Source organism: Phytophthora infestans, genomic scaffold (genome assembly GCF_000142945.1).
Source record: "Phytophthora infestans T30-4 supercont1.33 genomic scaffold, whole genome shotgun sequence".
Taxonomy (NCBI): domain Eukaryota; phylum Oomycota; class Peronosporomycetes; order Peronosporales; family Peronosporaceae; genus Phytophthora; species Phytophthora infestans.
The window spans coordinates 840502-912590 of record NW_003303726.1 but is presented as its reverse complement, the minus strand read 5'-3'; the positions used below and the strand labels follow the sequence as shown (position 1 = coordinate 912590).

Here is a 72089-nt window from a genome sequence, read left to right as displayed (position 1 = left end):
ATGCGTCGTACACCATCAACCTGCCTAAGTCAATGATGACGCACACGACGTTCTACGTTGGACGTCTTAAGACGTACCACGTTCCGCAGGGGGTTGCTGACTCGCAGACCCACCTCGGACCAACGCCTCGAAGCGAGGTCCTACAACAGATGTCGACGAGGGTGCCGAAGCAGGCACCCAAGTCTAGGGCTGAACACCAAGGCTACGGTCGAGTTCGTACGCCGGAGGGGCCCCGTACGAGCACACCTCAGCACCATACACTGAGTACGCCGAGCATGTCGAGAACGCACCATACGCGAACGCCTGGGAGTGCGCCGAATGCAGGTCCGGTTATGGCAGCAGAGCCTCAACACGTCGGATCATGCGGAAGGCCTCGTCAAGATCGGACGAAGCGGCCCACCCGCTGATGCAGGGCCGAGCCCCCCGCTTACCGGATCAGGCGGCTCGCAAGCCGAGGGAGCACGCCATCATTCCCTGTCTGCGCGGCAGCATCATCTCCAGTCCCAAGCGAAGAGAAATATCAAGCGCGAGGACGCGTTGACGGAGGTGGTCAACCTCCGGGCGCGGCGTTGGACCAACCGTTAGATCCCGCGGACAAGAGTAGCGCCCCGGAGGCGCTTGGTACTCGTATTCGTACGAGCCACCTCTGCCCCTGCTTCACCGAGACGGAGACGTCCACTAACACGTGGAGCGAATCCTCCAGGAGCGATGGCGTGTCGATAATAAACAGCTCCTCGTGAAGTAGAGGGGTTATTTTCACTCCGAGAACTCGTCGGGGCCGATTGAACGGCTCCTGGTAGACTATTCGAAGGCTATCGCAATCTAGAAACCGAAGCGGCGGCAGCTACGTAAGTAGCTCGGGGCTTCTTGCCCGAACGGGGTACCGACTCCGTACGCTCATCGCGAGGGCAAGAAGCCGCGCGTTTCAGAATGTCCCTTGGCAGCGTGCGTTTGACGACCAAGTGGGCAAACCGGACACGAAGATCACGTTGGTACAGGATACGTGACGTCAGCTAATCTTCACGGAGTTCCCGAACTTCCTAGGGTTGGTACTTAAGCGTCCTAACCCATACTTAGAACATGCCCTCACACGAGTGCCAGTTGAGACGCTCAAGAAGAGCCCAGAGATAGCCCCGATGAGGTTAGAGACCACCCCGGTTCTCGGGCTTCTAACGACAAGTCGTGAAGGCCTAAGGCGAATTCGGTGCGGCGCGAGAAGCACGCACCGATCCGCCTCCAAGGTTTCGGTGAACAGCCGCTCTTTCTGGACAAGGGCATGTTCGTAAAGCCCCTTAGAAGAGTGGACCCTAACAAGGAGCGACGAGAATTTCCAGAAATGGATCAGCCCCGAGCTCTCCTCGGGAGGCCAATAACCTTTTGGGTTGATGGGTGTTGCCACCGGACCCCCATATATGCGCTAAACAGCTTGGAAGTCCTCCCTCCGCTGGTCGAGATCGTTCGTGATCTCCCGGGGCTAATGGATGGTACCCTCCTCTTCTATTCATCCGAGGAACCGAAGAGGCTCCGATTGGAGTATCAGTCTCCTTCAGCTCGCGGAGTGGAGACTTCGAAGCCGTGCGCTTCTTATAGGGCTTGGCGTCTTCAATTGTGGTTTTGGCAGCCTTAGCACGCGCAAGACCCGCTGCGAGCGAAATATGTTTGCAAGGCTTCTTTTCATCAAGGTCGTCATTTTTGAGAGAGCCCTTTGCCTTGACGGCAGGACACTCAGACTGCATATACGTCCTAGGGCTGTGACCACCGTGATCACAAACGGGCGAGTGCACGCTTTTGGCGTCGTGCTCGCTGGGCACTGGAGTGTGCCATCCCAAGGATCCCACAGGAGCATTGTTAGTGCTCTCGACCTCGTCCTCACTGCCCGACTCGAACGCACGTTCAGCCAGCCGCGGGCTCGGCCGTTTGTCTCGAGTGGCCAGAGATGACGATCAACTGCGCATGCTTGCACGCTTTCTCGCAGCCGCGTCACAGGATGAACCGATCTCCTACAAAGACACCTTAGTAGCCTCCTGGAGAGCAGATCCTTTGCCTCGAGGCTTAGTGCTCTATGCCGAAGGTCGAAGTGGAGACCGAAAAAAATAACGCTCAAGTGCTGCTCGAGGCTCTAACTGTGAAGTGAGCCTCCGCCGCGTCCGCGCAGCCAAATCGATATATTTTGACTTTGATAATGAGTGCTTGTGATGTACACTTCCTTATTCTGATTGGTCGGCAAACCGAACCTAAGTGGGGGAGGATGCAACGGCGTACGTAACCCCATTGTACCCCTGGTTACACGTGGTGTTACACAATAACACTTCGAAATACCTGGTACATGGTACCAGGGTCGTCAGAGGCGATCCATTGGCTGATGACATAGCCTTACTATAGTGACTCATACTTTCTATATTCAAGTCAAGTTCAGCTTACCTATAAATACATTCAGCTAACAACTTACCCTAAAGTGGTCACTTCGCTTCTTTCGCCAAAAGGGACCTGTGAGCTACTATTCACGGAGGGTTGGTATCTCAGAAGCCGACTTCCTCTACCGCAAGGTTTCCTAAAGTCCACGGTCTCAAAGGATTAATATACTGGACTGTACCGAAAAGCAACCCGTTCATTCAGATAGTATTCCGGCGTATCAAAATATTCTGTTCGATTATACATCACAACGACTAATCCAACATCAAAATGTTTCATTATCCTGTTTCACAATTTCACAGTTGGCTTAAAATCTGTTGTTTTTTGGTAATGCTCTAAGTAAGCTTATCTCAACCCTCAAAATGAATCGATAGGATGGGTCAATATAACCAAAAACAAGAGCCCAATTAAGCAACACTTTTCCGCTTAAACTGATACTAAGTCTTTTTTCTTGAAAACAACGAAGTGTGCTTTGTGAAAAGCTTGGTAGATGTATATCTGCCGTGACATTGTGAAATAGGATAAGAAAACAATTTGATGCTGGATTAGTAGTTGTGATGTATATTCGAATATATTCTTTCAATACGTCGGAATACTATCTGAATGAACTGGTTGCTTCCCGGTACAGTCCAGTATATAACCCTTTGAGACCGTGGACTCTAAAAAAATTGAGTGAACAAATTTGATAATGTCCCTGGTGGAGAAATGCCATTGTGACACTGTAACTTAATAACGGCATGATATTGGCTGAAAAGATAAATAGAGGAATCGAGCTACTTGGCCAACTATAACTAGCACCTCTCATGTTTTGTTGTTGTCCTGTCTCATTATAAATCGTATCCTACGCCCCTGTCGGCGACAAGTCGGCCAGTTAAGAAGTATCGGATTTTGTTGTCTAAACAACTCTTAGAAAACAATGATTTACAGCAGTAACACATATGAATTCATTTTATTCAATCTAAAACTATCTATATTTATGGATCAAGTGACAACGTTTATTAGCACAGCTTTGTTCTTACGGGCATTTCTTACGGCCAGCTTTTGTTGTACATGTACTACGATTTATCAGCTCAGTCACCTCACGCTCAGATTTATTAATATTTCTATTGTAGTTATTAAAGTCATTGTAGCTTAAGAAACTTTTAACAGTAAGTACAGAGTATTACAAATTTTAAAGTATGGCCTCAAAAACACGAATTCCTACGTGTACGCTAAGCACCCTGCAGCTTAGGAAGCGTCTTTAGGGGCTATTTCATTTAAGAATAAGTAGCTCTGTCTGTTTCGCACGTATATTAGAAGAAACATGCGCTATTAAAATAGTAATTTTAATACTTCGTAATATCAAAACGATGCCGCGTTTGGATAATGGATAGTATTGTGCAAATCTCCATATGTGCTCTGTGAACCACACGAATTTACTTATGTAAGCTACATAATTCCATTTTAACCAATCGAGGCCACCTTATCTCCGCTCGGTAGCCAATGGAAATGCTAAAAAAAAATGTGAGCGTTTCGTGCGACGGACGGACGGACACTGTGCTAGCATTGATAGTTTAGGACTAGCCGGCCGCCGCCGCTACGCGGCGGAGTGGCATGTTTTGTTAGAGATAAGGTGGCCACAAACTTATGTGCTTCTTGGTGTCGCGTGCTTTGTGATCGTAGTTCACCCGAGTACGTCGTGGCTTCGTGTACTGAACCACTTACCTGCGCGTAATCTCATATGGACCAGTATATATCGTGGTCTGATACGCTTCCTTTATCCCGTACTACAGATTGGATGTCATGTTCTTCAATGGCTTGCGGTAGTCCGTTTCCTTCCTACCTTCGTAGTTCCCTGCCCACCCGTGGTCCATGCTGCTTAGAGACTTTGCGCCTCTCTTTTGGGTCCATGCCCTTTAGTACGGCCTCTTTCTACCTATTCCCGTTATTTACCGTTTACGTGGGTTGCACCGACTTCGTAATACATGGTCTTTAGTGCCATTGGCCTCCCATCGCTGGCATTCTAGCCAATGGGTGTTATTCCGTGGTTTGGTGCCTTCACCCAGTCGTGTTGTTCCATCGCCCGTATATCGTGCTCTCCCGGTGAGGTTCCATCGACTGCGTTATCACGCTATCGTGCAATTCCAGTATCGTAATGCTGTCTAAGGGATTATGCTCGTGCAGTGCATCTGCGTTGCCCGTGCAATCCTTTTTTCATGTACTTTACTGTCCCCGTGGCTCGGTAAGCTCAAGGTCTGCACTGGTATGGTGTTTCGTGGCTCGGTGATCTTCCATCTAAAGCTCCCATCGCTGCTTGGTTTTCCATGGTTAAGCATCCATGCTAGTGTGCTCTGCGTAGTCTCTATCGTCTGTGCAGTCAGGTTCTAATGTAGTATCGTCATCCGTGGCTTGGGGAGCTCAGGCTCTACACTGGTATCGCTCTCCGCGGCTTGGTGATTTCCCGTCTATAGATCGGCGGCTGAGTTCTCCCATGGTTTTGGTGGCGCAGTCCCATGCTTTTGTGCTAACTTGTGGTGTCGCGATAGGTCTGTCGTCCGTGAGATCGTTAGCTACCGTAGTATCGTGCTGTCGGACTCGGTGAGCTCTAGTTCTACCCTAATACTGTGCTCCAATGCTCGGTGATTTTGCGTTTGTGGTCTACCGCGGTTTCATGTTTGGTCGGTCGACTATGCTTCGTGTTCTGCCGTGGTGTTGTTGGAGAATTGTTTCTGTGCACTCTTACCGCTACGTGCTCTACCGTGGCTTCGAACGTGCTTGCACTTCCGTAGCTGTGCTTTTCAGCATGCTGGGGTGTCTATACATTTAATTCCTTTCCGTGGCCCGTGCACTTCCGTCATATTCTTGTCCTTCTGTCCTTTTTATAGCTGTGTGATCTTCCGTATTTCATGCTACGCATACAACTTCGTGGCTTGCATCGGCTGTGTCTTCTACAATCACCCATGCCCTTCCGGGCTTCGTGTTGCTCTTCTATCCCATCGTGTACATAGTGTGGGTCGGCGTTACTTCGTGTTTCGTGTTCTTGCTTAGTCACGTGCCTCCGCGCTAGCTTAAGCTCAAACGCCGTTCCAATGTTTTATGTACGCTACAGATATTGTTGTAAAGCTGGTACAATAACTTAAGGTCGCACACTACGCGCGCAAATACAAAAGCAGATGATACTTTTTCCCGGAGGGCAGTGTGGGGGGCAGGGGCGTGTCGGGTGGGAAACCACAATAGTCATTTTTTTTTGTTTTCACATTATTTATAATAGTAGTAAAATTGTACTTTGTTACCTAGCGCTGATTTAATTATTATGTGTACTACTACAAATAACATCAAGAAGAAATATGAAATGTATTTAGAAACGTTCTACGCAAAACATTATTATAAGTGTAATTATAAGAAATGTAACGGGCCTAGAGTGTCCGTTACTAGCTTACACGTAATAATGAGGAAGCGTGCAAGTTCCGCGATAGTGAAACCAAGTGCTTAGTCTGAAGGAAAATCAACTCTGTTTTTATTTAGGTCCAGGGCAGCTTGCTCCGACCACTCAAATACACGTCAAACCCTTATTGGCTGATAATGGGTCTGGCTCCCCATATATCAACCAATAGGATGACGGCAGTTCAGCACACGCTAGCCGTGTGCTGCTGCACCTACTTTTGTAATATAAATCTACCCACTTATGTAATGGCGTGGCCCATAACATCACCCCCCTCTTAAAGTTGCACTTACGCAACATAAGCGACGGGCGGGGAACAAATCAATCAAAAGGGAAACGAGAAGAAAATCGTGGCCAACAGGAACGAACGAGGCGGGGACGAGACAGATCCTGCGCCACGCAGGAGAAGTACAACACGACTTGCACAGCAGACAACAGGAGCGGACGATGGAACAGCAACAGCAGCAGATTCCAGCGACGGCGACGTCGCTGACGAGCGCGACGACCGCGGCACGCGGCACCCACGTGATGGACGAGGCGCTGAGACCCTGGGCCCTGTATGACATCTCCGGAGCGCAAGATCCGGAGTCTCTGGACGAGATGAAGGACCTTTTCCGGCGTTTTCGTGCGCTGCGCCAGAAGCCGGTGGACGGCGTCGACCACAGTGCGCTACAGGAGTCGTGGTGCGCCTTCATCCGGCGCTGGAACCGGACGCAAGCGCAGGAAGAGAATCTCGTCGACTGGATCGCATACCGGGAAGAAATCATCGGGGGCCATTCCTTGGGCGACCTGCGCGTACGAATCTGCGACAGCGCTTGGAACGCCGACGACCGCATCTGCTACGTGCGAGTTGCTGAAGACTGCAGGAGGTGTGTGTCGTCTCGCCCGACTACGGACGAGTGGAGAGCCCATGTCGCCGAGCATCCGCTCAGTGATCGCGAGAATGCCTGGATCAGGCGTTACCGTCGCTCGCTGTCCGAAAAGGCCAGCGCCGCTAGTCGCGCCGGCTCGCGCCGACACTCATCTCGACGAAGCGCATCTCCGCCGCTCCGTTGGGATTACGAGAACTCGGGTCGTCGTTCTCGGTCGCGCTCGCGCGATCGCCAGCAGCGTCGTTCTCGATCACGTTCGCGTGGTCGTGCAGACTGGAGATCCCGTTCTCGGCCGCCGCGTGATTATTCGCGGCGCTCTCCGGCGCAGGAAGACTGGAGTCGTACTCTTGGATCACATCCGGGACATCGCGAAGGAGATTCGCGCGGGGCTCCCACGTATCTTGGTCCGCCGGAAAGCCAAGCCATCGTACCCTATAGCGGCGCGCGGCGGGAGCCGTGCGACTGGTGGACACATGGCGCTGCCCCGACCGACGGGGCGGGTCTTTGTGATCGACAATCTTCTCGACTATCCAGCGGATCTCGCCAGCTGAGTCGACAATCGGCGGGGGACCGTCCCGCTGATACGACTGACGTTCTGGTTGGGAGCCGCGAGGAAGATCTCGCGGGGAGCTTCTGGACGGCGTATCAGGAGGCGGAGGAGGCCCAGGACGCGGCTGCAAAGGCCGTGAGGACTGCGACTGAGACTCGTCAGTCGAATCGGGAACTCTTGGCGCGCGTGAGGCTTCTTGAGCGCGCGGTACATGGTAGTCTGCAGAGCGGGACGGTGGAGCAGGCGCCTGGTGTGAATGGCGCGATGGCTCGGCGCGCGCGTCGGGCGGGGCGGCCGCTATATGCGCCGGCGGCTCAGGAGACTGAGTCGAAGAAGGAATCGTAGCGGGCAGGTATTGCTTGAGTCGTCCGACGTAGAACGTCGGATGTAGTCGCAGCGACGTGGGGATATCCAGTGTGTAAGCCTCGCCAATAACCTTAGTCACCGTAAATGGCCCAATAAAGCGCGGTGCGAGTTTACTCGCGCCGAGGTTAATGACGGCAGAGTCTCTAGTCTCTGAAGTCGACAGGAGCACTCGATCTCCTGTCGCGAACTTTACTGTGTGTTTGCGGCCGCGCTTGTCCGCGTTTTCCTTCTGCTTGTCGACCGCCGTCTGCAGCGCGTCGCGGACGTATCGGGTGACTGCTTGGCGCTGGAGGAGGAAGTCTGAGACAGCGGTGTTATCAGCCGGATATGCCGGTTGCTTTGGCGCGTAGTTCGCCTGATGGAGACACCGCGTTAGCGGTGCCAGGACTGATCAGGGCACGATTCGTCCACGAGGCGAGAGGGGACACTGCGTCGCGGGGAGTCGTCAGGGCCTTCCTGGCCTGGGCGTGTGTCACTGCGTTAGCAGTCGCTGAAGATGAGGCTGCACTCGAGGAGGAGTCGGCAACCGGTATGGAAACCGGTTGAGGGTCCATTACCGGTGTTGGCGTAGAAGGCTTGTCGGCAACCGGTATGGTAACCGGTTGTGGGTTCAAAACCGGAGTTGTCACAAAGTGGTTGTCGCCTCTTTCACCCCCACCCAGAGTGGAGCCACACGGCGCCGTGGGACGGCCCACGGCGAGGAGAGCTGGAACGCGAGGGTGCCGAGCGTTGTTGACGAAGAAAGGAGTCAAGCCAGTCGACGCGTGAACCGCGTTGTTCAGCGCGAACTCAGCAAGCGGAAGGAACGAGCTCCAGCTCGTAAACGACGTCGCATAGCTGCGAAGTACGTCCTCAAGGACGCGATTAACTCGCTCGGTTTGGCCATCCGTCTCCGGATGAGCGGCCGTCGACATCCGCAGCTTTGTCCCTGATAGCTCGAAGAGCTTCGTCCAAAAAGCAGACGTGAACCGCGGATCGCGGTCCGAAACAATGGACTCGGGCATGCCATGATGACGGAAGACTGCATCCACGAGGTGCACCGCGGTATCGGCCGCGGTGATCGTATCCGGGACCGGGATGAGGTGAACCATCTTGCTGAACCTCTCGACGAATACCAGGACACCGGAGCGCCCAGCGGAGTCGGGTGGGGGGCCAAAGACGAAGTCCATCGATACCGAGCGCCATGCCTCGGTGGCCACTGGTAAGGGACGCAGGGGAGCCTGCGATGACGCGGACGGTTTCACGCGTTGGCAGATCTCGCAGGTCCTCACCCACTTGCGCACCCACTTATACATGTGGGGCCAGTAAAAGTCGCGCGACACTGCGGCGAATGTCTTCTCACGGCCCAAGTGAGCGCCAAGGGGGCAAGGGGATATCGTGGAACTCGTGGATGATCCGCGAGCGCAAGTCAGGATCGTTGGGAACCACTACACGCGAAGCATCGAAGCGATCGATGCTGTACGCTAACAGCCCGTCTTCAATCCGATACCTATCGATCTGATGGCGTGTGGAGCGGGACAAAGCACTCAGTGTCTTTTCACTGGGCGAGCGGAGATGTTCCAGAATACTCGAATAGACCGGATCGAATTCATACGCAGTCCGGATTTCGTCGCGGAGTGGGGTTTCTGAAGACACGCTCGTCCGGTTCAATCCCGACGCCAAGCACATAGCACAGCTGTCTTCGTCGTCTTCATCCTGCAGCGGCTGTCGACCCAGCGAATCGCGTGGGTCGTAATCTGGAAGACGAGACAGAGCATCTGCAAGGATGTTGTTCTTGCCGGGTTTGTAGTGAACCACGAAGTTATACTCGGAGAAGAACGACAACCAGCGAGCCATTCGCTGGGAAAGATGAGGGCTCTTCATCGCTGTCCTTAGCGATGCGTGATCGGTATACACTGCGAAGGTTTGCTCGCCGAGTAAGTACACTCTGATTTTAATCAGAGCGTAGCGCATCGCGAGAAGCTCCTTGTCGTGGACAGGATAGTTGCGCTCCGCTGGCTTCATCTGTCGAGACTGATAGCTGACGCCCCGTTCACGTCCTTCGTCGTCAAACTGCATCAGCGCACAGCCGATGGCAAAGTCGCTCGCGTCGCAAACGACGTGATATGGTTTCGAGTCGTCGGGAAGAGCTAGGATCGGCGCCTCAGCAAGGCTCTTCTTCACTGAGTCGAAGGCGGCTTGGTGCGCGGGTGACCAGACCCATGTGGCATCTTTCTTCAGGAGTGATGAGAGGGGCTGGATCAATCCGGCGTAATTCTTCGTGTACTTGTGGAGATAATTTGCTAGCCCCAACCACTGACGCAACTCAGTGGGGTTCTTTGGTGTCGGCCATGCGCAGATAGAGGACACCTTCTCCGGGTCGGCGCGAACGCCGTCCTTGCCCACGAAGCGGCCCAGCACCGGAATCTCCGGCGCGCAGAAGATACACTTCTTCAGGTTCGCGTACAACTTGTTCTCGCGCATCACTTGGAAGACCTGTTTTAAGTGCCTCAAGTGGACTTCTATCGCGCTGAGACCATCCTCAGCGCGGCTGTGCACGAAGATGTCGTCGAAGTAGTTCGGTGCGAAGTCTCGAAGCGGACGCAGCACATGGGAGACCATGCTATTGAACGTGGCGGGAGTATTCTTCAAGCCTTGTGGCATCACAAGCCACTCCCAGAGCATACCGCTGGGGGTGCTGACCGCTGTCAGGGGGATGTCGCTCGGTCTCATCAAGATCTGATAGAATCCATCGGTCAAGTCGATGGCGCTGAAGACGACACTGCCCGCCATGGTGTCGAGCACCATGTCCTTCCGGGGAATTGGGGTTTGCGCGGGGATGGTCGCATCATTCAACTTGTTAAAGGCATGAACGATGCGCCATCCGCCTGTGGCCTTCTTCACACAGAACGTTGGGCTCGAATGTGGAGAGACACTCTCACGCCCGTGACCCGCTTTACGGCGATTCTCGAAGAAGTCGTCGATGGCCTTGCGCTGGTCTCGCGGCAGCGGCCACTGCCGCGTCACACAGTACTTCGAACCGGGCGCGAGATCGATCTCGTGGCGGACGCCTCGATCGGCAGGCACTTCGGCTGGAATCTTATCGGGAAAGACGTCCGCGTATTCGCGGACGGTCTCGTACACTGGATTACCAGACTCGCGCAAGGACTCCCAGCACTGCGCTGCGAATCGCTCCTCGCGAGCGGACTTCGGTTCGGCGCTCTTGGGACGGGTGGATCCGTCGTCATCACTGACGGTGTTCCCTTCGAGTGGCGTAGACGAAGTGTCTGTGATCAGGCAGACCTGCTCAACCTCACCAACCTTGAGACCACGAAGGAAGTTCTTCCAGGAGAGAACTGGAAGCCGGGTGATCGATTGAGCGTCGCGAGGTGGACACACAAGATCGACGGTGCGCTGACGGCCCATGCCGTCGTCCACGTGCTCAATGACACAGACCGACTCCGTCTGTGAGATGCCGTTCGGTGCAGTTTCACGTCGTGGCTTCAAATGACGGCGCTTCGACTTCTTTGCCCGGCGCCTCGAGTGTGTACTCGAGGAGGAAGAATCGCTCTCGCTGGACGATGTATCACCCCGCTCTAGGCACTGAAGCTCACTCTCGACTGTGCCGGTCACACGCGGGGACCACTGCTTGACCGCGTGGTCGTTCGGCGGGAGCTCCAACTGCTCGACCACCGGCTCGGGTGACGGGAGCCTCGACGGCTCGACCGCCGTTATGCATTGCGGGAACCCATGCTCGACCGCCATATTGTGCTGCGGGAACTCATGCTCGACCTCTGTGGTGCGCCGCGGGAACCTATGCTCGACCGCAGTTGTGCGCTGCGGGAACCCATGCTCGACCGCTTGCTCGTATTGCGGGAGCCTCTGCTCGACCGCCATCGTGTTCTTGCCCTCGCCTCGCGGCGAGGAGCCTTCGTGCAACAGCACTGCGCAAGCCGTGCAGAGAGGGCCAGCGCTCACTCTGTGTCCAGCCTGCGTCGTGGACGACCGGTCCAGGACGGTGACGTGGGGCCAGTCCTTCTGGGCAACCAGGAGGTGGGTGAACACCTCGCTCACGTCGAAACCGCTGCGGTGTTTAACCGAGCGGGCCAACCAGTCAATCTCTGGTTGATACCGTGACAACCACGGGATGCTCAGGATGCAATCGAATGCGTAGTTCATCTCAATCACGAGGAAGTCGTCATTGCTGCGAAAGCCGTCGAAAGTGTACGGCAACGTAATCTCGCGCCGCGCGACGTGGCGCGGCTTTCCGTCAGCAAGCTTGACTACAACCTGACCGCGACCGTTGCGGACAGCGATTTCGCTGGGTGGCGTCGACAAACACGACTCACGGAAGAAGTTGTTTGTCGCTCCTGAGTCCACAACCGCGCGTAGTGGACGTCGGGCGCCGGCGACATGGAGGCTGATGATGATCAGTCTTGAGTCGCCCGACGCTGTGGTGGCATTGAAGTGTGCGTGTAGCACGCGAGGGCTAAAAGATTGGGTTGCCACCGGGGGACCCGGACCTCCATTCCAGCCAGTAGGGCGCCCCGCACCTACTGGCTCTGACCGTTTTTTGGCTGATCGGTAGGAGAGGCATCGACAGTATGCGTGAGCACTGGCGCGGGCGCGCGGCACTCAGCCGCGCGATGTCCAACCTTCCGACAGCGGAAGCAAGTGAGGGATCGACTGGGACGACCACCATTCGCGCGAGGGACTGCACGACGGCGGTTGTTCGACGCGTCAATCGCGTCGATCTCCATCGGCTCCGGAGCTGACTCTTGAGCTTCCGCGGACATTGCCCGCGCGTACGACGCCGCCACCACGTAGTCTTCACGAAGTGCGAGAGCAAATGCCTCCTCGAGTGAGGAGGGTTCCGCTCGAGTCAGACAGTATCGCGTCATGCCTTCACGCATGCCGAACACGAAGACGTGAACTTGAGGTGCCATGTCAATCGGATTGGTGACGATGCAGGACGCGAGGTGGCGTGTCTTCTGGACGGAGTCGCGCATGGTCATCTTCCCTTGTCGCAGAGCGAAGAACTCTGCGCGCACTCGGGACTCGTCTTGTGGAGGCTCGAAGGCGAGACGAAGATCACTCTGGAGGGCCTCCAGGGTGGAGAACGCATCGTTGTTTACAACCAGTTTGCCGAGTGCCCACTCCTTGGCTTTCCCGGCCAGTCGGGAAAGTAAGAAGTTAACTTTCGCTCCTTGCGCCTCGATCATCCTCGAGGCGATAGCGATGTCGACTTCGCGAAACCAGCGATTCAACGGAAGGCGATTCGCTCCTTCACCGGAGTAGGTTGACGTTTCCAACTTGACGATGTCATTCCTCGAGGAACGCGAGGGAGTTGTCGCTCGCCGATTCGCGTCGGCGAGCTCGCGTTCCATGAACTCTTGAGCTGCTTGACGTTGTTGATCGGGAGTCGCTGAGCTCAGCAGCGACGCGACAACAGCCTTACCGGACACCGCCGCAAGGCGGTGAAAGGCTTCCCACTCGACACGAGTGAGATGAGGGAAAGCAGCATGCTCCAGGGTTGGCCCTGAAGCTTCAGACGTCTGGCCTTGGCTCATTGTGAACTTGGTCATGGGAAGGACTACTAAGTGCTACCAGGTGTAACGGGCCTAGAGTGTCCGTTACTAGCTTACACGTAATAATGAGGAAGCGTGCAAGTTCCGCGATAGTGAAACCAAGTGCTTAGTCTGAAGGAAAATCAACTCTGTTTTTATTTAGGTCCAGGGCAGCTTGCCCTGACCACTCAAATACACGTCAAACCCTTATTGGCTGATAATGGGTCTGGCTCTCCATATATCAACCAATAGGATAACGGCAGTTCAGCACACGCTAGCCGTGTGCTGCTGCACCTTCTTTTGTAATATAAATCTACCTACTTATGTAATGGGGTGGCCCACTACAAGAAAAGTACTTGGAAGCCTAAAACATCATCCTAAAACCAATAGGTACTAGGGTTTCGATTGAAGCCAAAATATGATTCACCAAAGCCTACAATTTTTTTCAACAGCTCCTACGACGATATAGTACGTGTGTGCTCATCGGCGCTTTTTAATTATGCTAACTAACGCGCACGCCCTTCGCATTAGGTGGCGGTCCACAGTTGCAAATGGGGCAAAATGAAATGTGAACGGTACATTTAAGTACGATGTGTAGACCACATACAATGTGTAAATTGCATAATGTCAATTTTGGCGAATCGACGCCGCATATCCCGCAATGCAGTCAATGGGTGTGGTCGTGATATCCAACACCGATGCATTGGGTCACTGCTGCGATCGTGGTACTTTTACATCGTCGTGCTAGCTTACTGTACCTACTATTATGATGTATCCGTCTATACGTCACTAATTGGGCTCATGTCATACCCGCGGTGATACAGGCAAGCTGACCAGGCGTCTGTTAGCAGTATTCAAAGCAATATATACGCCCGCGGCGGGTACACATTATAGCCATCCGTGACTCAACCCAGCTCTTGTCACGGCCATTTTGACCAGGACACTAAAATACCGTTCTGCGTACAGCCACATTGACATGCCAAGGCCACTGGTATAGTCTGCCGTGCCGCACACGTGCTCGTGTCTTTGGCGACAGCAACTTATTCGTCGCGCGTAGTGCAGATTTGATACTGTAGTTTTAATTTGTGAGCGCGTATTAGTGGAATAAGCGCTGTGAGCGTTGATGGCACATATAACATAATTGAGCTTATGTCCAAATGCGTGAGTGTACTTGCCTACTACGTGATGCCTATGCGGATAGGAACGGCCAACTTGCAGCGGCACACAGCTGATTTCATGTGCTAATTATAACATGAAATGCGCTACGCTCTTCAGGTGGTTCAACACTACGGATAGCGCCATGGTCAGCTTACCGTATGTGCGGCCCCAAGCCTCGCACCGTCAGCCAGTATACCAAAAACAAAAAAAGGTAGGAAAATGGGGCATAAAAGGGTATATTTACCGTTACTTGCTCTTCTGCTGCTTCTTTTGCTCGATGTACTTGGTGTTTCGGGCGGTCAGCTTGCGAGGGCGGCTGCGCCTCTTTTTCTTCTTGGGGTACCAGTCAGGACCCATCCATTTCCTGACGTTTGTCAGGTTTTCCTTGCGGCCCACTTCGGCCGAACTAGATGATGAGGGGGGGGGGGTCCTCCCAGACCTCCCGCTTCACTCGCGGTTACTAGGGGAACCCTTGTTTTAAAAGATGTCCCATCTGTCGCACGTATATCGATCTGGATAACCGCTTTTGCGCTGTGCTCGCAGGCAATGCAGCGCCGCACGATGTCCCGCCCGCTGATTATATGGAACGCGTAATCGTATTGCAGCTTTAGACAGCAGCCACAGCATGCCTGGGGATCCGTCGTAGACCGCTGCAAATTTAGCAGTAGCAGGTCAATATTGGCCTTGCACATGGGCCTCGCCATGTTGCAAACTGTGAAGAAGCTGATATCATTACTAACGTGCGGTAAAACATAGGTATTCTAACGGATATTTACTGCTGAGTGTATTATATTTAAACAAATAGGGTTATTATAGAATAAGCATTATATTGTTTCAGCCAATAAAACTCGCCAAAATATTAGCCAATACACGGCCATTTTTGATGTTTATTAAATATTAAACAAAAAAATTGTATTGAAATTTTGTCAATCGCTAATAATGATATTTGTTTTTTTCTAACCAAACATTATTTTCAGCAATAACAAACGACTTTAAGCACTACCACGTAGGTACCATGCGCGCGTGTAGTGCGGTGCCAGAGTGCAGCTACCGCAAAGATCGTGAAGCCTACTTTAATAAGAATAAGATCATATTGATAATATTATCGTCTCTACTTTGAATAGTGTGTTGAATATTACTTCGGAGAGAACTTACAAAATGCGGTTTGTGAAGAGTACAATAATAATGTCTATGAAAGAAGTTTGCAGACCTCTTACAAAATAAAGTGTAGAGATCTTACAAAATTAAGTGGTTCCTATGCCCGATTTGCAGAACATACGCCAGGTTTGAAGTAGAAAAATGTAAAAACGCAATCGTTAACACAACTCGCCTTTTTTTGCATCCAATCGGTGCGTTTCGTGCTCGGCAAAAAATGTGTACCCTACGTCCAATCGCGAAGGAAAGAGGCGGTCTGATCGTGCGACAGATCCAGTCAGTGTCGCAGGTCGGCAGGTATTTCACAATCAAGGCGCGAGTTAATTGTGTGGCGCGTTTGGATATATTTGTAATTTTGGCATGGCTAGGTCGAGCCAGAAAGATAGGGGCGGTCGGTAGGATGGGACGAAACTGTATCAGCTAGGCCAAATGTAGCCATGCGAAAAGGCAGGAAAAAGCAGCAAGAAATGAAAACGACGGACTGATTGACAGACGGACAGACAGACAGGTTACTGGGTATGAAAGCGGGAAACTAGCGCTCTGGGCGCCCGCTCTGCGGACGCTAGGGCATGGTTGGTTGGTGTAGTGTGGTCTGACCGCTTCCGCTGCGCTGCGGCGGATTAACGAGCATTTCGAAATCACAGCTAAATTTATTATCTGCACTACGTGCCATACCAAGTTCGCGTTCCAAAGATCTCTCTGTACACAATATTGTTGGTGTGTACGTTCCCGTCCTCATCGATGGCCTCTGCAATCTTGGTCGCCTTCCTTGAAGTCACTCTCGACAACGTCACATGAATATGCCCATGTGCGAAGACCGGTGATTCCATGTAGGTACCTACGTGGTCGATCGATTGGCCTTGGGCACTGTTGATAGTAATGGCAAACGCTGGAACCACGGGGAACTGCTTACACTTGAGTTTAAAAGGGAGCTCCTTGTCATCGTCCTCACTATAAAAGACGATCCGAGGAATGAACACCTTCTTACCCTTGAACAGCCCGGACATAATGCTGGCCTCGATGCTTTTCGCGCGCAGTGACACAACCCGGAGCCGCGTTCCGTTGCAAAATCCTGCGTCGCTATTGAGGTTTCTAATCATGATGATAGGTGTTCCAACCTTCAGAACAATCCTGTGCGGAGAGATACCGGAGAAATTAAGAGAGTTCAAGAACTCCTGCTCAAACATATTTGCATCCGCGACCCCTTCGAGGCTGTCCACCGAGAGATACTCCTTCGTTTCACCCGATAGTCGTTCTGCAACCATGTCGTTGATACACCGAAGACTTGCATTTGTGGGGGCTAGTATATCGACATCACCGATCTCATGGTTGACTGGGGAACGGCCTTCTCCAATTTGAAGTAAAAATTCAGAGAACTCTGCCAACTCAGCCGCACTGGCCGCGTCTGGGGAGGTGCGGACACGCATGCTCTCGGTTAGCCGCACTCGATGCAAATGCTCCCATAGCGGGGAAGAATTGAAGCAAGCTTGAATCGTCTCCGCACGCGTAGCATCCTTCCGTACAGGTATAATCTGGCGGTGATCACTGCCGAGCACCTTTACCTTTCCGCCGAACGGGTCCAGCTCGTTCTTCATAATATCCCGAAGCGACCTGTCGACAGCCCCAAAGCAAGCTCGGTTCATCATCGGCGCTTCGTCCCAAATGATCAAACTCGCGCTACGAATCAAGTCGGCGTTTTGGCTCTGCCATGAAACGCTGCACATCGACGGCTCTGTTAGTTTGAGGGGAATCCGGAACGTCGAATGCGCAGTATGACCTCCGGTTAACAGCGTGGCTGCCATCCCACTCAATGCAACCGCGATAGCAACCTTACGTTGCATCCAAACGTGAGCGAGTGTTTGCTCGAGTAGAAACGACTTTCCTGTTCCACCCGGACCATCTAAAAAGAAAAGCTTCTCCCCTCCAACCGGTCTGCTCACAGCAGCAATAACTTGGTCAAAAATACCCCTCTGGTTGCTGTTCAAGTGGTCTGCTTGTTCCGCAACATGTTCCAGTTCGTTTTGGGGTACGTGTCAATCTCTTGCTGGACAACATCAACAGACGCTGTATCCGGGTCGTCCACTTGAGCAGATACATCGTCGCAATCGGCTAGCAGAGGAAGGCCGTACATGTCGAGGGACGCTTGGTGCGAAACCAAGTAATCAGCCAAGTTCTTCAACGCCTTGTACTTCGCCATTCGAAGACGCAAACCCTCTTCGCGTACATTACGCAGGTCTGCGTCTTTTTCCCCAATGTTTCGTGCATGATCCTCTGACATATCCTTCTTGAACCTGTTCAGTAGATCTTTGGCATTACCAGGCATCGAGTAAACCAAAATGATACCGAAGAGTTGGCGTAGCTGGTACGGCATCTTGACCTCGGCGGCTTCGCGTAAGCAATGTATCCACTCGTCGTCATTTTCCAAATACCCAAGCGTCAAAGCTGCTTGCTGATATGTAGGATGTTTCGTACCATCAACCGCTCGAAGTTCCGCAAAGGACGTAGGCGAGCGTCGGTTACACAGGAGAAGTCGCAAGTAGAAGCGCTCCGAGTCCTGCGGAGATACGTGTACCAAGCGTTCCAGAGAGCAACGTACTTCTTGTACGGTTCCCACGTCTTCTGTTTTGTCCACCTATATTTCCGTGGTACATCCTTCTACAGTAGATTGGCCGTAGTTTCTGGGTTACGCGCGCACAGCTTGAAAAACTCCGTCAGCATTGATCGGTCCACGCGGTTAATCAAGTTGTGAAGCTGGGGGGGTTGTCGCTTGGTCGCGATAAGCAACCATGCTCATTCCTTCCAAATGGATAGGTAGCGTCACGACAGAATGTGTTGATCCTTGTGTTGGATGCATGAACAGCCGCATGCAAGCTTCTACCGCAGAAATATACCTCCCAAGGAGATACTGAAGAATTTCGTTCGCCCGAATTTCTCCGCCTTCCATCGTGATTGTCGTCATGTCCGAGCCCTTGTAGACGTACTTGTAGATGTACTTGATGGCCTTGTACGTGGCACAAACTTCGACGTTGATGTGACAGTTGTATTTCTGCGACGGGAACGAATTGTACCACCCATTGATTGATGGTCGCGTTGTCCCATACTTTCCCCTTATGGCACAAAATTCCATCCGGACGGCGACCACGCTTGTATGTGGGGTATTTGTCGGGGGTCATCACCGTTTCGTCCGCGAGTGCCTTTGGAAACTTCTTGGAACACCTTCCGTTCTTCATGCACGGGTAGGTCGGGTTCTGTTGACCGCAGGGCCCAAACATCATATTGGAAATTACCGTATCGTACAGCTCGGGGTACTTCTCTTTATCCGGGAGCTCCGCGGACATCAGCTTATAGACGCCTTCCTTGGTAGTGGGTTTGTCCTCCGGACGCAGGATAAGCAGTATGTGGGTTTGGGGAAGACCACGCTTCTGATATTCCACTACATGGACTCGAGCGGCTTGAATCTCCAGCACAACCTCATCGAAATCCTTGTTAATAGCTTTTAGTTTCTCCATGAACACGCGAGCCACGATGTCCGGTCGGTCGGATGCTTTCTCTCCACGGCGTAAGTTCTCCTTGATCTCAGGCCGGTTCGGGTTGCATGTCATCGTAATGAACAGGTTCGGGGCTCCTGTTTCACGGACAATAGCTATGGCATCCAAGAATCGTTGGTACATGTAGCGCGGACCACCTGTAAACTTCGGAGGTTTGATGATCTTGCGTCCAAGCGCACCCGCATCTCGCTGCGCCGACTTCTGCTCCGTAGGACCGCCTCGTCGTCAGCTGCCATTCTGTGGATTTCAACAGACTCGCCACGCAACGCGTCCGTGAGTCCCTGGAGGGTTTCCAATCGATACTGGAGTTGGTTCTTCTTGATGAAGCGCAGGCGTTCTTGTTTGCATTTGACCCATCGATCAACGCAGTATTGCTGCGCCAGTCGCCCACCACGCAGGATAAGAGAATTACTAACCGTCCGGTCGTAATGTAGAAATACCTTATATTCCCGAATGGATATGGTTAAGGGGTCACCGTGGCGATCGACGGGATTGCCAACGCACGGGACATCGTAAGTCCAGACATTCTCTCCAAACGAAAAGAGTAGAGGGTACTGCAGTGGGTCGTAGGTAACGCTCGTCTCAAAGATGCGCTTGAACCCTCCTTTTGTCGTGTGTAGGATAATATCCCGATGCTCAGCCGCGTTTATGTCGATCACAAGGGACGCCACCTCTGATGATGTTGGGGTGTTATGCGCACCCGGGTTCGCATTCCGTGGGGCGTGCAGACGCAGCTTAAGGTGATCCCCCTCCGGAAGAAAATTACTCAAGGATAACGACGGGTCATCGTCATCAACGTCTTCCCCTGCCGCTCGGCGTCGTTCGTGCTCCCTGATGGTTGCTGCATACGCATCCCAACAACGCTGTATCAAAAACCTACGCGCGTTGATAAACTGTTGTGTGTACGGGTTGTGTGCCACCATCGTCTGGTCAATCGTTTCCATAACGGCGCGATCGAGGCCTTGCGTCATGTTCATACGGCTTCGCACACGTGCATCCATGTCTGGATCGTTAAAGTAAACTTGGGCATACATGGAGCGACCGAAGGTAGGCGGTAGTAACGATCCCATACGGTGGCACACTGACCCTTGTACACGGAAGTTGTAGACACCATTCCGTGTCACGCGTTCGCCAACGTTAAGAGGCCGAGACCGCGAAGCTCCCATGGACGTAAAAGCGAGTACGTTGTTATAGGCCCGGATTGACCGCACGAAAGTCGGGTTTTCGAAAGTGTTGGAAGCGCACCAATTGCTGTTCGCGAAGTCGGAACGAACACCAGTCCGTTACGACAACAGCATCCGTCTGTCTCTTGCGGAAAGTTCCCAGCGTTGCAGTAGTGACAAACTCGCTCGTTCTCCCCGTTGTCGTCCATGTAACGCGTAAAGTAGTGAGGAACCCGGAAACTGTGGAAGGGTCAAACCTTTCGTGGTGTGCGAGGCCCTTCATATACTGCCGAGACCGCCGGCGGAACCGTTCTTGCTCTATTTGCTGACCCCTTTGTTCGTCCGTCATGGCTTCTGTTCGAGCTCTGTGCGCGGATGCGTTCAGCTCACGCTCAGCTTAACGCTGCTCATCCGTCATGTCCCCTCTGTGGTCTCTCCGTGAAGCCGTATTTAGATCGCGCTCAGATTGACGCTGCTCGTCTGACATGCCTTCCCTGCGAACTTCGTGCTCCACTGCATCACGAATCCTTGCATTTTGACCGTCCACCACTGGTCTTGTGGCTCTGTGGTTGGCTTGCGCGTCGCCGCTATATGCTTGATGAACTGGTGGGCCTTCTGGCTCCATTCGACCCTGTCGGACCCTCGCTTGTTCGGCATTTCGGCCGCGGTCTCGAATAACCTGGGATTCGGATCTGTTAGCTCTGCGTATGCGCTTCCCCTCCGCGTCTTTCTCTCGTGCCTGTTGTTTTTGTGAGCTCGTCATAGACGCTCGTCATAGCCGCTCGTCATAGCCGCTCGCCTGAAGCGGGCTCTTTCGGCATCACGCGCACGTGTAGCTGCTGTGCTATCGCCGCTCGCAGGCCCTGACATTCCAATCTGAAATTCGTGGGTATCGTGTTGCCCCTCGCGACGCGTCTCCTCCTCGAATCGTCGTTGATGCTTCGCAGGATCATCTTATTCTGTCTTCTCCTCACGCTCTACCGCCGGAGCAGATACTTAAATTGGCTCAGATTCAGTTTGTGCTGGGGCTTCAACTAGCTCAAGCTGCTCTAATTCTTGGATTGCCTTGTGGTATCGCGCCTCAGCCTTACAAAGCCTTTGCTTACGAAGCAACCTATCTTCCTCGGTTCCAACTGCGTGAGTGAAGCGTTCTCCTTCTGAGCTCGTCATACACGCTCATTTAGTTCCTCGCGGATAGCTCTAAGCATTATACACAGTAAGTCTAGTTAATTCTGCACCGAATCCCGCTACACAGTTGTTGGGAAACCTTTTTCTTTTCCTCGGGGCACTTACCATGCTGTCGTCTCTTTAGGTGGACTATCACCTGATTGAGATGGAACAAAATCACATGGGCGCTTAGACTCAAAAGTCTAAGTGCACTGGGAACGATTCTATAGCTATTTTAATAATATAAGCACCAGAACATGGACACGGTAGCTTAAGCAACGTGATACTCGAATAGAACCCCGAACTTTCCTTTTTAGTACTAATCCAGAAGCCCTCTGTTAATATAACACACCACTGCCATTTCCATCCCGGCTCCTCGGATTTCAAACAACTTAGGGGTATCGTCACTCCAGGTAGTTTGTTGGTCCAGGCAGCTTTTGCTTAGGCCCTCCCCTTGGCCGACGTGTTACAGCCCTCAGCTCACGTTCCGCGGGTCCTAATTACCTCGCACGGCTGTAAACCAAGCAGCTGTACATGGTAATTCAGACGCCGCATCGCGCTGTTGCCTCTTGGGTACGCCAAAGCTGTTGCCTCAACCCTGTTGAGTGGTTGCCCAGGTTTGTTCGATACCGTCCAGCCCTTCCGGTCGTGTCAGTATTATGTGCAGGGTGTCCAAGAACGACCCAGCCCCTCACGGGACTCACACAGTTCCGAAAACGCTCTCAAACTGTCTATTTTATGCTACGCTATTTAAGTGTACAGGCGCGGGGCTCACTCATGCTCTTTAAGTGTTTTTTGTCTTGATCTCTTGTTCTTGAGCTGTCCTTGCACTTGGTCTTGGGTCCCTTGCTCTTGTGTGACCGACTGCTGCATTCCTTTCTGTCCCGCCAGAAGTGCTCTCGCAAAGTGTGTTTTGATGTGGGAGCTCACACTTTAAGAGCACCTCTATCTTGCGGGACTGTAACGACTCTTTCGCATGTGGCTGCAACTTCGGCTTGGCCAATTGGCAGCACCCGCCACTCGCGTTTGGAGCGTGGACACTCGTGGTGGGTCTAGGACCCCAAGCGCGTGCGTGCATGGTGGTAGACGCTCCCAGTCCCACCCACCCCAACCTGATTGCTATCACTACCAACTGCCATACCACTTTGGAGTTTCGGGACAAGCCTCAGACTGTATCCTGCGAGGTCTCTCTTGAATATATGGAAGGGCAAGGAGCCCCACGCCCGTACATACATGCATATACATCTAAAACTACCCTGCTGCTACTAAACAGCCAGCGCACCTTGTCCTCTCCGCGCCGTCGCTCAAAAATCCAATTTTGTGTTCTGAATGAAAAATGAGTCAGAAAATATCGACCGATCAGGGCGCGAGCTAATTGTGTCCGCTTTTTGGCCATAATTGTAATTTAGGAATAGCTAAGTCAAGTCAGAAAGATAGGCACGGTCGGTAAGATGGGAGGAAACTGTATTAGCTAGGCCGGGTGTAGCCATGCGAAAAGGCAGGAAAAAGCAGCAAGAAAGGAAACGGACGGACTTATTGACAGACGGACAGACAGACAGGCGGCAAGCTTAGGTGGCCGGAACTAGCGCTCTGGGTGCCCGCTCCGCGGACGCTAGGGCATGGTTGATTGGTGTAGAGAGAGCTGACCACCTCCGCTGCGCTGCGGTGAGCTCAGAAATCCTCACTCAAAGCAAAACTACATTTAGTATATAAAATGACTGTGCCCAAGTTATGTTGCGTTGCAACAAACGATGTACACAATATCCTTAGTGTTTACGTGTTCTACATCACCAATTGCCTGTCAACCTACCTCTTGTATTTCTTAAAGTCATTGTTGACAGCATCACTTATAAAAATGTCTGCGTGACGACTGGCTGTTACAAATAGATATTCGCGTGATGGATGGCTATTGGTGAGCGTCATGTACCATGACGCTCACCAATCTATGCAAATAAGTCAGTAAGTGCGTCAACTATGCGAGTAAGATCAATGCATGCAAAATATAGTGGAACGCCCTTCAGTAATATCATAAACAGCTCAGCGAAACAATTTCAAGGCATACTATTGGTGTTTTGCGCGACCATCGGCAAAAACTACATGTCCTAAAGATACTTCGCGCGAGGAGCTGACCGAATCTTGCTCTAATAGACCGTCGCAATCAATGATATTGTGTCGGCTGTCTCACGGCGATGGCGTGACAGATGGTAACATGTTTGAGTAGGCGTATTTACGCCAGCTACACTTGGATTACTCACCGATTTATGGCAATTTAGGATCGCCATTGATGGTAACCCGTCCTCTGAACAGCGTATATTACATTTTCAACCACGCGCGCCTCCGATTGGTTTAATTTTGAGAGCAATGCGCTCAAACGAGATTATAGACAAAACCTTCCCGGGTAAGATGGTGCTCTTCTTGCAGATCACGTTAAACCCTGGTCATGTCTACCATAATATGTGAGCAATAAGGATATTGTGTGCGTTGTTGTTTTGGGTCGTAACGTAAGTAGTTCACAGCTTACATATATTATATGTAGCTTCACTTCAAGTAGAAACGCTAAGCTCACCGCAGCGCAGCGGAGGAGGCCAAACCTCTCTACACCCACCAACCATGCCCTAGCGTCCGCGGAGCGGGCGCCCAGAGCGCTAATTTCCCGCCCCCTTACCGAGTAACCTGTCTGTCCGTCCGTGTGTCAATCCGTCCGTCGCTTATGAGATGAAATTGATTATTAATTACAATATAATTAATTGATACGAGTCAGCGAACATCGCGTACAGGCCCTTCAATGATATCATGATACTATAAAGAGCTCGGCGAGGCATATGGAAAGGCGAAATTGGTATATTATGTGAACATCGGCTGATAATAGCGCCTCTAAACAATACTATGCATGAGGAGACAGACAAAACTAGCTCTAACTGACCGTCGCAATCAGCTATATGGTATAGAAAACCTCTCGGTTAGACAAATTAGTACACGTCTCTCAATGCACCCGATGTCGTTGGATCCCAATACACGTCGGTCGTCGTATTTACTATCGCTATACTTATCTGGGATCTCCTCACCGATTTATGCTGAGATTTGGCGCACCAATGATACTGATCCACCTTCTAAATAACCGGACGTAACTTTGCAATGAATCGCACCTGAAAATGTGGCATTTCAGGAGGGAAGCGCTCAGCCGAGAATTTAGACAAATTTTTCCAGGGTAAGACGGTGTTCATCATGCAGATGGATTTAAGCCCTGGTGGTAACGGCGAATACTTCTTCGTCGCAATAGTTTACTGTCACGTCTACCTGTACCATGACGCTCACCAATAGCCATCCATCACGCGGATATCTATTTGTAACAGCCAGTCGTCACGCAGACATTTTTATAAGTGATGCTATCAACAATGACTTCAAGAAATACAAGAGGTAGGTTGACAGGCAATTGGTGATGTAGAACACGTAAACACTAAGGATATTGTGTACATCGTTTGTTGCAACGCAACATAACTTGGGCACAGTCATTTTATATACTAAATGTAGTTTTGCTTTGAGGGAGGATTTCTGAGCTCACCGCAGCGCAGCGGAGGTGGTCAGCTCTCTCTACACCAATCAACCATGCCCTAGCGTCCGCGGAGCGGGCACCCAGAGCGCTAGTTTCCGGCCACCTAAGCTTGCCGCCTGTCTGTCCGTCTGTCAATAAGTCCGTCCGTTTCCTTTCTTTCTGCTTTTTCCTGCCTTTTCGCATGGCTACACCCGGCCTAGCTAATACAGTTTCCTCCCGTCTTACCGACCGTGCCTATCTTTCTGACTTGACTTAGCTATTCCTAAATTACAATTATGGCCAAAAAGCGGACACAATTAGCTCGCGCCCTGATCGGTCGATATTTTCTGACTCATTTTTCATTCAGAACACAAAACTGGATTTTTGAGCGACGGCGCGGAGAGGACAAGGTGCGCTGGCTGTTTAGTAGCAGCAGGGTAGTTTTAGATGTATATGCATGTATGTACGGGCGTGGGGCTCCTTGCCCTTCCATATATTCAAGAGAGACCTCGCAGGATACAGTCTGAGGCTTGTCCCGAAACTCCAAAGTGGTATGGCAGTTGGTAGTGATAGCAATCAGGTTGGGGTGGGTGGGACTGGGAGCGTCTACCACCATGCACGCACGCGCTTGGGGTCCTAGACCCACCACGAGTGTCCACGCTCCAAACGCGAGTGGCGGGTGCTGCCAATTGGCCAAGCCGAAGTTGCAGCCACATGCGAAAGAGTCGTTACAGTCCCGCAATATAGAGGTGCTCTTAAAGTGTGAGCTCCTACATCAAAACACACTTTGCGAGAGCACTTCTGGCGGGACAGAAAGGAATGCAGCAGTCGGTCACACAAGAGCAAGGGGCCCAAGACCAAGTGCAAGGACAGCTCAAGAACAAGAGATCAAGACAAAAAACACTTAAAGAGCATGAGTGAGCCCCGCGCCTGTACACTTAAATAGCGTAGCATAAAATAGACAGTTTGAGAGCGTTTTCGGAACTGTGTGAGTCCCGTGAGGGGCTGGGTCGTTCTTGGACACCCTGCACATAATACTGACACGACCGGAAGGGCTGGACGGTATCGAACAAACCTGGGCAACCACTCAACAGGGTTGAGGCAACAGCTTTGACGTACCCAAGAGGCAACAGCCCGATGCGGCGTCTGAATTACCATGTACAGCTGCTTGGTTTACAGCCGTGCGAGGTAATTAGGACCCGCAGAACGTGAGCTGAGGGCTGCAACACGTCGGCCAAGGGGAGGGCCTAAGCAAAAGCTGCCTGGACCTACAAACTACCTGGAGTGACGATACCCATAAGTTGTTTGAAATCCGAGGAGCCGGGATGGAAATGGCAGTGATGTGTTATATTCACAGAGGGCTTCTGGATTAGTACTAAAAAGGAACGTTCGGGGATCTATTCGAATACCACGTTGCTTAAGCTACCGTGTCCATGTTCTGGTGCTTATATTATACAAATAGCTATAGAATCGTTCCCAGTGCACTTAGACTTTTGAGTCTAACCGCCCATGTGATTTTGTTTCATCTCAATCAGGTGATAGTCCACTTCAAGAGACGACAGCATGGTAAGTGCCCCGAGGAAAAGAAAAAGGTTTCCCAACAACTGTGTAGCGGGATTCGGTGCAGAATTAACTAGACTTACTGTGTATAATGCTTAGAGCTATCCGCGAGGAACTAAATGAGCGTGTATGACGAGCTCAGAAGGAGAACGCTTCACTCACGCAGTTGGAACCGAGGAAAGATAGGTTGCTTCGTAAGCAAAGGCTTTGTAAGGCTGAGGCGCGATACCACAAGGCAATCCAAGAATTAGAGCAGCTCGAGCTAGTTGAAGCCCCAGCACAAACTGAATCTGAGCCAATTTAAGTATCTGCTCCGGCGGTAGAGCGTGAGGAGAAGACAGAATAAGATGATCCTGCGAAGCATCAACGACGATTCGAGGAGGAGACGCGTCGCGAGGGGCAACACGATACCCACGAATTTCAGATTGGAATGTCAGGCCCTGCGAGCGGCGATAGCACAGCAGCTACACGTGCGCGTGATGCCGAAAGAGCCCGCTTCAGGCGAGCGGCTATGACGAGCGGCTATGACGAGCGTCTATGACGAGCTCACAAAAACAACAGGCACGAGAGAAAGACGCGGAGTGGAAGCGCATACGCAGAGCTAACAGATCCGAATCCCAGGTTATTCGAGACCGCGGCCGAAATGCCGAACAAGCGAGGGTCCGACAGGGTCGAATGGAGCCAGAAGGCCCACCAGTTCATCAAGCATATAGCGGCGACGCGCAAGCCAACCACAGAGCCACAAGACCAGTGGTGGACGGTCAAAATGCAAGGATTCGTGATGCAGTGGAGCACGAAGTTCGCAGGGAAGGCATGTCAGACGAGCAGCGTCAATCTGAGCGCGATCTAAATACGGCTTCACGGAGAGACCACAGAGGGGACATGACGGATGAGCAGCGTTAAACTGAGCGTGAGCTGAACGCATCCGCGCACAGAGCTCGAACAGAAGCCATGACGGACGAACAAAGGGGTCAGCAAATAGAGCAAGAACGGTTCCGCCGGCGGTCTCGGCAGTATATGAAGGGCCTCGCACACCACGAAAGGTTTGACCCTTCCACAGTTTCCGGGTTCCTCACTACTTTACGCGTTACATGGACGACAACGGGGAGAACGAGCGAGTTTGTCACTACTGCAACGCTTGGAAGTTTCCGCAAGAGACAGACGGATGCTGTTGTCGTAACGGACTGGTGTTCGTTCCGACTTCGCGAACAGCAATTGGTGCGCTTCCAACACTTTCGAAAACACGACTTTCATGCGGTCAATCCGGGCCTATAACAACGTACTCGCTTTTACGTCCATGGGAGCTTCGCGGTCTCGGCCTCTTAACGTTGACGAACGCGTGACACGGAATGGTGTCTACAACTTCCGTGTACAAGGGTCAGTGTGCCACCGTATGGGATCGTTACTACCGCCTACCTTCGGTCGCTCCATGTATGCCCAAGTTTACTTTAACGATCCAGACATGGATGCACGTGTGCGAAGCCGTATGAACATGACGCAAGGCCTCGATCGCGCCGTTATGGAAACGATTGACCAGACGATGGTGGCACACAGCCCGTACACACAACAGTTTATCAACGCGCGTAGGTTTTTGATACAGCGTTGTTGGGATGCGTATGCAGCAACCATCAGGGAGCACGAACGACGCCGAGCGGCAGGGGAAGACGTTGATGACGATGACCCGTCGTTATCCTTGAGTAATTTTCTTCCGGAGGGGGATCACCTTAAGCTGCGTCTGCACGCCCCACGGAATGCGAACCCGGGTGCGCATAACACCCCAACATCATCAGAGGTGGCGTCCCTTGTGATCGACATAAACGCGGCTGAGCATCGGGATATTATCCTACACACGACAAAAGGAGGGTTCAAGCGCATCTTTGAGACGAGCGTTACCTACGACCCACTGCAGTACCCTCTACTCTTTTCGTTTGGAGAGAATGTCTGGACTTACGATGTCCCGTGCGTTGGCAATCCCGTCGATCGCCACGGTGACCCCTTAACCATATCCATTCGGGAATATAAGGTATTTCTACTTTACGACCGGACGGTTAGTAGTTCTCTTATCCTGCGTGGTGGGCGACTGGCGCAGCAATACTGCGTTGATCGATGGGTCAAATGCAAACAAGAACGCCTGCGCTTCATCAAGAAGAACCAACTCCAGTATCGATTGGAAACCCTCCAGGGACTCACGGACGCGTTGCGTGGCGAGTCTGTTGAAATCCACAGAATGGCAGCTGACGACGAGGCGGTCCTACGGAGCAGAAGTCGGCGCAGCGAGATGCGGGTGCGCTTGGACGCAAGATCATCAAACCTCCGAAGTTTACAGGTGGTCCGCGCTACATGTACCAACGCTTCTTGGATGCCATAGCTATTGTCCGTGAAACAGGAGCCCCGAACCTGTTCATTACGATGACATGCAACCCGAACCGGCCTGAGATCAAGGAGAACTTACGCCGTGGAGAGAAAGCATCCGACCGACCGGACATCGTGGCTCGCGTGTTCATGGAGAAACTAAAAGCTATTAACAAGGATTTCGATGAGGTTGTGCTGGAGATTCAAGCCGCTCGAGTCCATGTAGTGGAATATCAGAAGCGTGGTCTTCCCCAAACCCACATACTGCTTATCCTGCGTCCGGAGGACAAACCCACTGCCAAGGAAGACGTCTATAAGCTGATGTCCGCGGAGCTCCCGGATAAAGAGAAGTACCCCGAGCTGTACGATACGGTAATTTCCAATATGATGTTTGGGCCCTGCGGTCAACAGAACCCGACCTACCCGTGCATGAAGAACGGAAGGTGTTCCAAGAAGTTTCCAAAGGCACTCGCGGACGAAACGGTGATGACCCCCGACAAATACCCCACATACAAGCGTGGTCGCCGTCCGGATGGAATTTTGTGCCATAAGGGGAAAGTATGGGACAACGCGACCATCAATCAATGGGTGGTACAATTCGTTCCCGTCGCAGAAATACAACTGTCACATCAACGTCGAAGTTTGTGCCACGTACAAGGCCATCAAGTACATCTACAAGTACGTCTACAAGGGCTCGGACATGACGACAATCACGATGGAAGGCGGAGAAATTCGGGCGAACGAAATTCTTCAGTATCTCCTTGGGAGGTATATTTCTGCGGTAGAAGCTTGCATGCGGCTGTTCATGCATCCAACACAAGGATCAACACATTCTGTCGTGACGCTACCTATCCATTTGGAAGGAATGAGCATGGTTGCTTATCGCGACCAAGCGACAACCCCCCCCCCCAGCTTCACAACTTGATTAACCGCGTGGACAGATCAATGCTGACGGAGTTTTTCAAGCTGTGCGCGCGTAACCCAGAAACTACGGCCAGTCTACTGTAGAAGGATGTACCACGGAAATATAGGTGGACAAAACAGAAGACGTGGGAACCGTACAAGAAGTACGTTGCTCTCTGGAACGCTTGGTACACGTATCTCCGCAGGACTCGGAACGCTTCTACTTGCGACTTCTCCTGTGTAACCGACGCTCGCCTACGTCCTTTGCGGAACTTCGAGCGGTTGATGGTACGAAACATCCCACATATCAGCAAGCAGCTTTGGCGCTTGGGTATTTGGAAAATGACGACGAGTGGATACATTGCTTACGCGAAGCCGCCGAGGTCAAGATGCCGTACCAGCTACGCCAACTCTTCGGTATCATTTTGGTTTACTCGATGCCTGGTAAAGCCAAAGATCTATTGGACAGGTTCAAGAAGGATATGTCAGAGGATCATGCACGAAACATTGGGGAAAAAGACGCAGACCTGCGTAATGTACGCGAAGAGGGTTTGCGTCTTCGAATGGCGAAGTACAAGGCGTTGAAGAACTTGGCTGATTACTTGGTTTCGAACCAAACGTCCCTCGACATGTACGGCCTTCCTCTGCTAGCCGATTACGACGATGTATCTGCTCAAGTGGACGACCCGGATACAGCGTCTGTTGATGTTGTCCAGCGAGAAATTGACACGTACCCCAAAACGAACTGGAACATGTTGCGGAACAGGCAGACCACTCGAACAGCAACCAGAGGGGTATTTTCGACCAAGTTATTGCTGCTGTGAGCAGACCGGTTGGAGGGGAGAAGCTTTTCTTTTTGGATGGTCCGGGTGGAACAGGAAAGTCGTTTCTACTCGAGCAAACACTAGCTCACGTTTGGCTGCAACGTAAGGTTGCCATCGCGGTTGCATTGAGTGGGATGGCAGCCACGCAGTTAACCGGAGGTCATACTGCGCATTCGACGTTCCGGATTCCCCTCAAACTAACAGAGACGTCGACGTGCAGCCTTTCATGGCAGAGCCAAAAAGCCGACTTGATTCGTAGCGCGAGTTTGATCATTTGGGACGAAGCGCCGATGATGAACCGAGCTTGCTTTGCGGCTGTCGACAGGTCGCTTCGGGATATTATGAAGAACGAGCTGGACCCGTTCGGCGGAAAGGTAAAGGTGCTCGGTGGTGATCACCGCCAGATTATACCGGTACGGAAGGATGCTACGCGTGCGGAGACGATTCAAGCTTGCTTCAATTCTTCCCCGCTATGGGATCATTTGCATCAAGTGCGGCTAACCGAGAGCATGCGTGTCCGCACCGCCCCAGACGCGGCCAGTGCGGCTGAGTTGGCAGAGCTCTCTGAATTTTTACTTCAAATTGGAGAAGGCCGTTCCCCAGTCAACCATGAGATCGGTGATATCGATATACTAGCCCCCACAAATGCAAGTCTTCGGTGTATCAACGACATGGTTGCAGAACGACTATCGGGTGAAACGAAGGAGTATCTCTCGGTGGACAGCCTCGAAGGGGTCGCGGATGCAAATATGTTTGAGCAGGAGTTCTTGAACTCTCTTAATTTCTCCGATACCTCTCCGCACAGGATTGTTCTGAAGGTTGGAACACCTATCATCATGATTAGAAACCTCAATAGCGACGCAGGATTTTGCAACGGAACGCGGCTCCGGGTTGTGTCACTGCGCGCGAGAAGCATCGAGGCCAGCATTATGTCCGGGCTGTTCAAGGGTAAGAAGGTGTTCAGTCCTCGGATCGTCTTTTATAGTGAGGACGATGACAAGGAGCTCCCTTTTAAACTCAAGTGTAAGCAGTTCCCCGTGGTTCGAGCGTTTGCCATTACTATCAACAGTGCCCAAGGACAATCGATCGACCACGTAGGTATCTACTTGGAATCACCAGTTTTCGCACATGGGCATATTCATGTGGCGTTGTCGAGAGTGACTTCAAGGAAGGCGATCAAGATTGCAGAGGCTATCTGCCTCTTGGGTACGTCAAAGCTGTTGCCTCAACCCTGTTGAGTGGTTGCCCAGGTTTGTTCGATACCGTCCAGCCCTTCCGGTCGTGTCAGTAGTATGTGCAGGGTGTCCAAGAACGACCCAGCCCCTCACGGGACTCACACAGTTCCGAAAACGCTCTCAAACTGTCTATTTTATGCTACGCTATTTAAGTGTACAGACGCGGGGCTCACTCATGCTCTTTAAGTGTTTTTTGTCTTGATCTCTTGTTCTTGAGCTGTCCTTGCACTTGGTCTTGGGCCCCTTGCTCTTGTGTGACCGACTGCTGCATTCCTTTCTGTCCCGCCAGAAGTGCTCTCGCAAAGTGTGTTTTGATGTGGGAGCTCACACTTTAAGAGCACCTCTATATTGCGGGACTGTAACGACTCTTTTGCAAGTGGCTGCAACTTCGGCTTGGCCAATTGGCAGCACCCGCCACTCGCGTTTGGAGCGTGGACACTCGTGGTGGGTCTAGGACCCCAAGCGCGTGCGTGCATGGTGGTAGACGCTCCCAGTCCCACCCACCCCAACCTGATTGCTATCACTACCAACTGCCATACCACTTTGGAGTTTCGGGACAAGCCTCAGACTGTATCCTGCGAGGTCTCTCTTGAATATATGGAAGGGCAAGGAGCCCCACGTCCGTACATACATGCATATACATCTAAAACGACCCTGCTGCTACTAAACAGCCAGCGCACCTTGTCCTCTCCGCGCCGTCGCTCAAAAATCCAATTTTGTGCTCTGAATGAAAAATGAGTCAGAAAATATCGACCGATCAGGGCGCGAGCTAATTGTGTCCGCTTTTTGGCCATAATTGTAATTTAGGAATAGCTAAGTCAAGTCAGAAAGATAGGCACGGTCGGTAAGATGGGAGGAAACTGTATTAGCTAGACCGGGTGTAGCCATGCGAAAAGGCAGGAAAAAGCAGAAAGAAAGGAAACGGACGGACTTATTGACAGACGGACAGACAGGCGGCAAGCTTAGGTCGCCGGAAACTAGCGCTCTGGGTGCCCGCTCCGCGGACGCTAGGGCATGGTTGATTGGTGTAGAGAGAGCTAACCACCTCCGCTGCGCTGCGGCGGATTAGCGAGCATTTCGAAATCAAAGCTAAATGTATTATCTGCACTACGTGACCTACCAAGTTCGCGTTCCAAAGATCTCTCTGTACACAATATTGTTGGTGTGGACGCTCCCGTCCTCATTTGATGGCCTCAGCAATCTTGATCGCCTTCCTTGAAGGCACTCTCGACAACGCCACATGAATATGCCCATGTGCGAAGACCGGTGATTCCAAGTAGGTACCTACGTGGTGGATCGATTGTCCTTGGGCCTTGTTGATAGTAATGGCAAACGCTGGAACCACGGGGAACTGCTTACACTTGAGTTTGAACGGGAGCTCCTTGTCATCGTTCTCACTGTAAAGACGATCCGAGAAATGAACACCTTCTTACCCTTGAACAGCTGCTGGCCTCGATGCTTCTCGCGCGCAGTGACACAACCCGGAGCCGCGTTCCGTTGCAAAATCCTGCGTCGCTATTGAGGTTTCTAATCATGATGATAGGTGTTCCAACCTTCAGAACAATCCTGTGCGGAGAGGTATCGGAGAAATTAAGAGAGTTCAAGAACTCCTGCTCAAACATATTTGCATCCGCGACCCCTTCGAGGCTGTCCACCGAGAGATACTCCTTCGTTTCACCCGATAGTCGTTCTGCAACCATGTCGTTGATACACCGAAGACTTGCATTTGTGGGGGCTAGTATATCGATATCACCGATCTCATGGTTGACTGGGGAACGGCCTTCTCCAATTTGAAGTAAAAATTCAGAGAGCTCTGCCAACTCAGCCGCACTGGCCGCGTCTGGGGCGGTGCGGACACGCATGCTCTCGGTTAGCCGCACTTGATGCAAATGATCCCATAGCGGGGAAGAATTGAAGCAAGCTTGAATCGTCTCCGCACGCGTAGCATCCTTCCGTACAGGTATAATCTGGCGGTGATCACCGCCGAGCACCTTTACCTTTCCGCCGAACGGGTCCAGCTCGTTCTTCATAATATCCCGAAGCGACCTGTCGACAGCCGCAAAGCAAGCTCGGTTCATCATCGGCGCTTCGTCCCAAATGATCAAACTCGCGCTACGAATCAAGTCGGCTTTTTGGCTCTGCCATGAAAGGCTGCACGTCGACGTCTCTGTTAGTTTGAGGGGAATCCGGAACGTCGAATGCGCAGTATGACCTCCGGTTAACTGCGTGGCTGCCATCCCACTCAATGCAACCGCGATGGCAACCTTACGTTGCAGCCAAACGTGAGCTAGTGTTTGCTCGAGTAGAAACGACTTTCCTGTTCCACCCGGACCATCCAAAAAGAAAAGCTTCTCCCCTCCAACCGGTCTGCTCACAGCAGCAATAACTTGGTCGAAAATACCCCTCTGGTTGCTGTTCGAGTGGTCTGCCTGTTCCGCAACATGTTCCAGTTCGTTTTGGGGTACGTGTCAATCTCTCGCTGGACAACATCAACAGACGCTGTATCCGGGTCGTCCACTTGAGCAGATACATCGTCGTAATCGGCTAGCAGAGGAAGGCCGTACATGTCGAGGGACGTTTGGTTCGAAACCAAGTAATCAGCCAAGTTCTTCAACGCCTTGTACTTCGCCATTCGAAGACGCAAACCCTCTTCGCGTACATTACGCAGGTCTGCGTCTTTTTCCCCAATGTTTCGTGCATGATCCTCTGACATATCCTTCTTGAACCTGTCCAATAGATCTTTGGCATTACCAGGCATCGAGTAAACCAAAATGATACCGAAGAGTTGGCGTAGCTGGTACGGCATCTTGACCTCGGCGGCTTCGCGTAAGCAATGTATCCACTCGTCGTCATTTTCCAAATACCCAAGCGCCAAAGCTGCTTGCTGATATGTGGGATGTTTCGTACCATCAACCGCTCGAAGTTCCGCAAAGGACGTAGGCGAGCGTCGGTTACACAGGAGAAGTCGCAAGTAGAAGCGTTCCGAGCCCTGTGGGGATACGTGTACCAAGCGTTCCAGAGAGCAACGTACTTCTTGTACGGTTCCCACGTCTTGTGTTCTGTCCACCTATATTTCCGTGGTACATCCTTCTACAGTAGATTGACCGTAGTTTCTGGGTTACGCGCGCACAGCTTGAAAAACTCCGTCAGCATTGATCTGTCCACGCGGTTAATCAAGTTGTGAAGCTGGGGGGGGGGGGTTGTCGCTTGGTCGCGATAAGCAACCATGCTCATTCCTTCCAAATGGATAGGTAGCGTCACGACAGAATGTGTTGATCCTTGTGTTGGATGCATGAACAGCCGCATGCAAGCTTCTACCGCAGAAATATACCTCCCAAGGAGATACTGAAGAATTTCGTTCGCCCGAATTTCTCCGCCTTCCATCGTGATTGTCGTCATGTCCGAGCCCTTGTAGACGTACTTGTAGATGTACTTGATGGCCTTGTACGTGGCACAAACTTCGACGTTGATGTGACAGTTGTATTTCTGCGACGGGAACGAATTGTACCACCCATTGATTGATGGTCGCGTTGTCCCATACTTTCCCCTTATGGCACAAAATTCCATCCGGACGGCGACCACGCTTGTATGTGGGGTATTTGTCGGGGGTCATCACCGTTTCGTCCGCGAGTGCCTTTGGAAACTTCTTGGAACACCTTCCGTTCTTCATGCACGGGTAGGTCGGGTTCTGTTGACCGCAGGGCCCAAACATCATATTGGAAATTACCGTATCGTACAGCTCGGGGTACTTCTCTTTATCCGGGAGCTCCGCGGACATCAGCTTATAGACGTCTTCCTTGGTAGTGGGTTTGTCCTCCGGACGCAGGATAAGCAGTATGTGGGTTTGGGGAAGACCACGCTTCTGATATTCCACTACATGGACTCGAGCGGCTTGAATCTCCAGCACAACCTCATCGAAATCCTTGTTAATAGCTTTTAGTTTCTCCATGAACACGCGAGCCACGATGTCCGGTCGGTCGGATGCTTTCTCTCCACGGCGTAAGTTCTCCTTGATCTCAGGCCGGTTCGGGTTGCATGTCATCGTAATGAACAGGTTCGGGGCTCCTGTTTCACGGACAATAGCTATGGCATCCAAGAAGCGTTGGTACATGTAGCGCGGACCACCTGTAAACTTCGGAGGTTTGATGATCTTGCGTCCAAGCGCACCCGCATCTCGCTGCGCCGACTTCTGCTCCGTAGGACCGCCTCGTCGTCAGCTGCCATTCTGTGGATTTCAACAGACTCGCCACGCAACGCGTCCGTGAGTCCCTGGAGGGTTTCCAATCGATACTGGAGTTGGTTCTTCTTGATGAAGCGCAGGCGTTCTTGTTTGCATTTGACTCATTGATCAACGCAGTATTGCTGCGCCAGTCGCCCACCACGCAGGATAAGAGAATTACTAACCGTCCGGTCGTAAAGTAGAAATACCTTATATTCCCGAATGGATATGGTTAAGAGGTCACCGTGGCGATCGACGGGATTGCCAACGCACGGGACATCGTAAGTCCAGACATTCTCTCCAAACGGAAAGAGTAGAGGGTACTGCAGTGGGTCGTAGGTAACGCTCGTCTCAAAGATGCGCTTGAACCCTCCTTTTGTCGTGTGTAGGATAATATCCCGATGCTCAGCCGCGTTTATGTCGATCACAAGGGACGCCACCTCTGATGATGTTGGGGTGTTATGCGCACCCGGGTTCGCATTCCGTGGGGCGTGCAGACGCAGCTTAAGGTGATCCCCCTCCGGAAGAAAATTACTCAAGGATAACGACGGGTCATCGTCATCAACGTCTTCCCCTGCCGCTCGGCGTCGTTCGTGCTCCCTGATGGTTGCTGCATACGCATCCCAACAACGCTGTATCAAAAACCTACGCGCGTTGATAAACGGTTGTGTGTACGGGTTGTGTGCCACCATCGTCTGGTCAATCGTTTCCATAACGGCGCGATCGAGGCCTTGCGTCATGTTCATACGGCTTCGCACACGTGCATCCATGTCTGGATCGTTAAAGTAAACTTGGGCATACATGGAGCGACCGAAGGTAGGCGGTAGTAACGATCCCATACGGTGGCACACTGACCCTTGTACACGGAAGTTGTAGACACCATTCCGTGTCACGCGTTCGCCAACGTTAAGAGGCCGAGACCGCGAAGCTCCCATGGACGTAAAAGCGAGTACGTTGTTATAGGCCCGGATTGACCGCATGAAAGTCGGGTTTTCGAAAAGTGTTAGAAGCGCATCAGGTGCTGTTCGCGAAGTCGGAACGAACACCAGTCCGTTACGACAACAGCATCCGTCTGTCTCTTGCGGAAACTTCCAAGCGTTGCAGTAGTGACAAACTCACTCGCTCTCCCCGCTGTCGTCAGTGTAACGCGTAACGTAGTGACGGCCCCCGGAAACGCTGGAAGGGACAAACCTTTTGTGGTGTGCGAGGCCCTTCATATACTGCCGAGACCGCCGGCGGAACCGTTCTTGCTCTATTTGCTGACCCCTTTGTTCGTCCGTCATGGCTTCTGTTCGAGCTCTGTGCGCGGATGCGTTCAGCTCACGCTCAGTTTAACGCTGCTCATCCGTCATGTCCCCTCTGTGGTCTCTCCGTGAAGCCGTATTTAGATCGCGCTCAGATTGACGCTGCTCGTCTGACATGCCTTCCCTGCGAACTTCGTGCTCCACTGCATCACGAATCCTTGCATTTTGACCGTCCACCACTGGTCTTGTGGCTCTGTGATTGGCTCGCGCGTCGCCGCTATATGCTTGATGAACTGGTGGGCCTTCTGGCTCCATTCGACCCTGTCGGACCCTCGCTTGTTCGGCATTTCGGCCGCGGTCTCGAATAACCTGGGATTCGGATCTGTTAGCTCTGCGTATGCGCTTCCACTCCGCGTCTTTCTCTCGTGCCTGTTGTTTTTGTGAGCTCGTCATAGACGCTCGTCATAGCCGCTCGCCTGAAGCGGGCTCTCTCGGCATCACGCGCACGTGTAGCTGCTGTGCTATCGCCGCTCGCAGGCCCTGACATTCCAATCTGAAATTCGTGGGTATCGTGTTGCCCCTCGCGACGCGTCTCCTCCTCGAATCGTCGTTGATGCTTCGCAGGATCATCTTATTCTGTCTTCTCCTCACGCTCTACCGCCGGAGCAGATACTTAAATTGGCTCAGATTCAGTTTGTGCTGGGGCTTCAACTAGCTCGAGCTGCTCTAATTCTTGGATTGCCTTGTGGTATCGCGCCTCAGCCTTACAAAGCCTTTGCTTACGAAGCAACCTATCTTTCCTCGGTTCCAACTGCGTGAGTGAAGCGTTCTCCTTCTGAGCTCGTCATACACGCTCATTTAGTTCCTCGCGGATAGCTCTAAGCATTATACACAGTAAGTCTAGTTAATTCTGCACCAAATCCCGCTACACAGTTGTTGGGAAACCTTTTTCTTTTCCTCGGGGCACTTACCATGCTGTCGTCTCTTGAAGTGGACTATCACCTGATTGAGATGGAACAAAATCACATGGGCGGTTAGACTCACAAGTCTAAGTGCACTGGGAACGATTCTATAGCTGTTTTAATAATATAAGCACCAGAACATGGACACGGTAGCTTAAGCAACGTGATACTCGAATAGAACCCCGAACTTTCCTTTTTAGTACTAATCCAGAAGCCCTCTGTTAATATAACACACCACTGCCATTTCCATCCCGGCTCCTCGGATTTCAAACAACTTAGGGGTATCGTCACTCCAGGTAGTTTGTTGGTCCAGGCAGCTTTTGCTTAGGCCCTCCCCTTGGCCGACGTGTTACAGCCCTCAGCTCACGTTCCGCGGGTCCTAATTACCTCGCACGGCTGTAAACCAAGCAGCTGTACATGGTAATTCAGACGCCGCATCGCGCTGTTGCCTCTTGGGTACGTCAAAGCTGTTGCCTCAACCCTGTTGAGTGGTTGCCCAGGTTTGTTCGATACCGTCCAGCCCTTCCGGTCGTGTCAGTAGTATGTGCAGGGTGTCCAAGAACGACCCAGCCCCTCACGGGACTCACACAGTTCCGAAAACGCTCTCAAACTGTCTATTTTATGCTACGCTATTTAAGTGTACAGACGCGGGGCTCACTCATGCTCTTTAAGTGTTTTTTGTCTTGATCTCTTGTTCTTGAGCTGTCCTTGCACTTGGTCTTGGGCCCCTTGCTCTTGTGTGACCGACTGCTGCATTCCTTTCTGTCCCGCCAGAAGTGCTCTCGCAAAGTGTGTTTTGATGTGGGAGCTCACACTTTAAGAGCACCTCTATCTTGCGGGACTGTAACGACTCTTTTGCAAGTGGCTGCAACTTCGGCTTGGCCAATTGGCAGCACCCGCCACTCGCGTTTGGAGCGTGGACACTCGTGGTGGGTCTAGGACCCCAAGCGCGTGCGTGCATGGTGGTAGACGCTCCCAGTCCCACCCACCCCAACCTGATTGCTATCACTACCAACTGCCATACCACTTTGGAGTTTCGGGACAAGCCTCAGACTGTATCCTGCGAGGTCTCTCTTGAATATATGGAAGGGCAAGGAGCCCCACGCCCGTACATACATGCATATACATCTAAAACTACCCTGCTGCTACTAAACAGCCAGCGCACCTTGTCCTCTCCGCGCCGTCGCTCAAAAATCCAATTTTGTGTTCTGAATGAAAAATGAGTCAGAAAATATCGACCGATCAGGGCGCGAGCTAATTGTGTCCGCTTTTTGGCCATAATTGTAATTTAGGAATAGCTAAGTCAAGTCAGAAAGATAGGCACGGTCGGTAAGACGGGAGGAAACTGTATTAGCTAGGCCGGGTGTAGCCATGCGAAAAGGCAGGAAAAAGCAGAAAGAAAGGAAACAGACGGACTTATTGACAGACGGACAGACAGGCGGCAAGCTTAGGTGGCCGGAAACTAGCGCTCTGGGTGCCCGCTCCGCGGACGCTAGGGCATGGTTGATTGGTGTAGAGAGAGCTGACCACCTCCGCTGCGCTGCGGTGAGCTCAGAAATCCTCACTCAAAGCAAAACTACATTTAGTATATAAAATGACTGTGCCCAAGTTATGTTGCGTTGCAACAAACGATGTACACAATATCCTTAGTGTTTACGTGTTCTACATCACCAATTGCCTGTCAACCTACCTCTTGTATTTCTTGAAGTCATTGTTGACAGCATCACTTATAAAAATGTCTGCGTGACGACTGGCTGTTACAAATAGATATCCGCGTGATGGATGGCTATTGGTGAGCGTCATGGTACAGGTAGACGTGACAGTAAACTATTGCGACGAAGAAGTATTCGCCGTTACCACCAGGGCTTAAATCCATCTGCATGATGAACACCGTCTTACCCTGGAAAAATTTGTCTAAATTCTCGGCTGAGCGCTTCCCTCCTGAAATGCCACATTTTCAGGTGCGATTCATTGCAAAGTTACGTCCGGTTATTTAGAAGGTGGATCAGTATCATTGGTGCGCCAAATCTCAGCATAAATCGGTGAGGAGATCCCAGATAAGTTTAGCGATAGTAAATACGACGACCGACGTGTATTGGGATCCAACGACATTGAGTGCATTGAGAGACGTGTACTACTTTGTCTAACCGAGAGGTATTCTATACCATATAGCTGATTGCGACGGTCAGTTAGAGCTAGTTTTGTCTGTCTCCTCATGCATAGTATTGTTTAGAGGCGCTATTATCAGCCGATGTTCACAGAATATACCAATTTCGCCTTTCCATATGCCTCGCCGAGCTCTTTATAGTATCATGATATCATTGAAGGGCCTGTACGCGATGTTCGCTGACTCGTATCAATTAATTATATTGTAATTAATAATCAATTTCATCTCATAAGCGACGGACGGATTGACACACGGACGGACAGACAGGTTACTCGGTAAGGGGGCGGGAAATTAGCGCTCTGGGCGCCCGCTCCGCGGACGCTAGGGCATGGTTGGTGGGTGTAGAGAGGGTTGGCCTCCTCCGCTGTGCTGCGGTGAGCTTAGCGTTTCTACTTGGACTGAAGCTACATATAATATATGTATGCTGTGAACTACTTACGTTACGACCCAAAACAACAACGCACACAATATCCTTATTGCTCACATATTATGGTAGACATGACCAGGGTTTAACATGATCTGCAAGAAGAGCACCATCTTACCCGTGAAGGTTTTGTCTATAATCTCGTTTGAGCGCATTGCTCTCAAAATTACACCAATCGGAGGCAAGCGTGGTTGAAAATGTAATATACGCTGTTCAGAGGACGGGTTACCATCATGGGCGATCCTAAATTGCCATAAATCGGTGAGTAATCCAAGTGTAGCTGGAGTAAATACGCCTACTCAAACATGTTACCATCTGTCACGCCATCGCCGTGAGACAGCCGACACAATATCATTGATTCTGCCGGTCTATAAGAGCAAGATTTGGTCAGCTCCTCGCGCGAAGTATCTTTAGGACATGTAGTTTTTGCCGATGGTCGCGCAAAACACCAATAGTATGCCTTGAAATTGTTTAGCTGAGCTGTTTATGATATTACTGAAGGGCGTTCCACAATATTTCGCATGCATTGATCTTACTCGCATAGTTGACGCACTTACTGACTTATTTGCATAGCTACTGACTAACAGAGTGGCGTAGATCCTTTTGAGTGACATTTAGTGGTTCCGATATGTATGACGAACACACGAAGCCACATAACTGTAGGTAGATTATCAGATCATAGTGGTGTTTAGATGTGAATCGAATAGTAGCTCATGTACATTAAATGAAGTACTTTCGCTGCCAACTTATCAGCTCGGCGCGCAATTTGACGTGTCCGTGCATATCCGGCAATGTCCCAAATGGGTGTGTGTCACGTGGCCATGATAACCAGCACCCATGCATTGGGTGACTGCTGTTCTCGGTACTTCTGGATCGTGGTGCTAGCTTACTGTGCCTACGCTTCTGATGGATCAGTCTGTATGGCCAAGCGCGTCACTAACACGGGCATAGGTCATAACCGCGGTGATACAGGAAAGCTGACAACGCGTCTGTAGGTAGTAGTCAACGCGATAATTACGCGCGCGCGGGTATACCTTAGCACCTTATTACCATCTAAGACTCAGCTGAGCTCATATCTCGACCATTATGGGCAGGGCACTAAAGTACAGTACTGCGTACAGCCACATCGACTTGCGACACCCACATGTATGGTTATCACTACCGCAGACATGCTTGTGTCGATGTAGACAGAAACTTATTTGTCACGCATAGTGCTCACTTAATTCTGTAGTTTACATTCGTGAGCGCACATTAGTGAAATATACGTTGTGAGCGTTGACGGTACAGATAGCATGGGTTTGCGTGTGCCAAGTGAGCGAATGTACTTTCCATCTACGGTAACGCGTATGCAGATAGGGATGGTCAACTTGCAAGGGTACACAGTAGATATCATGCGCTAATTATTATATGAACCGCGCTACACTCTGTAGTGCGTCAACACAATTGGCAGCACCATAGTTAGTTTACCATATGTGAGGTCCCAAGCCTCGCGCTGCCCGCCAGTATACAAAATACAAAGATAAGCGGGGTAATGGAGGCTATAGCGATATATTATCCAAATTACTTGCTCTTCTGCTGCTTCTTTTGCTCGATGTAATTGGCGTTTCGGGCGGTCGGCTTGTGAGGGCGGCTACATCTCTTTATCTTCTTGGGGTACTAGTTAGGACCCATCGGCTTCTTGACGTTTGCCAGGCTTTCCTGGCAGCGCACTTCGGTCGAATCAGGTGGTGGGAGCCTTTCCTCCCAGAACTCAGCTGCCTTTGGGCCGTTCTCGCAGGCAATACAGCGCCGCACGATGCCCCGCCCGCTGATTGTACGGAATGCGTAACCGTACTGCAGCTTGCAGCAGCAGACGCAGCGCGCCCGGAAATCCGTCGTGGACCGCTGCGGGCTCAGCAGGAACGGGTCAATCCTCGCCTCGCATTGCTTGCACGTAGGGCCCACCATTTGCAAACTGTGAGTAAGTTAGCAAATTATATTGTTTTAACCAATTACTTGAGTCCAAATATTAGTCAATTGCACGGTATTGTAAGGCTGGTATTTATTATTAAGAAAATATTAAAATGTTTTATAATATTAATATTTGAGTTTGCTATAATAGTATTACTGTCAGATTATCAAACAAATACATACTTTAGATGCAATAAAAGTTACATAAAAGTAACTTAGCATGCAATGTTACATGCGCGCATGCAGTGTGGTGCCCATATGCAGCTAGCGCAACGGTCGTGAAGCCTATATTAATTAAATATTAAAATAATGGTAATAATATCGTCTTTACTTTGAAAAAGTGTGTGGAAAATAACATCGCAGAGCTCTTACAAAATACGGATCTGTGAAGTCTACATTAATAATATTAAATATCTCTATTTGCAGAGCTCTTAGAAAATAAATGGTTACTGTGCCCGATTTGCAGTTCATACGACAGGTTTTGCGTAGCTAAATGTCACTGCGACACTGACTGGATCTGTCGCACGACCAGACCTTCTCTCGCCCTCGCGATTGGACGTAAGGTAAACATTTCTGCTGAGCACGAAACGCATCGATTGGTTGCAAGCAGCCAGACGAGCTGCGCAGATGATTGATTATTGACATTTAGCTACGCAAAACCTGTCGTATGAACTGCAAATCGGGCACAGTAACCATTTATTTTCTAAGAGCTCTGCAAATAGAGATATTTAATATTATTAATGTAGACTTCACAGACCAGTATTTTGTAAGAGCTCTGGGATGTTATTTTCCACACACTTTTCAAAGTAAAGACGATATTAATAGTAATAATATTATTAATATAAGCTTCACAGGCCGCATTTGTAAGAGCTCGGCGATGCTTTTTCCACAGACTTTCTAAAGTAGAGACGATAGTATTTTTTAATACTTAAGTAGGCTTCACGACCAGCGCTTTTTGTAGGGACTTTGCGAATATATATCTTTTTTACGTCATCTCGCACTCACCACTTCCACCGTGCAATGAAGGGGCGCGGCTGCACGGTCATTGCGCTATCTGCTCCAGTGAACCGCACCCGACGAATGGATGCGCGCACGGTACATAGTGTTTTTAGTCACTTTTATTGCATGTAAAGTATGTATTATGTTTAAATATCTGATATTATTACTATTAAAGCAAAGCAAAATATTAAATATAAACTTTTACTATTTTAAATAATAAATACCAGCCTTATATTTCCGTGCTATTGGCTAATATTTGGACTTAAGTAATTGGTTAAAACAATATAATTTGCTAACTTACTCACAGTTGCAAAATGGTGGGCCCTACGTGCAAGCAATGCGAGGCGAAGATTGACCCGCTTCTGCTGAACCCGCAGCGTCTACGACGGATTCCCGGGCGTGCTGCGTCTGCTGCGGGAAGCTGCAGTACGTCTACGCATTTCGTACAATCAGCGGGCGGGACATCGTTCGGCGCTGTATTTCCTGCGAGAACGGCTCAAAAGCGGTTGAGCTCTGGGAGGAAAAGCCCCCACCACCTGATTCGGCCGAAGTGCGCCGTCAGGAAAGCCTGGCGAACGTTAAGAAGGCGATGGGTACCTCAAGAAGAAAAAGAGGCGGAGCCGCCTACGCAAGCTGACCGCCCGAAACGTCAAGTACATTGAGCAAAAGAAGCAGCAGAAAAGCAGGTGATTTGGATATACATTCTTATAGCCCCTTACCCCGCATAGCTTTGTGTACTGGCTGACGGTGCAAGGCTTGGGGTCGCACATACAGTAAGCTGACTGTGGTGCTACCAAGCGCGTTGACGCACCTATAGAGCGTAGCGCGTTTCCTATAATAACTAGCACGAGGTATGTACTGTGTACCTCGGCAAGCTGGCCGTCCCTATCTGCATACACGTCACCGTAGATGGCACGTACACTCGCTCACGTGGGCACACGCAAAACCATGTTATCTGTACCATCAGCTCTTATAGCGTATATTGCACTAATTGGCGCTCACAATTTAAACCACAGTATTGAGTGGGAACTACGTGCGACGAATAAGCTGCTGTTTACATAGACACTACCACTGCGTGACAGTGCAGACCGTACAGATGGACGTGGCAAGTCGCTGTGTCGGAACGGAATATTGTACTTTAGTGTCCTGTCCATAATGACCGAGATAAGAGCTCGGTTGAGTTGCGGATGACTATAAGGTGTGCCCGCCTCGCGCGTATATATCGCGTTGGCTACTGCTAACAGACGCGCGTTCAGCATACCTGTATCGCTGCGGAATGGCCTGTGCCCAGTTAGTGACGCGCTTGATTATACAGACTAAAACATCAATAGCGCTAGCACAGAAAGCTAGCACGACGACGCAAACGTCCCGATAAGGAAACAGGGACCCCATGCATAGGTTGGGTATCACGAGCGCGTGGCAAAAAGAAATACACTCATTAACGACCTCGCGATATATGCACGGATACATCAAATAGCACGCCGAGCTGATAAGTAGGCAGCGAAAGTACTCCATCTAATGTACATGAACTATTATTCAATTCGAGTCTAACCATCACTACGATCTGATGCTCTGCCTACAGCCATATATCTATGTATGTTGCAGCCGGTAAAAAGAATGTGCACGCAGTGGTGCCTCTTCGTCCGATCTGTGCGAGTCGCGACTATCGGCAAAATCTACCTTATCTACCTGTCCCAAAAGATACTTCGCGCAAGGAGCTGACTAAACCTTGCTCTAATAGACCGTCGCAATCAATGATATGATGTCGACTGCCTCACGGCGATGACGTGACAGATGATATTATGTTTGAGTAGACGTATTTACGCCAGCTACACTGGGATTCCTCACCGATCTACGCATATTTTCGTAGCATCATTGATACTGACCAGTCTTCCGTACAGTATATATTAGCTTTGCAACCACGCGCGCCTCCGATTGGTGTAATTTTGAGAGCAATGCGCTCAAACGAGATTATAGACAAAACCTTCCCGGGTAAGATGGTGCTCTTCTTGCAGATCACGTTAAACCCAGGTCGTGTCTACCATAATATGTGAGCAATAAGGATATTGTGTGCGTTGTTGTTTTGGGTCGTAACATAAGTAGATCACAGCATACATATATTATATGTAGCTTCAGTCCAAGTAGAAACGCTAAGCTCACCGGAGCGCAGCGGAGGAGGCCAACCCTCTCTACACCCACCAACCATGCCCTAGCGTCCCCGGAGCGGGCGTTGAGAGCGCTAATTTCCCGCCTCCTAACCTTGTAACCTGTCCGTCCGTCTGTGAATCAGTCCGTCTGTCAATCAGTCCGTCTGTCAATCAGTCCGTCGCTTTCCTCTCTTGCTGCTTTTTCCTGCCTTTTGGCATGGCTACACTTGGCCTGGCTAATACAGTTTTCTCCCATACTATCAACCGCGCCTACGTTTCTGACTCGACCTATCTATGCGAAAATTACAAATATATCCTGTAACGGGCCTAGAGTGTCCGTTACTAGCTTACACGTAATAATGAGGAAGCGTGCAAGTTCCGCGATAGTGAAACCAAGTGCTTAGTCTGAAGGAAAATCAACTCTGTTTTTATTTAGGTCCAGGGCAGCTTGCCCTGACCACTCAAATACACGTCAAACCCTTATTGGCTGATAATGGGTCTGGCTTCCCATATATCAACCAATAGGATGACGGCAGTTCAGCACACGCTAGCCGTGTGCTGCTGCACCTACTTTTGTAATATAAATCTACCTACTTATGTAATGGCGTGGCCCACTACATATCCAAAAGCGTCAAACAATTAACTCGCGCGCGTATTGGTCAATATTGACCGACCTGCGACACTGACTGGATCTGTCGCACGATCAGACCGTCTCTCGCTCTCGCGATTGGATGTGATGTAAATATTTCTACCGAGCATGAAACGCACCGATTGGATGTATGCACCAAGGCGAGCTGTGCTGACGAATGTGTATTTACATTTAGCTACGCAAAACCTGTCGTATGTATTGCAAATCGGGCACCGTAACCAGCCCATGCAGCTAAAGCTCTGCGATGTTATTTTCCACACTTTTCTTTAAGTAGAGACGATATTATTTTTATTAGTATTATTATTACTTTAGGAGGCTTCACAACCTTTGCGTTATTATCGTTGCACCCGGACACAGCACTGCATGCGCGAATGGTACCTACGTGGTGGTGTTGTTATTGCTGAAAGTATGTTTGGGTTAAAAAAAATGAAACTATCATTATTGCAGCGATTGCCAGAATTAAAATAAACTATTTTTGTTTAATAATGAGTAACAGCATCAAATGACCGTGTACTGGAAATTATTTTACGTGAAACGAAATAATGCTTATGATATAATGAGCTATTTTTTTGTTTTGTTTTATAAAATACACCTAACAGTAATCATCCGCTAGAATACCTAATATTTTTACGCACGTCAGTAATTATATAAGCTTTTTCATAATTTGCAACATGGCGATCCCATGTGCAAAACCAATATTGACCTGTTTTTGGTAAACCCGCAGCGGTCTACGACGGATTTCCAGGCGCGCTGCGTCTGCTGCGGTAAGCTGCAGTACGGTTACACATTCCGTACAATCAGCGGGCGCGACCTCGCGTGACGCTCTATTGCCTGCGAGAGCGACCCAAAAGCGACCGCGCTCTGGGAGAAATAACCCCACCTCCCCACCGGACCCAGCGGAGGTGCACCGTCAGAATAGTCTGGCTAATGTTATAGAAATCATGGCTTCTGATTGGTACCCCAAGATGAAGAAGAAGAGCATCCACCCTCGCAAGCCGACTGCCCGAAACACCAAACACATCGAGCAAACGAAGCAGTACAAGAGCAAGTAATTTGAAGGAAAAAAACGCATACCCCTATATCCCGCTTATCTTTGTTTTTTGTACTGGCGGATATGGTGAGACTTGGGGTCGCACATATGGTGAGCTGACTATGGCGTTGCCAAAAGTGTTGACGCGCCTACCGAGCATAGCGCGTTTTATATAATAATTAGCACGTGGTATCAGCTGTGTACCGCAGCAAGCTGTCCCTCCCTATCTACGTACGCATCACCGCTAATGCCAACTACGCTCGGTCACTTGGACGCAAGCAAAGCACAGTACCACCAGTGCCCACAGCATTTACCTCCATGTCCATGATGGAAGAGCTAGGAGCTGGGCTAAGTCGCGGGTGACTATAAGGCGTACCCTCCCCGCGCGTATATATCATCTAACAGACACGCAGTCAGCTAGCCTGTATCTGTGCAGTCTGACCTGTGCCCAGTTAGTGACGCACCTGGTCATAGAGACTGATACATCAGAAGCGTATACACAATAAGCCAGCACGACGACGCAAATGTACCGGGAGAGCGACAGTGACCCTATGCATAGGGTTTGGCTATCCCGAGGGCATAATATATATGCACCCATTTGCGACCTTGCGAAATGAGCTATGTACTGACACATCAAGTAGCACGCCGAGCTGAAAGTAGACAGCAAAAATACTTTATGTAACGTACACGGGCTACTATTTGATTCACGTCTACGTATCTCATATGATCCTACAGCCAAGCGGCTTCGTATGCTCGCCATACATATCGGAGCCAGTAAATACCTCTCGGAAAGGATATACAGGCATATGGAGAGGCGAAATTGGTATATTCTGTGACCCTCGGCAGATAATAGCGGCTCTAAACAATACTATGCATGCGGAGACAGACAAAACTCGTTCTAACTGACCGTCGCAATCCGCTATATGGTATAGAATACCTCTCGGTTAGACAAAGTAGTACACGTCTCTCAATGCACCCAATGTCGTTGGATCCCAATACACGTCGGTCGTCGTATTTACTATCGCTAAACTTATCTGGGATCTCCTCACCGATTTATGCTGAGATTTGGCGCACCAATGATACTGATCCACCTTCTAAATAACCGGACGTAGCTTTGCAATGAATCGCACCTGAAAGTGTGGCATTTCAGGAGCGAAGCGCTCAACCGAGAATTTAGACAAAATCTTACAGGGTAACACGGTGCTCATCATGCAGATGGATTTAAGCCCTGGTGGTAACGGCGAATACTTCTTCGTCGCAATAGTTTACTGTCACGTCTACCTGTACCATGACGCTCACCAATAGCCATCTATCACGCGTAAACACTAAGGATATTGTGTACATCGTTTGTTGCAACGCAACATAACTTGGGCACAGTCATTTTATATACTAAATGTAGTTTTGCTTTGAGAAAGGATTTCTGAGCTCACCGCAGCGCAGCGGAGGTGGTCATCCCTCTCTACACCAATCAACCATGCCCTAGCGTCCGCGGAGCGGGCGCCCAGAGCGCTAGTCAGGGCGCGAGTTAATTGTGTCCGCTTTTTGGCTATAATTGTAATTCTGGCATAGTTACTTCGAGGCAGAAAGATAGGCACGGTCGGTAGGGTGGGACGAAAGTGTATAAGACAGGCCGGTTGTAGCAATGCGAAAAGGCAGAAAAAAATAGCAAGACGGGAAATCCGACGGACTGACGGACGGACAGACAGTCGGTAAGATAGCGGGAAATGATAGTTGTAGAGAGTATTATTGCTTATGTCGGTAATATTACTATACTGCATTACTTTCAAGACAACCATTTTACTATCAATCCTTGGTTATAAGCACTCGACGAGGTGGCCGTATAATTGTGTTCAGGAATGAAGTAGCGGTTTCGTGCAGCTTGTATCACAGTTGGAGATCCATTTGTGATCTAATTGTAAGATATTACATCCAGGATGGTGATCCGGCTCACTATTTAATTTGCGGCTGTATCCTCTCTCCAGATGATTACAAAGAGCCATCACAGCCCAGATGATTGTCTGTAGTATTGTGCCTTTCCAAAGTTTTGGCCAATCTGACCTTTAAAGGCTGGTCCTAAGCAAGGGTGGGTAGGGCTAAGGGTGGGATTTGAGGACGAGCTGAAGTTGAATTGCTAAGCCAGGCCACTAAATAAAATGATATTTGACCAATAATACTGTTTGATTTTGCCGACTCTGACCCAATAATACTTGATTGTGGAGGTCCTACGTAAGGGCTCCGGTTTGGTCTAAAGGGTACCTTTTAACAAATTAAGGGCTGAATGGCCAGTATTTACCGGCCATTTACCCTTACGTAAGGTATTCACAACAGATTGATTTTAAATCTACTCATCAGACATACGCTGGCGAGGCATTGTCTTGCAGTATGTCTACAATATTGAGATCAGCGTAGTTGCTGGTGTATTGGGCGTCTCGGCCAGAAGCCTTCGGAGATGGTACCATCTCTTCAAGACAACAGGAAATGTCGACGACACCCCAAAGAATGAGCGGTCATCTAAATGGCCGATTGAAGTGCAACAATTTGTTCGCGAGTATGTAAAGCAACACCCCTGCTTCTACTTCCAAGAGCTGCGTGAGGTATTAAAAGAGAAGTTTGCGACCCAATATTGCTGTTCCGATTCGACAATTTGTCGTGCTTTACGGTTCGATTTGGGGTTAACGCTCAAAGTGCTGACTAAAAGAGCTCGTGAAAGTATCCCAAAAGAGCGCCAAGCGTATGTGAACAGGCTATTGCCTTACTACAGCGGGCCAGATCAAATCGTGTTTGTCGATGATACTTCAAAGGATGGAAGGTAATGTACAATAGCAATTTTGTGACTGCTACATCTTACCTCCTAATTTGTTGTATGACTTTGCTATGGTTTAGGTCCTCCCTGAGAAAACACGCGTGGTCCGCGCGCGGAGACCCAGTGATTGTGTCCATTCCATTCTCCCGCGGAAAGCGAATCTCAGTTCTTGCTGCGTTCGACGTGGAAGGTTTTTTTTTGCGTGGGGTACAGCCGAGGATACTTTCACCCGGCAGACGTTCCACGAGACTTTCAAGTTGAAAATTCTACCATTCCTCAATCCGTGAGATTTACCAAGATCAATTATCATTTTGGATAACGTGTACGAAGAATTTCAAGAACTTATTCACGGTACTGGTGCACTGTTATTTTTCTGCCGCCGTATTCACCCGACTTGAATCCTATAGAAGTCGGGTTTTCTCTCCTAAAACGATGGATCCAACGCCACGCAAATATGGCATTCCGTGAATATCCTCTTGCGGTCCTCAATGTCGCGCTGTACTTTTGCACTAGACAGTCTGAGGAAGTTGGGCAAAATTTATACGGTCATTGTGGGTACGATGGGATCCAACTCAGTATAAAAATCAGTGAGTTTTAATAAAATTCATGTATTTGCACTGAAAACATCGTACTCTACCTCTGCTATGCTCTTTAGAGTTGATCGTTAAGGTGATCGATATCATCCATGTCTTCTGCGGGAGCGGGAGTCTCAAAATCTACCGGGTCACGGAACGGAGGGCGAAGGCTGTAGGCCGGTAAACCGAGAATTTCCTGGCGATCTCCAACATGAACTTGCACTTGGATCACTGCACTTTGAATTTTGATCCTGAGCATTCTGAAATTGATGTCAGCGGTTGCTTGAGTTGTATCTTGATTCGTCTTTATTTCCTGCGAAAGCTGATCAATGTTCCGAAGTTGTCGAAATGTTGTGTTATCAGGAACTTGTAGTGGAGCGTCAGCTGAAAGTCGAGCTTGCATTGTTGCCATGTACAGCTGTGAGGCTGGCCCACTCGAAATATTGCGCTCAGCTAGTATAGCTGCTACAAGGGGAACTTGCTCTTGGATTCGATTCTCGGTTGCTCTACGAATAGTGTTGGCTCTTGGTTCTAGTGGTCTTGGAACATAAACAAAAATCATTAAAACAAAATCAGACTGACCGTGTAGACGAAGGCGAGCTAATTCCCAAGATCTGGCGACGCGACTGGAGAAATTTTCCTCGTCCAACTCGAGAAATTCACGTTGTGGGGCGTGCTTGGTGGGCTTGAGATAGACGCTGAAGTCATCCTGCCAATCGTTTGGCAGACGACGAATTAATTCGGTTGCTACTTGAGCCTTGAATAGCCTGAAGCCACGGTCAATCTGAAAGGAGAAGTCGATGGGCTCGGTCTTGTTTCGGCACGAAGTGAGAGGATCGCCGTTCTTGATGGTAAGGCGGCAGGTGAGAATTGCTGGTAGTGGCAACGACATTGTAAAACTAAAAGTGAGCCTTTAAGCCAAAGGATGCCAGGGCGGGGGAGAATACTCACGGTAGAGCTCGACAAAATTTAGGAGATCATGTCAAAACGGGATGGAATTTTGCCAAATATCATAAGATGTGGACACAATCTGTTTCGGTTTTGTTAATCTATCTTAACATTTGTATTAAAACCATGATCTGTATATTTGCAATAAAGTAGGGATTTAGCCAATCGAGAACGTTTATGCCCCAGGGAATTATCCCATCTGCCATCCGCCGAACGCCGATTGGACAGAACCTCCAGGTGGTGCAATTATCCCCGGAAATCCTATCCCGACTGATCCATATGAGACTCACCCCCGAAGGGATGTGGCGTGCCGACCCAAACACTTGGTTATGTCTCCGATCCGACGAAGGACTTGCACACGACACTTACCTCAAGCATCGAGCTCCCTACAGACATGGGAATTGAACCCACGCCGCCTGTTAGCTGACGGGCTAATCAGGCGCATGCAAACCAGTTGCCCAGAATGCATACTAATATTTTAATAAAATTATGTCAAATCTGGTCAAATATGTCTTTGATTGGCATCGTCTTTTTTTTCGTCAAAGGGTTAGGCTAAATTTTAGTCGGAAGCACCCGATCAGATAGGAGATCTTCCGTAAGGGCCATCCTCCTACGTAGCTGAGGGCGTTTTGGCAGAAAGGAACAATAGACTCATTGGTGTGGAAGGGTAGGTAAAACCCATTGACTTTTAGCATGTATAAATACAGATGATCCTCTCTGTATTGATATCCCCAATAGTAATTCCTCCAAATAAAGTACACATTTTAATATTGTATACTGATATCACTATTAGGCGTTGTACCGAATATTAAGTGCACACGTTACCCTGAGTCGAATAGCCCGTCGTTGTCATTCGTTAACCGCAAATTGGCTCAGTTTTTGCCGGCTTGCGATGTCATCTATACATTTCCCGACCAACACTGCAATACCGCGTACACCTTCGTCCACTAAGCCCCTATTCACGTCAAGAAACAGGCTAATCAATGAACAGCAAACGACAGATCTGCCGCCACAAAGCCGAAAATCCATCATTGGATCTGGTTAAGCTTGCGTTGTGGACTCAACACGTTTTTTTTTTTCAGCTAAAGCACGCTTTATGACAGGCAACGATTAAAAACATTCTGAAACACAACCTACTTATGCCATACCATTGAAAGCCCAGGCTGCAAGGTCGCACCGTTCGGTCCGCTTTCACGAGTTATTGGTTCTGTTGGCTGTCAAAAAGCGCTTTACTATTGCATTTATTGTGTATTTCAATGCTTGTGTCCTTGCCACTTAGCCTGATGCTCGATTTATAATAAAAAGAGGTCATTTTAATAAATGGAGGTATTTAAAAAGTACAAATCGATCAAGCTAGACTGGCTAATTAATCGAGCTAATGCAGCCAAATCGACTGCTCGGGATCGATCAACCACCAAATCCACATCGATATCCTGTAAGCCGACCCTTTTTGCCGATTTGAAATTGTAATTTGATCAGATAAAACAAAACGATGCCTGCCTCTTTCCATCTCATTTTTACGCGTGGTTTTATGCTCCGACCATCGATCTAGGGATGGACATTCCATCTGTAAAGCACAATAAATGAAATGCGGATGGATCTGAGCGTTTGCCACTTCATTTGTGGAAAAAACGAGGAGCAAACAGCAGATGTCACAGCTAATCACTCTTCGATCGACCCTGACAAAACATACCAAACCAAAACTTAAATGCCTCTGAATACAAATATCCGTCAATTTCGTTTCACTATTTACTAATGAGAGAATATAGGTCAGTCTATCTTAACTTTGTATGCTAGCAGTCACTCCCGACGCTATCAATACAGAGATGATCGTCTGTATTAATTAATACACTTACAGTGAATGGTGGTATTTAAAAAAAGTACCGTTTTTACGCTGTTTACGTTACATTAAGTAAGCGCAAACATTTTTAAACTTACCCAGAGTCTTTACGCTGTTTACGTTACATTAAGTCAGCGCAAACATTTTTAATTAAGCTTACTTACTTATACTAAGGTATATTGTATTTAAGAAAGTAGAGTCTTTACGCTGTTTACGGTATATAAGTCAGCGCAAACATTTTAAACTTACTTACTGAGGAATGTCCCAGTGCAACAGAGATACTTCACGTAAAGAGAATTCCGGTAAACTGATTTGATGCATTGACATCGGCAAACTGAAGCTTAAAAACTTCATTTAGACATTTTCTACCAAGTCCCCGTTCTATTTCTTCAGAGCAATGCCTCTCAAAATTGCCTTAACACCACGCTTCAGCTACTTCATCTTGCTGGCGGCCCTCGGTCTGCTGGTATGCATCGACAGTGGTTTTAAGGTGGCTACGGCATCCAACGTAATCGACGCCAAAAATGATGCTTTGGATTGCGAGGTGGGCGGTCAGATCCACCGATACTTGCGTGAGAGCAAGTGGACAGCTGAACAGGAAGTCGGCAGCCCCGAGGCGAGGGCGATTGGCGTTAAGCCGTCAACTGCTACGGTGCTTCAAAAGCTGATTAATTCGCAGCCAACGAAGAAACGTTTAACAAGAGTCATGGGAATTTTTACATCCAACAATCAAAGAGCAACCGACAAACTGTTTGCGAGTCTCGGAGTCTGGAAGGTGGAATCGAAGCTGTTTGCGTCTACACCGTATCAGAAGTGGGCTGCATCCGTGATGAAATCCTACAAGAAGAACCCTGAAAAAGGCCAAGCAGCGATATTCTCTACACTTGTACGTCACCACGGCGATGACATTCTGGCCAAACTGGTATCAGAAGCACAGCCAACCGCAGCGGCGATAAGGACAGCCAAGAAAATTGAATCGATGCAGATAGCCAATTGGGTCACAAACAGAAAAACGGAGGAGAACATCTACAAGCTTTTGAAGCTGGACGCGGACGAGAAGGGTCTTCTAAGAAATCCGTTGCTGAATATGTGGATTTCGTTCGTCAAAAAGCTTGGAAACGAGGATCCGTACAATTTGCTGCTGCTCAAGTTGAGAAAACCCAATGATGAAGAAGCACTAGCTCATATGCTAATTGCAGCAAAGGACAATAGCCTTACAAGCGGTGTGGCTCGTAATCTGGAGAGCGCAATGCTTACAATCTGGCTGAGGGATGGTAATACGACAGGTGACGTTGCCAAGCTTCTCCGACTAAATGCAGACAAGGGAGAGAGTTTTTTTCGGAACGGAGCTCTACCCACGTGGTTGTCGTACATCCGACAAAGCAACAAAGATCCCAACGAAGTTTTGTTCTTGGAACTACAGACTCGATTTAACGACGCAGAGTTAGCCAGAGTGCTAGTCGTGGCGTCGAAAGACAAAAACGTAAAGATCAATGTTACTGCTCTTCAAAAGTTACAGCTCAGTAATTGGCTCGAAAAGAAAAACACAGCTGATGAAATTTTTAGACATTTGGGCCTAAGCAAGGAGGGTGAGAAACTTCTGGAGAACTCAATGTTTAATACTTGGGTATCCTACCTGACGCTTTTAGACGATAAATATACTGACGCCTTGATGATCTCGGTTATCAGAAAACACTACAGCGACCAATTCCTGGAGAAATAAATTGTTCAAGCTAAAACGAAGTCATCTACAAAAACCGGGGTGCGGCTTATCTGCTATACAAAATCGGATGCTTTTCAATACAATTTCCATTGGATGGAAATCGATACTTCTGTATGTATTATGCAAAGCATGTGGTATTAGAACTACTATGGTTATCACCACGATGTCGTGAGTCACGCTTCGACTAGAAAAGACGCGCTGTAACGTTTAGCCCTTCGTGATGGCACTTGTTAATCAGCGCAGCCAATTGATCCACTTCCAGCAATTCCCTAGCACCATTGTTGAACTCAACCGCCCTGTTATAGACACCTCTTGGCCCAGTACAATCTTGCCAATCCACAACTCGGCCAGGTACATTTCTCAACGTGATTTTTCCTTCGGTGTCTTCAACTGGAAGTTGTTTGGTCACGTTCCACCCAATTGGAAAGGATGGTTTTTGAACGAATTGTTTTTCCAGTTTTCCAACTTCGAAGTATCTAGAGTCGTCCTTGCTCAGACAATTTGTTTTTTTTTCGCTGACCCCCACTCTGTTTCCGAACAGGCATGTGAGCGGTTGCTGTTTGCAGGTCATATTGCTTCATCAGGGCAAGTGTTGCTATAACATGACTGCAAACCCAGCCAGTAGTCCAAAACCCCTTACAATCACAGCGATATCGTGACCGAACAGCCAGAATCTGTAAGGATAGATTGTTAAAAAAAATTGCATCTCAACATTTTACACAATGTTACCTGATCCGACGGTACTGTAGGGGTCAAGCTCAGCTGAAAGTCTGAAGTAGGTGTACTAAAACCTCGTGCAATGAGGCAAAATAGAGATTAAAATCAGGAACTTTGGACCTTTTCCGTAGTTTTCCTTTTTTCGAGTCAAGATATCTGTATGACATACAAACATTGAAAGTTATGCTGATATATTAAGTTGGATAAATGATGGGAAAAAAACCCTGGAGACTCGGGCATCGGTGACTTCCACTCCACACTGGTTTTTAGGGTAAACAGCGTATTCCCAAGTATTGAAAACAATTGAGCTCAGTTTTGTTGGGGAATCCAAGATAAGGTATTGCTTCCTATGATTTTTTTCACGAAAAACACTCGTGCGTGTTCAACCATTTCGCTGGAAACGGGACCTCAAACATTTTTTAATTTAGTCAAACATATTATGATGAAAAAGTTAAATATTACCTTCGCAGAAATGACCGTATCGGGATATCTTTTTGTCACTGTTCAGCAAAAGGATCGCAGGGAGGGTGTCATTCAAGTCGCTGCATGTAGCTGCGGAGTGCACACCGTTTTTATCACTTTGTTGTGGGATTCGATGGGGTTTTGTGACGGCAAAATACTAGGCACAGCAGAAGTAGCAAACCATGTACCCCATAGAACGCCCTAATACTGGCTTTTGAACCAATCCGCGTACGCTTGTTCGTTTTTGTCGCTCCAATATTTAACTATACGCTCAACCATTGCCGTAAATTGTTCTTCGATACGCGCTTGCTCGAGGAGGTATATATTCATCTCGACGTAAGAACTGTAGAATCCAGAGTCATTCAATAGGCCAGCTTTTTCGAACGCTTTTCTGAAAAGGTGTGGATAACAATTAAGTATTTTGATACCAGGTCAGATGGAGGAAAAAGCTGTAGCAATGTAGGAAGCATGATCTTGGCTTCCGTACTTCAAAACCAAAGAATCGTTGAAGTAATCAGCGACGAATCGCTTAGCTGTAGAGAATAACGTTTTGTAGGCAAATTCATGCTCCGTACGCACAAACATGTACATCCAAGGTACAAATGAATGTCGGTAACGTTTTCTTTCATACACAGAGCAAGAACTGCCGAGTGCTACCAGAGTCCAGCGATCTTTAATAAACGTGAATAATATACATGGGTTAGCAGCTTTAAAAAAAAATTGTAATTATTTAGTAATAACACTTACTGAAATCGATGCGGTAGGTGCCATCGGTAACTCCAACGAGACCGGTCTCTCTTTGATCACAAATACATCGGTACAGATTTCGAAAAAGACGTCGCGATGTGAAAATAACACCAAACGAAGTTTCTTTCCCGGTGTCACCATCAAACTTGTGATCAAATGTGTTCAATATGAGTAATTCATTCTGAAAGTCGAGACTTTGTTGAGTAAATGCCGCCAAATCAATAAACCCATCAATCCCCAAGCTTCCGAAAAACTTGTCAGCCGTAGTACACATGTGCGGGTGGGCCCACTCCATCAGAACTGAAAAGCTTGAAATATCCCAATTGTTTTTTAGTTTCTTCTTCAGACTGGCTTTGCTGTTCTTCAGTTTGATTTCGTCTGGAATCTTGGCTAACATAGTTGGGTCAAGTTTATATTTCTTCTGTAGTAGAAGTACGCATCGTTTTGGACCTGCTCCACCTTGAAGAATGCTATCCACCTCTGGTTTTATCTGCATGTCAATACCAGACCTCTTTCGGTGGGTTAGCAACTGGCTATAGGTACCACTAGATTCTACTTCGTATGAAGTAGTCGTTATGGAATGAGAAGAGTTGAGCTCTGAAATCTTAACGATCCGTAGCCGACGAGAACACGCCTCATGCGAAATGCAAGTGTAGACACTCTTGCGACGTTCTGACGGCCCATACGTACGTAGATGGTTGTATTCGGATGTATCGACACTGTGTAGCGCAGTAACAGCAGCATCTTCTGTAAAATGGATTGAGATAAACCGGAATGAACTATGTGCGACGTTAGAAGAATCACCCTCAGGCGGCGAGACCTCTGGATCTTGTCCATCGTCGCTCATGACTGCGGTACAGCGTCTGTTGGCGAATGCGCCGTCTCGTGTCATACCAGGATGTCTAAAAATATCAATATGTTGTAACACACACAGCTGTAATATAGATAAACGGGACAGAGTACATCAAAACCACTTGAAAAGCATCCTTTTTTTAGAGGTGTTGAATTCAATCTTTTTTTGTATTGAAAATAATCTCTTTCCCAAAAACCGCGGCTTTAAATGGGGAGGCGGAAATGTGGCGAAGCCAAGGAAAAACTGCAGATGATATTTTCAGACGTCTGGGACTAAGTAAGGCGGGTGGAAATCTGTTTGAGAGCTCACAGTTTGATACTTGGGTATCCTACGTGAAGCTGCTAGACGATTCAAATACTGACGACTTGATGTTCTCAGTGATGAGGAAGCACTACAGCGACGAGATCCTGGAGAACATAATTGCTCAGGCTAAAACGGAGCCATCTACAAGAATCGTGGCTTCGAGTATGGAGGCGGAAATGTGGCGAAGCCAAGGGAGAGCTGCAGATGATATTTTTAAATTCTTGCGACTCGACAAAGCAGGTGATGACCTGTTTGATGCCCGCACAGCTGACACTTTGGTCTCTTACGTTGAAAGACTCAACAAGTACGAGAAGCACCCCAAAGAATACGCTGCTATTTTGGAGCTCCAAAAACGCTTCGACTACGTGGACCTCGCACGAATGCTTAGCAATGCTAAGGTCCAAGCCAAGATGAAAGGACATCCTGAAGAACGTCTCAACAGTTTGCGGAACCAGCAGTTCGATCAGTGGATGAACGAAAAGGGTTTGGATCCGGAAAAAGTCGCCACACTGGTAGCCAAGCAGCCGCATGACACAAGAAACAACGGTGTCATCCTCGATTTCGTCGACTTCTACAAAGCCAATAGTGGATCGCCGTTCTACTAATTGGGCGATGCGGCTCAGTAGACGTATTAACAGTGCTAAACCTACTCGAATTAAGAACTTTAACTGTTTATTCTGGTAGTGCATTCGCATACGGATCTTATGCCCTAGATAGAGCTCTACCTTTATCATGGGCTTAAGTTTAAGCCCGCGTGCTTCGCACACGGAGCTTAAACACTATTAATAGGTAGCGCTCTGCCACCTGAAATAACGATCAAATACACCCGTGTAACCTAAACCCAAAACCTCAGAGTGCGAAAGCTACATGTATTAATAGTCCCCACCGGAGCTTCGGTAGCGTTGCTGCTGTGTGTTTTTTTCTTCTTACAAATAGATTCGCGCCTCCGGCCCGAGGAAGCTCTGATTTTCTTAGATTTGTTTAAGGTTTGCTAAAGCAAGACTTACAAGACTAAGCAAATGAGCTAAGGAAATCAAATCAACAAAGCACCTAAAACAAATCCGTGGGTTCGCCTCTCTTAAAAAAAATAAACGAGTTTATACGTTTGTGTCGCTCTCATACCGATTTTAATACAACAGACTGCTAGCAGCTCTTAACAACATGAAATGTTTAGTAGAGTGGCTTATTTTAACCCCTTCCTTACCGGAATTTAGGCCTCCAAACACGTTAATGACGGTACTTTTACGTCGTATTATACGACGAAGATTTTCACAGTATATTTGAATGGCGTACATAACCACCTGCGGTAAACTGCATAAGATTTCAACAGGTTTTGTTAGAGATGTCGTCAATTATACTACATAGATGACGGCCTTCCTCCCCTAGATGTCGTAAGCTACCCCGGTTGACAGCAGAAGCGACCAAAAGAGTGGCACAACAAATCGAAACACATGGTGAAACAGGAAACAAAAAGACATAGATTGAGAAAAGTACACTAGCACCTAACACTCAACATCGCTTGCATGTCAGCTCATCGTGCTGGCTCCAAAGCCTGTTGCCCAGGCAATACTAATCCTCGTCACTGCCAGCTACGTTTCCCGTTCCTTCGTCATCAGCATCTTTGCCGCGGAGCTCCAATTCCCGTCGCGTCTTCTTCCGTTCACCCGCCGGCTTACCAGGGCGGTGCAGGACGACATTCTTGCCCAGAGCCACAGCAATACTTTGACCACAGTTAAAGTCATCATGCCAGATAGTGAAGCACGTGTTAACTTCAGCCTTGTAAGTATGCCGCAGCTTGTTACACAGCCAGCACTTGGCGTTGTCGACCGAGCAGCGCTCACAGAAGTATGTTGTCGCGAAGATTTTTTTCTTCGGGTTGGTCCTTAGGAGTGCACACACCTTACAAGACCTCTGACGTCTTTTCTGAGCCCCACTTACAGTCACCCAGTCCTCCGACTGCTCCAGCTCGAACGGGTGCACGCCTACGCTTCTGATTGTTTGGCGGCGGTGTAACCACTACGTCAGCAAAGTCTTCCGCTTTGAGCTGCAAAAGTTGGTTTTGCAGGACGCAAAACCACTCGCCGCGAGTCATCGCTGTTGAACCGGAAAGCCGAGCCGTCTCCTTATGGGATATGTATGCGTTCACCAGCGCTAAGTCGACGAGCCCCAAAAACATTTTTTTAGAGTACTTGGAAAATTACTGGTAGAGGTGTGGAGTGAGAACGTCTGGAGGCGGAGTTGATCATGTACGTCAACTCCGCCCATCCAGCGTTGATAGTCGTTGACTGCAGCTGGGCATGGAACGGTGACCGAGCCGACCTGCTTGATGTTCCGGTTGATAGTAGAAGCAGGCATGGCCGAGCCGGTGCACAGATAATGCACCGGCTTATGGTCCCACCAGTGAAAAGCAATCATCTGCGGCATATCAACAGAACGGGCAAACGTGAAAGTGCCGCGGGGGATTGCTGTTGGTCGTGTCTTCCGGGTCGCTCTCACTTCTTTCGGGTATCCAAGCCGGTCCGTCATAATGGTGCCAATCACGTAGACCCCCATTCCTAGCAGCTCCACAGCAAGTAGAACGGACGTATAGAATCTGTCAATTGCGACAAGATTCATTGGCAACGTGTGCTCTCATTCAGAGCTGCCGTCAGGCTACGCACGACAGCAGCAGCACCTGTCCTGTTGTCGAATGAGCTACCAACCAGTTTCTTCAACATTACGTTTGCCAGTGTACATCTCGAATCTAGATAGCTACGACATCAGAAGTTAGATATTAGTTTGTAAGTAGAAACTTACGACATACATATTACCTGTGACAATAAGCTATCCTGGAGTCACACAACATGAACATTTTCGATCCGTATCTATGAGGCTTATCTGGCATAACCATACGAGTAGTGTTCCGCTTTGACGTAGAGGGCAGGACGCATTCATCAAAAGAAAAGAAAACGCCCGGTAGCGACCAGCCAGCCAAAAACCGCTGCTGTAACTTGTCGACTATGGGACGCAATTTCCAGAGCTTGTCGCGCGTCCGCTTCGTTGTCAACGAAATGAAGATTACGCAGAATATCCGTACACCGGTTACGACCCATGAATTGACCAAGCGGTCCGGCTGGAACAGCGCCATCGCCTGACATCGACCAGTGAGCTGAGAAATGGCACTTCAGTGGGCACAGCATACGGGCTACGAGAAGCCCAATCACATGCAAGATCTCGTGCGTCTGGTAGGCAGGAGACGCTCTCAAACGGCGGCGGATCTGGACAATGGTCTCGCGATTCTCGTGCGGGCGGTCGGCTTGCCTAGATAGTATGCGCAGTGCTCGATGGTCCACTTCTTGTAGACTGTATCTATTGGTTTCCACTCCGATGATTACCCATAGTGACTTTGGCATGAAGTAGCAAAAGGTAAGTAGCGGCGAGTGGCGAACGCGTCGCAGCTCTTGCGTCGGCTGGGCATCTTCCATGTTGAGCCCAGGATACGCGGTAAAGTTTTCCTCGAACGACGACGTTGCTGGAGTCCACTGTATCCCACGTAAAGCCCCCGCTCGCTGCTGACTCGCGCTCTTGCTCGGTGTCTCTACGCCAATGTGAAGCGACGTAACGAAAGCTACGTCCATCTCCACTGCATCGTTGTCCCATACCAAATACATGTCGTCTTCGGCAGCCGCGGGGCGGCCAACATCATCACTTCCATCGTTAAACGCTTCTGCGGTGTTACCCCCGAGACTGAAGCTCTCATAAGCGTCCAAATTCTCGTCGTCTGGAACAAAATCCACGTTGCTCTTGACGCTGTTTCTCGGCCGCAAAATCCGGTCCGTTGGAGTAGCTGGCGTCGCCTCTGGGGTAGCATCGCTTTCGGCTCCAGACGCTTCTGACAGTAGTTGCAGGCTGGTGACTGCTTCCCGATCTAGCTCCACCGTCGTTACGCTGCTTAGCGGTAGGTTAAACGCCCGAGCCACCGCCGCCTGCGAAAGTTTCACATCGCTGGATGCTCCAAACAACCCAATAAAGGTGCGTTGAGATAGCTGAGCGTTAGTGTCGATTTGAGACGGACGGACGTCGTCAGCCACAGCATCCTCAGCACCTTCTTGGACGCCATCGGTCGCTGTACCCTCGGTTGTTTCAATCCCGCTATCTCCGTCTGCGCTCTCGCTGCCTCCAATGTCTTGGATCAACCCAGACTCAATAGCAAACAGTACTACTGCATCCTCACCGACAAACGTTTCTGCGCCGTCTGGACTAACGTAGCTCTACTCACACTGAATACCTCGAGGACGCTTAGTTGTCCATCCTGCACCTTGCAATTGCCGCTAGAGATGTCTGAAATCTATGTCACGGGCGGCTGCAGCAACAACAGCGGGATTGACTCGGGGCTGGAGCGGGCGGGCCATCCGGCATATTCTGTAATGACTGGCATCGCTGGTCATTCCCTCTGTATCCGCGTATCGTATTCCCGTTAGCTCCGCTTCTCCTTTCCGCACCCTTCCCCTGACCTGTTTCAAACCTTTCTCGTTTGACCTTTTGGATTTTATTAATTTATAATGACTTGGATAAAGTATTGTCTGAGCCATTTCCTTTTGTTACGTCGTATAATACGACATAGGAATTCATCTATGGCGTATCTTACGACGTCAGTAAGGAAGGAATTAAGCAAACAATAGCGATCCAAAGAAAAACACACGTAAGAAAGGATGCCAAATTATATATAATTTGGCATCCTTTATATATTGCACCAATGCATCTCCATGCGCAGCTACGACATCTACTCGTGCCGCTACTCAAAAGAATTTCCTTTTTACAACGAAGAAAGAAGCTACTGACGCTACTGACTACTACATGACTACGGAAACGAATCGGGTGGATTTGAGGCGTCAATTACTATAACGATCACTCGTATTATCATGTTCCCTAGACGAATATACGTAGAGCAGCAAGGCCACTGGAATTCTTGTAGAAGCTATGGCTCGGTAGGCAGCTAGAGAAGAAGAAGAAAAAAGAAGAAATTACTTGTGGGCGTCAAAAGGTGAAGTAAGGTAGATTACAGCTGGCCCACTGCAAGCAGACTGCCTAGCAGTAGACTTAAGTTGATTGGGTTTAAGAAAACTACACTGGTACAGACTATATCATAGTTCCATCTTGACTAACACCATTTAGCGAGCCCTTTTGTATTGGAGCATCAGCTTCCAGAGTAGCTGGTACAATGTACCCCTATGTAGCGGTGCAACATTAACAGAAGCCATGTTGGCTATGCTGGCTCTCGGCTGTCTGTAATTTTGGAGTGCATCTTCAGGTAAAGGTGAGATGTAAGCTGAGAGAGACAATGGAGATTCCCTATTATTACATTTCGTCAATTACCGTATACCGAAGCGGTATATATCGACGCTCTTTCTGTGGTGGATGGGGCTGTTGTCACTTTTAAAAAGTATTATTTGAAATTTATTTCAGAGTTTTACGAGAGACCGGTATAATTTATCGAATACGTGAATCCTGTCATTTACGGTGTGTCGTTGCTAATTTATATTTACGAAGCTCTTCAGAAATTACAAATAAAGCGATTGAACAGCTCACATCTGATAAATCGTATTTCCCTTGACAAAGCGATTTTCCTTGTTAATGTTGCGTGTGTCAGTCAGGGGCAACATCCGTGCAGCCTTGACCTGAGTGCATTATTTTAGTGTGAATATTGCGTTAGGACTACAATATTAGCGAACAATCAAAAGCAAGGTGTGCAACCAGTTTCGTGTCATTTCTAAAATCATTTCTCGCTGGTCCATATCTTCCTGTAAAAGAAAATTTTGAAAGCGCTCGCTTTGAGGAACTTTTGGCCGCCTCTGTTGCGTCTCAGCGAATGATATCACGTGATAAATCCGCAAGAGCAAAATGTAATAAAATTATTTAGCAACCAGTTTCGTGTCACTTTTAAACTTATATCCAGTATGGCTGTGATTAATATCGGCAGATCGCCCACAAGACAAATATGTGGTTAGGTTAAGGCTGAAATCATCATAACAATCATCTGTTAAGGGTATTGATTTACAAACGTAAGGGTCCAAAACGGGTGAGACACAGTTCCTAAAACTAGCCCTGACAGCTCAGTCGATTAACGGATGTGTTTATGGAGGGCCAATACTTTAGTGTGGGTTCGAGTCCCCCCGAGTGCATCGGAGCAGGGTATGTCGCCGTGCAACCTTGCCACGATAATTCTTCGTGCTGAATGGTAAGTACATTCAAATGTATTGTATCTGCACGGGTCTCGATTATTAACTAACAGCAGGTGTGTGTATTTTTATTAGCCTCCTAAAGCCTCTACAATCCCCTGTACGACGTCTGTATTTTTGCATCTCTTCTTCTGCTTTGTTTTTGTTGTACTCTCCTGCTCCAATACAACCAGCCGTTTAACTCAATTTGGGCCGGGATTTATTCTGTAGAATACAGATTTAGACGACATCTTGATTAAAGTATAGCTGGAAGCTTGCAATATTTTATCGGCTGCAAACTGTGGTGTAGTAGAACACACAAATACCGTCAGATGTGGATTCCTTACACAAACCACAACGAATCGCCGAGTTAGGTCGGCGGTTGTATGGCCTGCGCAGAGGGTGGCCCCCTCGCGGTCCGGCCCTTCCGGGACAGACGAGTGGCTCCCTTCCACTCGGTTCCGACTAACCAAGTCAGATCACTTCCGAGGCTCCGCCGAGTTATGTTCGGTTGAGCTCGTTCACAACCCTGTGCCCTCCACTAAAGGATGGACGACGGCGCACGAGCGCTTTTACAGGTCACCGAGCGCAGAGGCTGCTCAGCTAGAAGTGTTACGGCACCCGGGCTATCCGACGTACCGGCCCGCTGAGTATGCGGGACTCTCTTTAGCGCGTAGCGAGACTTTTTCCTACCCGGACCGACTTAATCTCTTGACGCTACCAGTTAATACCTTACAAGCTATGCCTCTCGAGTATTGACGGCAGGCATAATCGAGCCCTATGCAGGGACTTACCGGAAAAGTGTACACGTGTCTTGGACTAGGAAAATTCTGCTCTGTTATCTTCTGGGAGCCTTTTCGGCTCTCCCTATTTAATCCTTTGCTTCTTATACAAATATCTAGTGAAATGTAGTCGTTTCGGATCTCTACCGACCCTTCAGCTGAGTTTCTTTATCTTCTGGGAGCCTTTTCGGCTCTCCCTATTTAATCCTATGCTTCTTATACAAATATCTAGTGAAATGTAGTCGTTTCGGATCTCTACCGACCTTTCAGCTGAGTTTCTTTATCTTCTGGGAGCCTTTTCGGCTCTCCCTATTTAATCCTATGCTTCTTATACAAATATCTAGTGAAATGTAGTCGTTTCGGATCTCTACCGACCCTTCAGCTGGGTTCAGGCGACCGTTGAGCTCAGCGGCCATCCGGATAGCATATCCGGACAGATCGCCGAGTACTTACCGTGATCCTTTGTTCCTAAGCTCTGGGTTATCAGACCGAGCCGATTCTTGATCTAAAGTAGGTTGGCGTATGGTCGAATCTGGAAATCCCTACACCACAAAACCCTTTCGCTGCTAGACGCTTCGCACTGACTCAAAGACGCTGCACAATTGCACAAAGCCGCACTAATGTATCCACCACATATATATTTTAACGGTTTCCATTGGCCACAACTGGATAACTCACGATCAAAAATCCTCTATATTTTAAGTCCTTTTAAATGTGGATCAAGGTTGCTTATCGCTTTTGCGACCGGTAGCGGACGAACGCCCGCACCACGTGGCGCGCTCACCAAATGTTTGGCTAGTTCTAGACTTACAGAGAAGTAAGTATTCTAGAACTTGCCAATAGTTTGGTTAGCAAGACGAGATACGACTGAATGGTACGCAAAGTGAAGCTGCTATTTTAGTAGTTAGATAGCTGCTAACCTAACACCACCACTATGATTAAGTATTGTCGTCAGCGTCCGTGTTGCTCTTGTAGTCCTCCGCTCGCTTGCGCTTTCTGAAGCGAATTCTTTTTCGTAGGTGAGAAGAGATAGCTGCCCCACTCCCCCACGCTCCATGCCACACCTGACTGCAGGTCAGCGCGTTTCCGTGCGTCGTACAGAGTTACAAAGTGACACGTATCCTCCCATATTGCTGCTGCACTCACGACACTAAAAACGGCTCTCAAAACGCTTGACCTTTGGTGGACTCAACGCGGAGCAAACCTTGCAGAGAAACTGGCGGGTTTTCTTATTTCCCTGGAGTCTTCCCGTCTTTGCCTCATACAGCTCTTTGGTGCTGCACAGCACGTGCTCCCGAGTTTGGCGCCGTGCGTCGGCCAAGTCTTCATTGTATGGATTAGAGCGGAAACTTACAGAAGTCACTGCTACCAACTTCATATGAAGGCGTCTCATGTACTCGGCATGTGCTGGGACTCTATCTCCTTTCCGCGTCACGGCCAGCTTGTGCAGGATGAAGCCGTTCACCACTGCCATGTCGACAAAAGCTAGAAATAGCTGTCAATAGTACTTTTTGAATGCTACACATCTCTGATTAGAATAGCGTTGCAGGCGGATTTGATCTTGAGTATCTACTCCACCCATGCCAGAATGGTAGTCAGCAACTAACTGCGGGCATGGAACTTGCGTGACGGCCCCAGTCCCTTTGTCTTTCCTTGACACGCGTGTCAGTACTGTGGCGCACCCAGTGACGATCATGGGAACAGGGCTCGATTCCATCCATGCAGCAGCAACAAGCTCTGGGTATTGCCTGGCTTGGGCAATCTTTTACGTTACTCGAGGCATGGACCGCGGTCTCTTCCTCTGCTTGAACATGAGCTTTTTAGGCCACCCCAGTTGGACGCTTCGTTGCGTCCCAACGTATTATAACCCCAGTGGTAGAAATGAAAGTGTCAGCGCAGGTGAATTGTAGAAGCTGTCGGCTATAACATAACGCTGCTTCGGTAACCCATCAAATGCCTTAGTGATATTGCGGATGACTGCCCTTTGCGATGCGCCTTCGCTCTTCTGCTTGTCCGGTTCAGCACCAAGATAAACGTCGACTTTGTAGTATACAGAATAACAAAAATGGTAGCATTGGTAGTTAACAAACGGAGTTGAGACAGAATATGACAAATTACAAGATTTCGTATTCTGTCGGAAACTGAGCACAATACAAACCTTGCACAGTACCCCCTGACGGCACAGCAAGTCATGTAGCACTTGGTCCCATACTTGTGGGGCTTCTCCTTGTTGTAAGTCCGTATAGGATTGTATTGACTTCGATTTGTAATTTTCCCTCGTCGAAGCTTACACGTGGACCGAGCTGATATCCGCGACGAAATGTTTTCTCGATCACCTATATATATATATATAAATATGACGGATCTGGAACGCCTTGTCAGTGGTCGTGTCTCCGCTGGTGGTGCTTGTAAAATGGAGGAAATGAGTTATTGCTCTGAATTTCACGCGCTTCATGTACCTTTTAAAGGTCCCCAGAGGAACGGCAACTTCTTCACTGATAGTCCAATGCTTCGACAAGCCGTCCTTATGTCCACACAGCGTACGCGCCACCAACAGCCCAATTACGTGCAAAATATTGTGCTCTCGAATTGGCTTCTGTCTTTCAAGCTTGTCAATGATGTCTTCCACGGATTTCTTAGGGTCTTTAGCTTGGGCTGCAAGCTGTCGTTCATGGGTCTGCTGTGCGATCGCTGGAATGCATTTTCTCCGATAGGCTTCAGACTCCAACGCGATTTTCTTCCACTATGACGTGGGCAAAAAGAAAAAGGAACATATCAATCGGTGACTCAGCAAAAGAAGCAGCAGATTTCGGGGTTCCCCATCTAACGTCATACAAAGCAGCTCCGTCCAGTTTTAGATCGGTCGTGCCAAGTATAATACAGAACAAGTTAGACGTTGATAACTCTTATTCTGTATATCACAGACCTACCACAGTTGCCTTGGTCGTATATTTCCCACCCTGAACTAGCAAGCTCCCGAATTTCTCTCATGTTTTGCCGTAAATTCTGACTTGCGTCCTCAAATTCCGGGTCTGACTCCACGTCATCCACATATTCCTCGTCATCGATTTCGTGCTCGTCAAAAACAGAATCCTCGTCGTCTGACTCGGCACTGCATAGGAACGACTCGTCTCCGATATTGACATCATCTACATCAACTGGACCAAAGAGATTCTCAGCACGGAAGGCTTCCATAAAGTAATCTCGATCAAATTTATCTAGACCCGGTTCGTCGTCATCTCTATCACATGCCTCTAGACCCCGTTCTTCGTCAGTCTTTAGTTCTCCTCGAAACTTGCAGCGCCACCACCAGCATTTGTATCCTCAATATCAATTGGGCTCGTATCAACAGCGTTATTAGTACCTTGTTCCGTAGCAGCCATAATAAGGGCTCCCACCGTAACCGCTTGTTCTGTAGCAACCACAGTTGAGGCCGCCACCGTAGCTTCTTCTTCTGTAGATGCCATATTAGCGGTCGCCACCGAACCTTCTTCTTCTGTAGATGCCGGATTAGTGGTTTCCACCGTAGCTTTTTGTTCTGTAGCAGCCGGATTAGCGGAGTCGGTACGAGTTTCTAGTTCAGATGTTGGTGGCTCAGGCTGGCGCCGTCGAACAGCAGCATACGCTGCTCGTTTCCCCATCGGGGGCTTCATAGAACGGCGCGTGCAAAGGCAGAGTACGTGCCAGTGTAAAACCAATTGGACAAGGTGGAGGTGGAGGTAGAGGTATCAATCCTTCCTGTATTGCGTATGCCCAAAGCGCATTAGGCCCTAAAACGTTTACAAATAGTCAGTCAACTATTTTGTACAATCGCAAACCACCAAACATACCGATGAAATAGTCAATACCGACTTTGGCCTGGCGTAGATTGCCTTTAACACCCGCCTTGACGTATGTATGGTCTGAGCCGAGGCCTGAGGCGCGTCTTGTCCGCCACCCCGCCTTGACGAGAGAGCTCCACAAGCGCTTGAACTCCTTGGGATCAATCCAGTCCGTCATCTCGAAATGAGTGGCGTGAAAGATGAGGCAGGAAATGCGATAAAGGGCTTATGATATGATTTCGAAACCTGTCACTCATTTATACATCCTTTTCTATGGTTGCAGGAAAATGCCCGTCTATCTTTCCAACTCAAATATATTATTATAAGAAGCCCCTCTCTCACCAATACCAACAGTTATATGCGGGGAAACTACTTTTACCTTGCTTCTAACCTTTCAGCATATTAAAACCTGCAATTTTCCTTCTTCTGTGGAATACAGAATACGGCCTTTATTGGGCTAACAGTCAAAATGTAACCATCAACAGTGACCGTCTTTCTTAATCTTACCTTGGTCGGCCATCAATCCGGCCTCAATCCGGCCGCAATCCAGAAGTCCGCCGGGCTGCCACTTCGTGTGTAGATCGCCCCATTCTCACCGGCTACAGTGGATATAGCCTACACACATTGGAAAGCCAGACGATACGTTGGTGGGAAACCGACATCTCGTCCAGGCCAAACAGGAAATTTTTACCGCGGTAGTTTTGTGAATATAAAACAATCCTCTCCTATTCACTAGAGCACCAAGTTTACCCTGAACCTCTTGACCGCGGAGGGGTGACATGGATGGGTACAAAACGGCCTTACGCTGTTCTGAACAGCATACCGATTTGTATAGAATAAAGAATTTATACTTTAGGCAAATACAGAAATGTACGTTTCGTGCGCAAGATGTAGATAAGCTCCTCGGAAATAGTTCCCGCAAAGATGATGCGCTCTGCGAGAAATGCATTTAAACCAATCACACCCGTCTCTAAAAAAATCCTGATTTTTGTTAATTCAGTGGTCAGAGAGAATCTGCGGTCGCCATATCGCGTATTGCCAGAAGTAAACCAAGCACACGAAGCTCATCATTGGAAGCATGGTTGCACACTCGAGTAGAACCGGTATCGAACTAACCAGATGTGAGTCAATGCATTGCTACCATTGCTACTGCTCTTAATCTGTTGCTACACTGTCCCTAATGTGACTGTTCTTGGGGGCGAATTCCCCATTTTGCCAGACCAAATGCCAAATCTGTGAGAAAGTGAAGTTGGGGCTCTTCGGGTGTCGACGGACGCTGTTGCACAGCGTCACCAACCCTCGGCGGTTCTGCGAGTACGTTGCGCAATAGTAGCTTGAAGTTTCCCATCGTTTTTTTCCTGCGGTTTATACACACAGCACACCTTGCATTGGCGCTGGCGTTGGCGTTGTACACCATTATTCACCCGCGTATCCGATGTTTGAATGAGTTTATGCTGGCTTTGCATCGTGGATGGTTGTTCTGCCAGGTCGTTCTCTCCCATAGGGACTCGCGTTTGCGTGAAGCTATCTTCGTCCTCTTCAATGAGCTCTTTGTGCAACTGTGACAGACAATCGAAGTGCGCATTATTTTTTGGATTAGTTCTCTCCCACCGATGGCTATCGACAATACACGCGTTCACTAACGCCATTTCAACAAGCCCTAAGAAGCGACCTTTGTAGTATTTACGGAACCTGTAATTTCGAACAGCATAGGTTTGTCAAAATATCCACTCCACGCCACCATATCTCCATATCTTATCGTCATCTGCATCGAATAAGCTTGAAGTTATAGCTGATCATGTCGATCAAAGCCGCCCATGTAGCAGGTAATCTGGTACTAGGCCTGGTATGGTACATCACTTGGACCACTCCGCTCTTGCCGACGTACCGTCGTCGACGCCGCGGTCACTTGGGAAGCTAGGAAGTATACGATTGTATTGTCAGCCCACATAACACTGATAAGGCCGGAATTGGACTTTGCTACGGCCATCCGGAACGTCCCCCGTGGTGTCCGTGCTTGCCGTTTCTTTTTTTTAGGATAGGTCAGCGCATCACTTCATTGTCCCGAGATAGCTGAACCACATAGCTCGTAGTTGCTGCGCCAAATCTATAGAGGTTAAGTAGCGGTCTCCAATACCCAGACGACGCCCTTCATATGGTAGCCCACGAAATACGCACGCGATATTGCGAATAACCGCTGCGAGGCCGTTCTTCGTATCTATAGATTGAGAACGCTCTGCATCGTTAGTCTTCCAATGTCTAACTCGACTCTACGCACAGCAGAGAGCACAATGATTTACATGTCAGCTTATCCCTTTCATCCTTGTGCTGTTCTCGTCAGTATACCAACCGCCTGCAGTAACCTGTCTCCGCGCAGCAAGCCATCACGCACTTTGAGCCCCAGTGGTGTGGCTTATTCTTCATGAAAGTTCTCGTGGGGTTTCGCCGGTTGTGAGAGGTAAGGATTCCCTCATCAACTGCCACACGAGATCTCAGCACGTATCCTTTCTTGGAAGTCTTCTCCAGTACCGATAGAACCGATCGGACTTTCCAAGCTCGGTCGTTTACTCCGGCAGGGTCCTTGTTGTCTGTGAAGAGAAGAAATCTTGTGATTTCGCGGAAACGGTCACGTGACATTACACGGCCAAATGTCCCCGCTGGCACCACCCCAATATCGTCTTTGTTCCAATGTTCCTCCATGCGCTTACATGACCGTAAGGCATGAGCAAGCAGCAAGCGAATCCAATGTACCGCATCGTGTGG

General features: G+C 49.3%; 4 protein-coding genes across 4 annotated transcripts; 2 read left to right on the top strand and 2 right to left on the bottom strand.

Annotated features, from left to right (window-relative positions):
* Positions 1-51009: 51009 nt before the first annotated feature.
* On the bottom strand, positions 51010-51825 carry PITG_14881 (uncharacterized protein; the record flags this gene model as incomplete). The annotated part of the gene is made up of 2 exons (XM_002899019.1): positions 51010-51164; positions 51516-51825. 2 exons carry the CDS (start codon positions 51823-51825, stop codon positions 51010-51012), a joined length of 465 nt encoding a protein of 154 aa, XP_002899065.1.
* A 2293-nt stretch (positions 51826-54118) lies between these two features.
* Positions 54119-55301, top strand: PITG_14880 (RXLR effector family protein, putative; the record flags this gene model as incomplete). Its single annotated transcript, XM_002899018.1, has 2 exons — positions 54119-54995; positions 55288-55301. The coding sequence occupies 2 exons, from the start codon at positions 54119-54121 to the stop codon at positions 55299-55301; spliced, it is 891 nt and encodes a 296-aa protein (XP_002899064.1).
* Positions 55302-57206: 1905 nt separating this feature from the next.
* Positions 57207-59131, top strand: PITG_14879 (RXLR effector family protein, putative; the record flags this gene model as incomplete). The annotated part of the gene is made up of 5 exons (XM_002899017.1): positions 57207-57219; positions 57388-57468; positions 57798-57887; positions 57990-58056; positions 58621-59131. The coding sequence occupies 5 exons, from the start codon at positions 57207-57209 to the stop codon at positions 59129-59131; spliced, it is 762 nt and encodes a 253-aa protein (XP_002899063.1).
* An 8706-nt stretch (positions 59132-67837) lies between these two features.
* On the bottom strand, positions 67838-69504 carry PITG_14877 (uncharacterized protein; the record flags this gene model as incomplete). Its single annotated transcript, XM_002899016.1, has 5 exons — positions 67838-67841; positions 67965-68196; positions 68436-68759; positions 68870-68959; positions 69336-69504. The coding sequence occupies 5 exons, from the start codon at positions 69502-69504 to the stop codon at positions 67838-67840; spliced, it is 819 nt and encodes a 272-aa protein (XP_002899062.1).
* Between the last annotated feature and the right edge of the window lie 2585 nt (positions 69505-72089).